The sequence below is a fragment of the Anser anser genome, assembly GCF_964211835.1.
Source record: "Anser anser genome assembly, chromosome: 2".
Classification (NCBI taxonomy): Eukaryota; Metazoa; Chordata; class Aves; order Anseriformes; family Anatidae; genus Anser; species Anser anser.
In genome coordinates this window covers 47,468,035-47,528,982 of record NC_139721.1, presented here as the reverse complement: position 1 = coordinate 47,528,982, position 60,948 = coordinate 47,468,035, and the positions used below count along the sequence as shown (strand labels likewise).

Genomic DNA, 60,948 nt, shown 5'->3' with positions numbered 1-60,948 from the left:
CATTTCCTGTTCGAATCTGTAACAAAATAAATTCCCCCCCTCTTTTTTTTCTTTTTTTCTGACCAACATCACATTAGCTCTTTCCACTGTGAGCCAAACTCAGCTGCTGATCATTTGGTACTGCTTTCCTTTGTGCTTTAGGCTAGTCTATGCAATTAATTTTTACTAAGGTCTGCTGAGTAATTTTACTGAAGCCCACTAATTTTTACCAAAGCCCTCTGGATAATTTTATTCAGGTCTGCTCAGCAGGAAGCTGTTCTGGCTCCAGCTCTGATGGTCTAGCCAAATGCTGGATGCTGTCTTCATATCTGGGAACAGTAGCAGCGTGCTGCAAGGGCTTCTGAAGAGATCAGGTCATGTTACAGATACAGTGATACAGGCAGAAATGTGCCTGTGATCTGGGTGAGGTCTGCTCAAAACTGCTTTTATTCCTAATCCATCCGGAATCAGTTATTTGAGCTGATGCAGTCCACATTTTATTTATCTTTTTTTTTTTTTAATCTCACATTGGTGTAATTCCATGAAGTTTGTATACTTACGTAAACTTGGCAAAGTTATTTTTATTTATAGCATTTCTAAGGAGGGAAGGAACAGGCCCCATTTACTGAAGAGTTTTTCTTAGAGGTCATTGTCTGCTGTTTGTGTGTGGTTTATCTGACAACCCTTTTAGGATGCGAAGATTATATTATTTGTGAGGGCACTTTTATCCTCCTTTTCCATAACAGGTCAAACTGTAGGTATTTCAGTGTCTTGACTTCTTAAGGACCTTCCTAGCCTAATAAACAGTTTGCTAATTCCTATGTATGAAATAAAAATGAATGCAAAAAATAACAGATTTTTCTCTCCGTTTTTATTTAAATAATGTTTTTCTAGAATTATTATGAATTTTTGTGTATCTGTGGAGAATTAAAGCAACTGAATCTTCCTTTCTGTAGTCAGGTATCTAAAAGTCATTCTGAAAACCAAGGGAGCTGGAAGTACTTCAGGGATGGAAGATCAATCCTTCCTTAAGTATGAAAATCTCAGAAAAGATTTCAGTTGTCCAGAATGTCTACTTTTGCCTCAAACAATTGCTTGACATATTGATGTGTGTATTTTCTATATGCTCCCTTAAACAGACTGAGGATTCTTATGGTACAGGCTTTGCTACAAAAAGCAAGCACTCCTTTCTGAATATCAGGATAAATTAAAAACAAAAAAAACAAGACAACAAAAAAAGAACCCCCACAACCCTACATTACTTGGGATATACTGTACTCCCTGTGCTGTGTATAGAAAAAATCTCTGTGTGGAAATGTTTTTGTGCTCCCTCCGCCACCACCCCCCCCAGCAGCCCCCCTCATATTTTACAGATACTGCAGTCGATGTTGTCCTCCACCTGTAAATAAGGAGTCTAGAAGAGGTAAGACCTTCTGTCATTTACATACCAGCTGGATCCACAAAGCCACTTAAGCACTTATCTCCTATTGATTTTTATGGAGTACAGGTTCCTAAATGCTTTTGTGGATCTAGCAAGTCGCATTTTCTTCTCTTTATTGAGATGAAGGCAATTATATGGACAAATTCCTTCAAAATCCAAGAATAGTTGTCACTCTAATGTATGCTTTTTGATCAGTACTTGAAAACTTGTCAGTGTATTTTACTGCTGTGCTCAGAAATATAATTACATGCTTTATAAAGTATAATCAATATTAGCACACTAAGGCAGAGAATAATTTAGATCTTTTAATTTTCCTGCTTTCCATATTAATATATTTTTCAATATGTTTGGAAATGTTAGCAATTAAATAACATCATGACTTAGAGAGGGAAGTGGAAACAGCCTGGGTCAGGTGTTCCAGGTCCTCTTGTACTTCCCTAGAAATAGAAAGCAACCTCAAGTGGCATTTATCGGGCCCACCAGACTAGTTTTACATCTCCTTTCTACAGCTGGGGCAGTGCACAACAGCCAGAGCAGACTGGTGACTCTAGCTCATTAATTTTATCTAGAAACTGGGCTTGAAGGTTGTTTAATACCTCTGGAATACAGCTTTCTCTGCCTCTTCAGAGGCGTGATTAATGCAGTTGGCTGTGTCATATCTAGAGCTCCGGTCTTGTGACTAACATCTTGTAACCACACTAAAGCACAGCAATGAAAAATCCAGCAAGAAAAAGAAAAGGGGGAAAAAAAAAGAAAAAAAAAAAAAGGAAAGCATGCTATCACCCACTTATTTCCCTGCTGCATTTTATGGCTGGTTTGGTTTCACAGATAAAATGCTCCATTTTTAGGAGACGCAGGGGAAATCAGACCCTGTGGGCAATTGTGGAAGAGCAGGTCTGCTCTGCTCTGCTCTGCCAGCTTGCAGTAGTCCCCTGGGGGCACTTACCGCACCTATGAATCACTGGAGGAAGCTGTTATATTAGCTTATACAAGAACAGTGCATGGAAGAACTTGCACTGAGGAGATCTTCAGCTGCTGTTATGAGGCTCTTATAAGCATCTTGCAATGTCAAGAGTCAATCTGGCCCTAATACACCTTTAACTTCATACTTAAGATCGATGGGGCAAACCTAACATAAAAATGAAGAGTGTAGAATGCTATTAATTCAAAAAGGTACTACGTTTAATGACATATTTCATGAAATATACTGTCTACTGGTTTCAGAATTAACAAAAAAGCCCTATAACATGCAGGTCGCCCTGTCTGTGAGATAAGGTTTATGTCTAGAGGTGTCCTGGTTGTTCCTGGAACAACATCAAAATCTCTTCTACCCATAAATATCAGCCTTTGGATTGATCCAGGGCAGGGCCAGTTATAAAAAATGCTGTTTGCTATTAACAAACTCAGTGCACTATCTAAACGAGATTAGGGAACTCTAGGAGTTGGCCATGAATACACAATTATATGATTTCAGCAGAGGCAATATATGCTCTAATATTAAGAAGGCACCATGGGATTTAAGAACCTGTCCTATCTGAAAAGAAAATCAGATTTAAAATATATTAGACTGAAGGTAAATTGAAGTCAGCTGCTACCACTAATCATTAATCTGTATTACTGAGGTACAAGACAAACTCACCCATTTTGCACTCCAGGGCAAATCCTGAGTTATTTAAAAACAACAACAACAACAACAAACCCTGCAAAACGTGCCAGTATTGGGCAGTCAAGAGTTGCAATAGGAAGTAAGACCTCTGACCCTGCGCCAGGCCCAGCCATTTCTAAATCATACAAAAATGTGATTACTCCAATCCTCCCTTATGACTAAAACTTCACATTTACTTCTCAAAATGGATCTTTTGTGTTCATTCCCTCCCATCTATTCTTACTGATTGAATAGGTCCAGAAATGCCAACCAGTCTACAGAAGGGATGAGGCAAAACTCTAGCACTTCAAAGTCCAAGGGCCTCGGAGGGAGCAGCCTCCCTCAGCGGCCCTGCCTGCCTTGCAGATTGCCCACGGGAGACATCCTGCACCCATCAATAGAACACTTTGTGTCAGCCCTACTCCTCCCAGCCTCACCCCTTCCTCTGTGGCAGCTAATGAGGGAGCCCATTGCAGCAGAGGAGACAGAGAGATGCTATGCCTGGAGGCTGCCACTCTGAATAATGCCCATTTAAACTGGTGCTCTAGTGCTTCTGCTTTTCATTAATTGTACTTCTTCTGCATGTATGGCTTTCCCTTAAAACTAAAAACGTAGGGGCCTACAGCAGTCAACTATCCATACGTATTCTGTAAGCAAGGTGAAAAAGGTGAGCCTACCGACTTTTCCTTTGTGGGTGCTGTTCAGGAAAAATAGGGGAAAATCGATGAGTACTGAAAGTATCATAAAATTAAATCTTGTGACACACACAATTCTGCATTTATTTATGCTCATTTAACCTTTTAAATGGGCTATTACCAGGCCATAACTTTTAAAAAAGTCTCTGCCTGACCAGCCCTCATCATACTACCATCTTAACACCTCTAGAAAAAGTAAGGATGCAAAGAGATTTAAAGTTCATTTGTAACAGGCTTTCTGTGAATAACAGTGCTTTGCATGTTTATCAATATGCCTTTAATTCTTGGAAATATGAATGCAGTTATCTTCCTCTTTCTCACCATTTGCCCCCTTGTTAACATAGGAGCGTAAAATTGTCAGCTCCAGTAGACTGCTCCAACAGCTACAGACTGAAAATTGGAGTCAAACAGAAAACACAGTTGTTGACAACTGTGAAACAACACAAATCTTCCTGTCTACTTTGGAGACCAAATTGCACTTGGGGTCACATCCTAAAGAGATGCTTGATTATCCTGCTATCCATGCACCTTATTACTTTTCTGTGGTGAAAGGCCACGAGGAAGAATAGGGAAGATGTTTTGAAGGACACTGAAAAAAAAAAGTGAGAAGTAAAGAAGGTGGCAACAGAGAAAGTATCTTACTTAGAGGTTACATGTTGCAGGGACTTTTTGTGTGATCCAGGAAGCCTTTCTTGGCATTTGTACAAGCTTTGGTTTCTTGAGACATAGTCTCTCTTTGTCTACATGTTTGAATCTCTGTTGTCCTTACATACCCCAGATTATCAGCTTTGTATACTTTCCTTAGGAAAAAAAAAATGAAATAAAAACCTAAATCAAAGGAAAAAAGAGGAGAACTTCTATCAGTGCATAAAATGCTTCAGGCAGATTTTCATCTGGAAAAATATTAAGGAATGAAAGGGAATGCATAAGTGAGCTTCTGTGAACAACAATGAAATATAGTGATGAGAAAGTACATATAAAACAGAGCTGAGCCATCAGCAGAAAGCCCACAGGTTGCTCCAACAGCACACAAATGTCCAGCCTGACATTTTGAATGCCCAAAGACATCTGTATCTTTCTCTTCCTCAGTGCACTGTGGGTAGCATTCTTTAACTGTTACCCTAATAAACGGTTTAGGGAAAACTCCCTCATATTTTCCATTGATATGCAAAACGTTTCCTTAGAGAAAATAAAATAAGCATGAATAAGAGATTCAAGTATGGGATTCCTTACAAATGAAAATCTGGACCAGGACTCAGATAAATGCAAAAAAATATATATCAGAAACAAAAACACACAAAAAAAACAAACAACAACAACAACAACAAAACATTCCCAAACCTGACAACTCTGAAACAAATGGTATGATGCAGAAAAAAGTGGTAAAAATTATTGTTATTTCATTACATAACTGGCTCCATAAGGGACCCATCAACATCATGGCTGAACAACTTCACCATGACAATCAAACAGTTACTTCACAGACCTTCCTTCCAGCTTGATGTTGCTCATTCTGTTCCACAAATTAAGACTGGAAGAATAGGTCTGAGGTTCAGTCTGTTTTCCCTGTTTAAGGTTATAAGGAAGGATAATAAGGTCCATTTCTCCCTTGCGTTGCTTATCTGCTTCAGCAATCATTTTAAATTATAAGCAGGGAGAGGAAAAAAAGAAGCAGGAAGAGCTGATTCTAACTATAAACTCTAAACCCTGTCAAAGGCAAGAAGCTGGCCAGGGCAAAAATAAAGACTTGCTCTGATTACTTTCTTCATGGGGGTGAAAAGGGCCAAGCTGTGGCCCTTAAGTCTCTTCCTTTCTCTGGTCTGGTAGCTTTTTCTGTAATTCTGTGCTGCTAGGTTGGCATTGGCTTCCTGCCTGTGGCAAAGCTATGAGCAGGCTTGTGTTTATCCCCTTTGAACTTGGTAGCCTAACCCTGCAGTTTCACTGTAACTGAAGGCCATCTTCAGATACTGCTGACATGGTCCTTCCTTCCATCCTTTTGTGGCCCTTCTTTTGTGGTGGGATATTGGCAGAACAGACCCAGCTTGGCTTTAGCTGCTGTTGGGACCCACCCTGTGCATGAGACCCACCTTCTGCACTAATGAAAGAGCCCTACTCACACAAGAGTAATGTTTTCTGCTGTGGCACCAGCTACAGTTTGCTAAGCCTTTGTTCTCCAATGCTGGGATGTTGGCATCTTTTCTGTGGGGTACAGGGTGCTTGTGGAGCTTGGTCTCTGAGTCACTGGGGACCAAGTACCTACTACAGAGCAGTAGACTGACTAGACTGGACTCAGTGATGTGACAGTGTACCCCTCCAGACCCACACTACCCTTGAAGAAATGTGGAAAATCACATCCTTTACATATCAAGAATCAATCTGACTCCTATCAAGGTTAATGGTAAAACTGCAATTTATTTAAGTGGAAACAAGATCAGGTCCCGGGTGGCTACAATTAGAGCTTGAAGCAGGAAAAGACATTGAAGATTAAGAAGGTGGTTGTGGTTACATGCACATTTTTCCACTGTCATGATGGCTAAAACAGCCCTGCAGCCAATTCTTTTTGCCCTCTTGGTTACGCTGACCTCAGAGCATGTATATAGACACAAAGTATTTTCCTTGGTGGAAAACAAGGATTTTTAGTGGAGGTTAATTTTCAGGTGGATCATATCCCTCATGTAGTCCATTCTGTATTCCCAAAAAAGCTTTGCAGACTTGATGTGGTGACAGGGATCAAGGCCACAGAAGTTGGGGGTTGCCTCAACTGCTTTTAACACCATCCCACATCTCACTTTTCTTTACTTTCATTATTATCTTCCCGTTCACAGGAATCAAGAAGCACAATTTCACCTCTTCTTTTCATTGCAGGCTCCATGGTCTTCTCCCCTCATGTCTTTTAGAGCTGGTGACCGGTTGTACTGAGGGTAAGTTCTGGGAGATGGGGTGGTGCAACTCGTTCCCCAGCTGAAAGTCAGAAAGTTTGCTAAAGCCCTCATAAGTATTTAGACATAATGTGCATTAGATAATTAGGTGAATTACTGTTGCTTAACAACCCACAGCTTATCACTTAATGTAAAGTAGCTGCCAACGCGCATGTCCTTAGGCAAATATGAAGTGAACTGGCTTACTTAGGACTCTTTTGTAGAAAGCTGAACCAGGGAAAATTGCCTCAAATTTCTTGGGACAGATCACTGTGCTGATGTATGGTGACCTGACTTTGTATCTGAGCCCTTAGTCCAATATGAAGCACATGAATATTTTAAAGGATCTAGTCCTAAATATTAAGGCATTACTCTACATGTAATCAAATCACTATATTATGATATTCCCTTTTGGGAAATGATACACTGCAGCTTACCCTGTCTTCCAGTTTATTTGCATTCTAGCTTTTCTCCTTTTGCCCCAAAACATTCTTTTTTCCTATCCTTACCTTTAAAAGTGCCATTAGTTTCATGGGTCTGCAGCCAGCTGCCGTTGCTGCTGTTGGTCTCTCTTTCCAGCTCCCCTGACTCAGCGTTTTGTGAAACCACACTTGGCAGGAGACACGCTTTTAGAGGGACCAACTGTAATTTAGACAAACAGACCATTAACTGTACTCAGCAGCAATGGCAAGACTACCATTGTGCTGCTGTCTTAAGGCACACCACGGCCAGGAAGAAATACATTATTTGTGTTTACTAAATTTTGGATAGATGGCTTTTGAAAACTTACCCTGCTTCATTTGCAGTATTTTGGTAAAACAGATTACAGGCTCTGGTGAGTGATCCTGCTCCAGGGCACTAAATGGTTAACATCTAATGTGGCTGGTCCCACAAACGTGCAGATGTTTCTGTGGGCACTTCAGAAGAATGTGGCACTTTCTAAACTGGGAAGATCATAGTATATGACACCAAAATCAGGATGGTCTTTAACTCCTGTCCTTGTTTTCTGGAGGCTGAATTCCATCCAGAATTGCCTATTTTCTTATTTAGGACAGAATTACTTTTTTCTCTATGGCCAGTGAGCCACACACTCTGCTTGCATCTCCTCTTCTGTATGTCAAACAGAGGAAAAGAACAGAGGCAGTTTGGGGTGATATATTTACTCCTCAAGATATTTCTATTAAAAGAGTAGAACTCTTGCCTGATCCAGTCAAGGTCTCTTGGAGTTGTCAAGGTAGATACTCTTCTAAAATATATGGCTTCTGACAAAACAAACAAGTTTTCCATGGGAACAGAGCAGTCAAAAAGACTATTCAGCCTTTATTTTAGGCAGAATGTACAGTGCTAAGGACAGGTCAAGGATAATGAGCTGTGATTGTAAGAATCATGTAAGAGAAAAAGATGTACCAATGTGTCATTTCAATCACAAGACAGCAAGTCAGGAAAAGATTTTTCTTCCGCCTTGTCAGTGAGAAATCTGTCTCCTCCTGCAGCACCGTTGTCACCCTGCAGCTGATAACTGGTGGGTTCTGCTCCTGCGTCTGGTCTGCTTGAGAAGGGGAAGAGCCCAATGTAGATTTGATCTGCAGCAAAGTGCAGCTGCAAGACCACAGACTGGGCATTGCACTGTGGTGAGATAAAAACCATCAGCAATTTAAAAGAATGTTTACGACAGTGATTGAAGATGACTTTTTGTCTTTTTGCCTTTGTTTAAGGAGCAAAAGACATATACTTTTTCATAGACTCATAATGTACACAAGACAAATAACTAGATAGCTATGGGGAAATACGTAATACTCTGTCTCTGCTTGAAAGGTTAATCATCAAATGACTAAAGCATAGGTGTTTAGGGTTATCACAACAAGAACCTGCTAACTTTGCTGCTATTGTTTATTTTGGCAATTATGCCAATGTTTACTAAGTATGCAAAGAGAAGAGTAACTTCTAAATATAATATATATAAACTTATCAATGTATAAACGATATTTTAAATATCTGTTTGACAAAGAATGGTGTATAGAAATAAGCAAATGTGAATCAACACACATTTTTGCATGAAAAACATATATATTCTCCCATTGGAAAATTTGAACCTAGTGGCTAAATATATTTTGAGAAAAGCTTAGTTTTTTTTCCCCATCTTTTTCTGGGAAGGAAGAAGGAAGCACCAGCAGGTGTGACTTGGCAGCACAAAGAAAAAATAAATAATAAAAAAAAACCAACGCAACGAGGTAAAACACCTTGATCTCAGTTGTAAAGAGATGCTCAGCAGTTGAAGACTGCTCCCAGGACTGTTCTGCAGATCCTATGGACTTTGTAATTGATTAATTTGAATAGAAATTTATATGGAATTGTCAAGTCTGATGACCTGAGAATTCATCTTTTTTAAATAACTCTTCAGGGCTGCTAACCTGTTTGTGATATATATCCTCTTCTCAAGTAAAACTCCAGTTATTTTAAAATAGAACAAATCTAAAAGCACTCTGGACAATCAACAGATCTGATTACAAATTTAATGGCCTGATTCACCCCTGCTCTGCTTCAATTTTGGAGCACTGTGAAGCCAGTGCTTTTTATCTCCTCACTCCAGACACAATCTGGACTAACACAGCAAGGAGTAAGTTTCTGAGAGCTTAAGCTTGTTCTGCTTTGTTCATTTTTCTGTTTTTGAGAGCAGCTGTCTTTTAGGTTTGTGATCTTTTCTCAAAGAATGACCATAATGATCATGAAGACTTGGTGAATTTATTAATACCACCTGATTAAATCTTTCTTAGACTCCATTTGGAAAGAATTAGTTCAAGAACACAGATTTAGATCTCCTCTACCATGTATTCTCCATATGTAGGGTGAACTATGCAAGTATTTTGTTCCTGCATTGAACTTGAACAAGATATATCAAAATATGTAGTGAAAACCACTAAAACCAGCAGGTAAAATCTGAGATTTCTTATTCCAGCTGCTACACTTTAAAATGGCTCATCTAATAGAATTCATCTTCCCTTGCAGTCCCAGGAATAAATGTATGGCCCTGGCTTGACAGTTAAGTGGTATTTTGAGGGAATCGAAAGTGGTTATACGATGTCACCTGTAAACAGTGTTTTCTTGATTAAAAATCCTGAAACGAAGGAGGCTGTATTTCAGTTGTAGCATGAGATATTTCAGAAAAGAGGTGCAGTTTGTGAAATCTCCAATGCAAAGTTATCTAAAAGATGAACATTTGGCTCAGAATAAACCCAACCTGAACTGAAGTGGTCAGCTGTGCTAATGATCATTTGTGGCATCTGCTTATTATTAGAAATGATTTTCTTGCTTAAGTATTACCAAAACACTCCTCTCCTTCTCTTTTTCCTTTTTTGGAGGATAGTGTTTGCAACAGAAATCATTAAGTTAATCCTTGATAATCCAAGAAAAAAGTGGAGGCAGGTCCTTTTGCATGTGTTTAGAAAAATGATTGCACAATGAAAACTCCTCATTTTCTATTCAAAGTCTAATAAATACTATATGAAGTATAACTCATAAATGTTCATGGCACACAATTGGGCTGCTCCTGGAAATTGCATGGTTTGAGTGCAGCAAACACTGGCAATTGTAGCATGATTAGATGCAAAGGAAAGAGAATTTCTTATGACATTTCAAAGCTTCTTATGAAACAGTATCTTCACCTATAATTGCCAGCCAAGACATTTCCAAATGGCCATGGATTGTTATTTAAAAGGCTTATAAAGGCTTTTTCCCTAAAAATAATGATGAAATTAAACATTGTCATTTAAAACATTTTAAAAACACACTCCTTATCTTCTCCCATTCATGCAGCAGTTCCTGGCTTAGGGAAGTGAAGAGTATGTGCATGATTAGCTAATGCTGGTTGATATCCTAACTGACACTGTGTAGAGATTAAGACAGTAGGATATTTCTAAGTGTATTTTAGTGCTATATAAAAGAGCCAAAATGACAGCTGTGGAGACTGAAGTCTCCTCTTTAACCAGCAGTGGACAGAAGATAGGATCATTCAGTCTTCACTCCAAAGACAAAGACTGTTCTTTGTCTATCTACAGGTGCCATTCAGAATGCAAGTTTGCAGTCAGGATTTCTGGGGACACCTTAAAAATTAAATTAGAGGTGGAAGGCTACTGATATCTTTCACCTAGGATATGCAGCATCAATAGCTTTTGCTCACTTGAGTCCTTGATCTAGTAATCTAGAGGCAGAGACTCATCTGTTAAACAACTGCATCTTTAAAATTATTTTTTGTTTATTTGTTTTTTAGCTGAAAATGTACCTTATAACATGCAAATACTTGAAGACAGATTTTGGTGTGAAAGTGTATTTGAGAGGAGACCGGAAACAGCTTCCAGAAGTGAAGAAGCTGATTTACGTTCAAGCAGATTCTTCCTTCAGAAAGGAAGTTTACCTGGGGTAACTGCTGGGTGGGAATGTCCTTTGAAATAATGTTAATTGTACCTTGGTTCAAAGAGCTCTTTGAAATTCCTGTAATACAATTATGCTAAGTCAGAGGAAGTTAAAGGATTGTGTAATGGCAAAAATGCAGTTAGAATCTGAGTTGAAGTCATGTGTCAAAAGTGCTATTGATGATAACATTGACACCTGCCTCTGATAACTTCAAACTCTCTTCTCTCAGTATGAACTTAAGTTCACTGAGCTCAGCTAGCAAAAGGACAAACCAAGACAGAGACACCAGTCCACACCTTCAAGAAGTGCAAACGGAGCTATGCCACTTAAAAACAGTACATCAAAACCGAGCTTGCTGCCTTTTAACATAGAGAATACAATGACTGCACTCTACCAAATGAAGCCCAACATTTGTACACCTACAGCTGTTAGTCATAGACAGAAAGGGATCTCTGTGACTATCTGCTTTCACCACACTGGTGGAAAAAAAAATAAAAGTGCTCTGTGTGAGTTACTGAGGAAAGATTGAGTGTAAAAGACAGCTTCCACGTTGGTTTCTGAAGGCACTGAGGTTCTAAGTGTTTCTGATGTCTTCTGGGCTTGAGTTTTACCCTTGTGGGGGGCTGTGTTCAGATGGAGTGAGGGCAAGAGATTTTTCATCTCTCCCACAAAGTCAAAAATGATGAGTGAAGTCTGAACTGATGAATGAACCCAGAATTTAACCTTTGGGACTAAGACTCATTACTCTCTGTATCACCCAGTGTTTCTTAAGCTACTATTCAACAAATATGTTTACATATTTTGAGTCTGCTTTGATCATATTTCTCTCTTTTTAAACATCAACCTGATATTTTACTTAATTGCTGCTCTGTTCTGCCCAGTTCTGTGAAATGACACACTAGAACTGAAGAAGCCCAAGCACCTCCTAAGAAGACACCCCTTGTTGGGTTTGGTTGTGTATATGCTGTAAGAGCTTGTGTAGTAAGAGTGACTTAGCAGAAGTCCAAAGAATGGGATCCAGGTGCTATTAAACTTTTTAGGGGATTCAAGATTATAAAAGTCAGTTGGGGAAGAGTTAGAATTTTCTGCCCAAAGCAGTTCTGATTATATGTTTCAAAGTCTGCCCAGCCACAGAGGCTCTGCCTTTGGATTCCGGTCCCTTGGTTTCCCTCTCTGGGCACCAGCTGAAACATGCAGTGGTATCCACCTCAGTCACAGGCACATGTTCCTTTTTGGAGACAGTTAGGAAAGGGATGGAGCAGCTAGGTTCTTCCCTACTTTGGAGTTCACATGCAGGTGAGGCACTCAAAGAAAACTAGGAACTGCAAAGTTCTTCTGGCTTCCTTAGCAGAGATGCAGCCACTTGGAGCCCTCAAATGCTATGGGAGCTGAGTCCTCACTCTCCAGTTTTGTGGTCTGCTATTACCAGTCTCCTCAGCATTGAATTCTGTCCACAGCACCACTTAAGAGGAAGAGATGTTGACTTCATATTATAAAATAGTGGTGGATTTTAGATTTCAGAATTTTACGAGGGAAAATGCACATCCTAGTCCAACAGTCTTGTGTAGATACTCCAGAGGTGCTTTTGTTCTGCTGTTCAAATGAATTCTCAGTGAAAATTCTTATATAAGTGTGCTGAAAAGGAGAAAAAACATCCCAAATGTGGTTAGAGTGGAACCGAAAAATATGGATTCAGAGAATCCTGATGACAAAAATAGATATTTTTTTTTCATGTAGTGCACTGGAGTTAATCCTTGTGATCACAGTATACTTTATTTAGAATCACTGCAGAATTTCTTCTCTGATTTTTCTCCCCTAAATTAGCCTGTAGTGCTGTGCTTAAGACTTCACAGGAGCCTAAAGGTATTTGACTTAATTTACATCTATGAGTTTTGTTCTTTGTTCATTTATTTTAATCATTATTGGTTTTCTCTCCCCTTGACTATCCTAAGATTTTTGTTCTGATACATCATAAGTTATGATTATCTAAACTGTTCTCCACTGAATTCAGGTTCCCTAAAATTTCAAGTACAGCAATTCCTTTTGAGAATGAGTATCATTAAATGAAACAGTTGAATTAAACTATCTCAGAAGCAGAATGTGCAGCAATAATTTTATATAAAGTTCATAATGGCAATTCTAGTCACTGTGTTAATATGAGTATTTTCTGAGTATTTTCAATTCAGCATTTTTATAATAATAATTATAAATATTATGTAAATATTTAAAAATTGTAAAATATGGATTTTTTTGGTAAATATTAGAAATGCACAGTTTCATAATCTGTTCAAAGTTAACCAAAAATTTTCACTGGATTATGCAAAAATATTTGGATAATGAAATTTTAAAAATTAACATGCATATTGTAAGAAAAAAAAATCATAGAATGTTTTGTGTTGGAAGGGATGTTAAAGCTCATTTAATTCCAGCCCCCTTGCCATGGGCAGGGACACCTCCCACCAGACCAGGTTGCCCAAAGCCCCATCCAGCCTCGCCTTGAACATCTCCAGGGATGGGGCATCCACAGCTTCTCTGTGCAACCTGTGCCAGTGCCCCACTATCCTCATAGTAAAGAATTTCTTCCTAATATCTAACCTAACTGTACCATTTTTTATTTTAAAACCATTCCCCCTTGTCCTACCACTACACCCCCTGACAAAGAGTCCCTCCCCAGCTTTTCTGTAGGTCCCCTTTAGGTACTGGAAGGCCACTATTAGGTCTCCCCAGAGCTTTCTCTTCTTCAGGCTGAACAAGCCCAACTCCCTCAGCCTGTCTTCATAGGAGAGGTGCTCCAGCCATTTTACCATTTTTGCGGCCCTCCTCTGGCCTTATTCTAATAGGTCCATGTCATTCTTGTGCTGGGGGCCACAGAGCTGAACGCAGCACTCCAGGTGGGGTCTCATGAGAGCAGAGCAGAGGGGGACAATCACCTCCCTCAACCTGCTGGCCACGCTTCTTTTGATGCAGCCCCGGATACGGTTGGCCTTCTGGGCTGCAATTGCACGTTGTGGGCTCATGTTGAGCTTCTCATCAACCAACCCCCCCCCAGGTTCTTCTCCTCAGGGCTGCTTTTAATCCATTCTCTGCCCAGCCTGTATCTGTGCTTAGGACTGATGCAGGACCTTGCATTTGGTCTTGTTGAACATCACGTGGTTCACACAGGCCCACCTCTCAAGCCAACAGAATGCCATATTCCACAAGTTGAAGATGATGTATACGTTTGTATTTATGTACATAGTTATCATTTCTCTACATGCAGTTACATTAGTATTGTTAGATATTTTGTGGTTTGACATTTTGATTTCAACTGTAGACAAGAAAGTATGCCTTGAGATAGCTCTGTATCAGCTAAAATTATGGTCCTAGATAAGTACATACAACTTCTACATTAGTATTAATGACACCCAGAAATAGATTGTTGTGTTGAAATAACAGAACTCCAAACAGTTCTTTAGCTTGTCCATTATTAAGCTAGATCTTAGCTTGCATATATGTGATAGTATGAAGCTGAACAGCCTGAATATCCAAAGGGTTAGTGACAGCTCCCATTAGAGAACTATGATCTGCATATACTATACTGCAGCTCCTAACGTTTTATAAACACTGGATAAAGGTAAAAAAGGAGTTTCGAAGTCATTGTACCAGGTCCCCATATGATGGTGTTTTTCATGGACCTTGACATCATGGAATACATTTTAAATGTTGTCCAAATTCCAGCTTAAAATTGATCTTTTTTTTTTTTTTTTTTTAATAACTTTTTCATTATTAGAAGGCTACTTCAGGCTGGCACTCCTACAAAGTTAAAAAACATGTCTTTTAAAATTTAATCTATCATCAGTGAGTTACAGCTTTGTCTTAAACTCTATTCTGTCATGTCTGGCATTGCAATGGAAGGCAGCTCACCTCTTCCCCAACGAAGACAACCAAGGCTCCCCATGCAGATGGATGAAAACCTTCTCAGCCTTGCTAGAACAGAGCAAACACAAAAACTTCTGCTTGCTGCCAGGTAATCTCTCTAATCCGTCTACTGGATCTCACTTTGCATGAGATGAATCAGATCTTTGATGGCAAATAAAAGCCTTGTCTGCATTGGTCTGATTGATGATCTCCTTTCAGAAACCAGAGGGGTGTTTAATTCTTTTACATAACAAACTATGAATATGAGACAGCTTTCTAGATACCTTACTGTTTTTGAGTTCAAAGACAGTGCTGGGTATGGCTGCCTTGCAGAAAGAAGATTTAGAAAAGGTAAGGATCAGATTGTAAGCATTTTACTCCCTATTTTGCTACATACATTACATTTGCAAGTTCCGCTCAGGCAAGTCATAAAATTGTAGTAACATATTAAAGCCATAGTGGATTACTTGTTGTAGGTTTTTTTAAATTCCCTGAGCAGAAGGTGCACCTGAGAGTACTTCAACACTGACAATCAAATGTTTGACCAACATTACTTCACTGAGGACAGAAAGTTCAACAGTACCTGACTTGCAGGATTTCTGAAAGGCCATTTTAGTCTGTGTCAGGTGTGACACTTCTTGCTTTTAAACCACACTGCTAGGTTGTTGGAGTAAGAGATATTATAAAAGAAGCACTTACTTATCTGGATTCCTTGGATTTCTTTGCTGCTGTTTATAATGGGATAATCTGGTGCTCAAAAAATGTGAAAAACTTTTTTTCAGAAAGCAGTAGAAAGACAGTTTATATTCCTTTTTACTGATTACCTTTGTGTGATGCTAGGAAACAATTATTTCAAGTGGATTACTTTCAAAGAATAACTTAATTTGATAATAAAACAAATACTGCTTTCCCATTTATTGATGAATCAAGCAAGGTAATTGGATTTATTACTTTTGAATCTATGAGTAATCCTGTTTTCAAATCACATATGTGTTTCCTCCTCTGCTTTTATGTTCATCAGGAGATGACACTTATTTATTCCTTCTCCTTCTGGCAGAAATTCACTTTTTTGAATCAGGACAGCACTACTTCTGAGCTCAAAATGGAGCTAATTTATACTTATTCAATAAACATCCTTGCTGAAAAAAAAAAAAAGAAAAAGTGAGCTTCAGTCATTCTGAATAGCTAAAAACACTCATTAATTAAAACATATCTCACTTTAATATACATAATATGCACGTAGCAGTGGAATAGATGTTCTGATGCTGTTTTGTATAATTTATAGCAGGGGTCTGGAGGATGAAATGCCCCTGGAACATATATACCTGCCTGGTATATAAAAGATGTCTCTGATGGTCATATATAGCTGATCTGGGGAGTGGCCATGGCAAGCATTACTGACACTTCTCCTCCCTCTGCTTTTAGCTTGATACTACAAATCCACCGTGCTGAATCTTTAGAAGATTAGAGATGGTTTAAGTAATAATAAAATCACTGAGGATTTTTTTTAAGCTAACTGAATTAGTAAGTAAAATATTCATTTACAGCAGTAATTAAGCTTGTAGTAGTTTAGACTCCTACAGCATCTCTTAAATGGGGATCTCTCATCAGTTTACAAACATAGGTAAACTTCTTAGGTTCTGTATTTAAATACTTCATTTGTTGCACAGGGCTGGTCTGCACTTAAAATGATCTGTCAGTACAGCTATCTAACCCGTACCAACAGCTTTCTTTTGTAGAAATGCAGTTTACATTAGAAAAAACAATTCCTCTTTCAATATAAAGTAAAATCCATTCCCTGGGGAACTGTGCCTGCATGTTTTTGTTTAAAGTGTGATTTCTTTTCATACTTCCTTTCAGCTCTGTAACTAGCAAAACTTTTAAGCGCAGATCAAATCACGAATTGACAGTATTAAAGAAGCTCATTCAAACCTGGATTATTTTCTTTCTTAAAGGGCAAAAAATGCTTGTGCTCAAAATACATTATTTTATTGATGGAACTCATTGATCAGCATATGCCCTTGGTCCCGTTGGTAAAGATAGAAATCTGGTACATTCTCCAGCTTCACCTCCTTGACTGTCTGCATCAGTGCTGTCCTCTTGCATGACAAAGCACTGCTAAAAAAAAGCCTTCCAGAGGTGAAGGAATACATCTGTCAAGGTTGAACTGCACAGCCAGTTTTTATATCTTGCAACTGTAACCAAATTGTGTCTGCTGCAAATCAGAGTTCTGCTAGCTCTCATGGTTTTACTCTGGATCTCAGTATTTAGGTGTTTTTCTTGGTCTGTCATTGTCAGCCACGCTCTTTAGTGGTGGTCAGCAGTGAATGATAGTGATTTACTTAGGAGTTGCCAAGGTTTCCAGGCTACCAAGTGGAATTGTGGTTTACAGCTCAAAAATTCAAATCCAGATTTTCCATTTGTAAATGCCAGTTGAAGCCAGTGCTGCACTTTTTTTTTTTTTAAGGGGATCAGAATGTGGTGTTTTAACTGAAATGATAATATGGGGCAGAATATAAACAGGGAAAAGGAGGGATATATTATTTGTTAGGAAAAGCATGCTGTGGGCTTTGTGGTGCTGTGGGAAAGCTTGCTCCTGCTGAGTCTACCCAGAGCGCCAAATTCCACATCCATTGCCCTGATTCCGCCACGTTTCCCCTCATGCTTCTTTCTATGTAGTTACAGGAAAAGCCATATCTTTTGTACTAATCTGATATCATCTTTCCTCCTCAGCCTCCTCTGTCTGTCTCCTTTGCTCCCAGAAAGAGCGGGGAATATTTCTGGCTGTTGCAGAATATCATAAGGCTTTCTCACATCACTTCCAACACATTCCTCGCCTGCGTTCATCCAGGAAGAATCTGCTGCGTTTGATTTCTGTCTCAGGTCACTCATCTCACAGCTATGTGCCAGGTCAGTGCCAGTGAGCTGTCTTGCATGGCAAAGCTTTGTTATGCAGGCTGGAGGGTCAAGTTTCATATGTTCAAAAGGAGACTGTGTAAAGGCAAAGAGAAACAGCATACTTTTAAATGCCAGTAATGCATAAACCACTGTATCAACTACACAACATGAATATCTTTATCCAGCTGTGTTTATATATGATTTTCATTAATCACGGGTGTTCCTAGCACTTGACACAAACAATGTCACTGTTTTTCTGTGAGGTTGCCTTTATATTAAACAAATGTTCTTCCAAAAAATAATATCACTTTCCCCCAGCATTAACTGACCAGCTGAAAAATCTTTATTTATTTGTTTATTTTATTTTTTATATATATATCTCAGAATGCAGCCCTGTGAATTATTGTTCTTTGGATCATCAGTTATGAAAGAAGACACTTTCTTCTGTCCACCATGAATTAAAATAAAATCACTTTAAATCCATCCTTTAAAGCCCATGGTCAGATTTATTCCTGGCATCATGGCACAGAAAAGAGTATAATTGCACCATGGATGAACTTAGTCTCATGAGTTTAACTGTGCTCTGAAAGCTTTTTGATGTATGTGTTGTATTTTATTTATCTTTTTTTGTTGTTTTGTTTTCTTTCTTTTGTTTTGCTTTCTTCATACCAGTGTTGTTTGGGGGCTGCATTAGTAACAAGAACTTCGTAACACTGACTACAGCAGAACGCTAATAAAGCTAATGGCATTTTAGCCTTTGTCAAAGATTATGCACAGTGTTATAACCAACAAAAAATAGTTATTTTCAGAGATACACATTCTGAGAGATCGGAAGTATGTGAACATTTATTGACTACAGGGAAGCTGTTTGAATTCAGACAAATGCATTTCACACAATTCATTTCAGGGCTGATTCATTTTATCTGCATGTCTCCTGTGCCAAGTGGGAACATTAGGCCTCTTTAAAAAATGATGGGGGATAATAAATGCTCCAGGCATTTGTTTTGCTGAAATGAAGTAATGGCAGAGAAGCATATGGTGAAATATATTTTTAATTACTTTTCAACAATGTTAAATGTTTTTTCCTTATTTTCATATTTAATGTTCTTGATCAAGCTTGCTAAATAGGCAGCTCTTATGGAACACACAACTTCATGCAATAACACATGACTAATTTTATGGGCAATATTATATATCACTGTATATCAGCAACATATTATATGTAAAACTTGGTTTATGGTGCTTTGTGTCACTGAAGGAAGCTGGGGATGAGAGGGGCTGGTTTGTTCCTGTTTTATTTTTTCCTAAGAGCTCACAGCTCTCAAAATCTTTGGTTTCATTTTCTTATTTTTTTTTTTTTGTTTGTGCATGTAAAGCAGGAAATGTGCTGCTCTTCTGGTAGACTAAACAAAAGGAAGCCCACCTGGGACCAAGAGGAGACACTAGCCTCCCCTTTAACAACTTCAGTTCTGAATCACCCTTACATCCATCCCCTGCCTTCACCCCTCCCCGAAGCATAGGCTCTGTACTAAAGCAAAGAGAACACAAAGGACACCTGTTCCCAGCCCTGCTAAAGAGAGAAAAGCAGCTAGTGCCTAAAGGCTAAAGCTGAGCTGAAGGTATTATGGCTGCAGAAGTTGGCAAGGCTGCAGATATACCTGCACAAAGGAAATTGGAGCCTATTGCACAATGCCAGCAAACAGCAACTAAAGAGTAACTTACATGACAGGGGGATGGCAGAGGGAAGTCCAGGCCTGTGATTATACACTTATCTTGTTGGGATGTAGATGTGTTCCCTCAATACAAAATATTAAAAAAAAAAAGAAAGTAAAACCAGTGGGAATTTGCTGTTAACACTTAAAAAAGTTAACCATGCTTTTCCCTCACTTGCTACAGAGCTTACACAAACTCTTTTTCTGCAGACAGCAGTCATTACCAGTGTGAGTAGAAAGATGCTTCTTGTAGCACACCCTGGAGATCAACAGACCCCGGCTACTTCAGACCGCTAAGTCCTTTCCAGACCTGAGAACTCCTCAAAGAGGCTGCTCTGCAACTGTCCCCTTTTTCTGCTTGAGTGGCTTTTCTTCTAGTGGCCCTAGAAGTATGGCAGAATGGAGATGGGGGATCTCTCTCACATGTCCAGTGTTTCTTTTCTTATTGCAAGTGATTCAAAGGATTAAAGCAGCAGTATATAAAGCAACAGATGGGGATTTCATTCATTCCCTGTGCTTTGAAAACAGCTTCTAAGAAATATATCCATTGTTGTTATTGTGACCTCCACTGTGGTGAATGCAGATTTCCACTTGAGATGGGAGGGGAATGCCTCTGCGTCTGGGGGAGTGGGCACTGCAGTGGAGAGAAACACTCTGGTGATATTCACTCCACATTATTCAAGCAAAAAGCCAGTTTGAAGAAAAGGTCAGCGTGTAGAAAATGTACAAGATACTCCCATTTTTCTCCATCTCTTCACTTTCTCCTGGGGATCCATTGCAGAAGCACAGAAGCCACAGGCACTGGCAGTGGTAGAGGTGAACACCAAGTATGGCTCCCGTCATGAGGTGCTGGCCTCTCAGGCCTGCCTTTGGTGTTAGAAAATAGATCAAACTGAAAACAGAAGCAAAAATTTGCCTGTAGGAGAAGGAAGGCCACACCAATGGTGGCCTTGCTCCTGTGCTGTTTGAAGTAGCGGAGGGAGAACTGGCCATTTCTGAGCCCACTGGTAGGATGAAATTATGACAAGAGGGAAAGGTATCCTGTCTGTCCCTCATCGAAGGGGCAGCCTTGTGCGGCAGGTCTATGGAGAGGGAGGAGGCAATTTCCTTCAATTCCTTCTTTCCCGAGGTTGTTTGCTGGAGGGTTCCCAGGGACAGCCCAGTGCAAACCAAGGGTTTCAGCCTCAGGGCAAGGGGTGAAGAACACAGCCTCCAGAAATGTCCTTATTCTTGTTTTAGGGGATACCAAAGGGAAAAATTAGTCCCAGAGAAGAAGATTTTGCTTCTGGGGTTCATAACCTAGTGGTGATACAGAGCTTCCAGAACCCAGATGTGATAGAGGGCATTAGCTTTTCCAGAGGCTTCATTTTTAATCTCCACACATGAAGAATTGGGTCAATTGTGCATGGCCAGAGACAGCAGTTCCTCTTGCACTGTAGCTTGGCATACTGGTGACAACACTTTCTATAAATCAAGACAGGCTGTAAAAAGTGACAAAAACTGTGAAATTCAGCTTGCCAGGAAGCTGTTATCATGTATGTGTATCTTTTAGGGATAAGGAAAAAACAAAAAACACCACTTAATATCCACATCCCATTTTGTCAATTTTTCAAAACCCCTGACAGGAATGTGAACGTTGCTCAGGAGCTATTACATGTCGTGATTATAATTTGTTCTTTTTGAAGAGGGTGATGTCTAAGTCGTTTTTGATGATTACATTTCCTTGGTCTATATTTATTCGAAAGGCACTTTTGAAACCTGAGAATTGTTTCCAAACAGTATGCATAAATGATTAGCACTGCTTTCAGTCGTGCAGTTTGATCCCTAGTCCCTTTAGATGTTAGCCTAGATGTGAAGACAACGCCCTGTCTGGTGCAGAAAGAATAGATCATAGCGTTTGCAGCAGCTGAAAGAGTTGGAATGGTTTAAGATAAAGCCAGCCATTTCCTATAGAGTCAGTGAGAGCTCTAGGACTTAAAATCCACCGTATACTTTGCATGTGCTAAGGATGTGGTGTTTACCAGCAGAATGCTGTGTAAGCGGCTAGTAAATACCATGGCTTCAAACTCACAGATTTCCTGTTTCAAGTTTCACTCTCTCGCCTACATGCAACTTAGTCCTACTTTGTGGTTCTTATGCCACAAACCCAAAATTATCATCTAATTTTTCAAATTCAGAAGAAATTTGGTCTATGTAATTGTTTAATGCCTCTCTAAAGAATCAGGGCATTTTACACGAGGCTCACCAGAATGAATACTTATCCCAGACATCTGCCTTTGAAAAGAAGGTTCTTCATCGTGCCAGTAAGGGAAATATTTTGTTAGTGCTGCAATTTCTTTTATAGCAAAGTGACAAAGAACATTCGAGTTTGGATAAAACAGGTGTGTATTTTTTCTTTCTTTTCATCTTTTGTTTTAAAACTCCATTATTAGCATCCTTCATCATCTGAAAACCAGGAAGGAGCAACTTTTCTTGAGGGAAGACCTTTAGACTCTATTTACTTCAAATAATAGGAAACCACCTAGTGAAAAATCAAACCTAAACAATTGCTGTGTTTTGGTAACATGTTATATAATGAAGCCTGTATAACTCTCCATAGATTCCACTACACTATAGACTTGTATTTATTTGAAAAAAAAAAAAAGGAACATCTGTTGCAAAAATTAGCGTGTGTTCCAAAAAAGGTACATTAGGTCCGATTTTTAAGGGTGCAACCATGAGAAATGTGGAATGAACATGTACTGATTTTATCTCTGTGAGAACTAGCAGCAGTGTGGTCTGATAGCTTTTACAGTCTTTGCTGCTTTTTGACCAGAACCTTCCCCTCTGCAGATCCTGTTCCTGGATCCATTTTCCTCCCCAGTTTGATCTGATACCTTTTTCCAAATTTCATATGCTTACTGCCCGTTGGTTCTTAAACGACCCCTCTTCTTTTTTCATCTGCTGTTATTTAAGGCTACAAATTATGTTAAAATTCACCAGGCAGGCTTAATGCAGATCCAAACTGTGCAATGTGGATATGTACTATTCGGAGCAAGAGGACAGAGTTCTTCAGCTACTGCCGGTACATCCATGTAAAAGGAGAGTCATTTAAATAGATATTCTTCTGAAATGCAGAAAAGGAGCAGGATTATGTGTCCCCCTTTTGGTGACGATGTGTTGTGAAGCACACCTGGTATCTCAGTACTTTTGTATGCCAACTAGTGGCTGCAAAGCTGGAGGGAGGAAGCACATTCTGCAGTTTTACCACAGGGGAGAAAATAGCAAATGGATCAAACCAAAAAAAGTATTAAGGGGCAATGCTGCACCTTTATGCATAGAGATCGGGGATGGCACAGTTAGAATCACACAGAAAGTATCTGGTAATATTTAACTATTTATGCGGAGTTGCTCTGAGGGTGGAGGGAAACACTGCTGTGACATCTGGTAAATCCATTCCTAGTCCTTCAGCCTCATCCTTTTTTCCAATGAAATTAAAAATGTCTTTCAGATGCCTACTGTTCATCTGTTTTAAATTATCTGTAAATCCTTTGCTGAATTTGGGCTTGCATCAAAAGTGGACTGAATGAAGCCACTAGCCAGAGCTGTGAGATAGACCAGATAGAATCCGTATAACATGTACTCCCTTAAAATAATTAGTGTCTTAAGAGCAGTAACAGAATATGAACTACAATCTTGGTGTTCTTAGATTGTGAGTTTGACTCCAACTAAACTACCATTTAAGGACAGTTTGTAAATGGGGTAGGAGTGTTAAAAAAGATAATTGATGCTAGCTGTTTTCATCTATCATTTTCCAGTGAATGATTTTCTATTTAACTCCTGCTAATGTTTATGAACAGTTTTCTTATGGATCTCTCTCTCTCTCTCTCTCTCTCTCTCTCTCTATCTTTTTTTTTTTTTTAATTATTTCTTTTTCATTTTCCTTTGTTCTGTGTTCTGGCAAATTTGTCTTCTAAAGAAACTGTGTTTCACTTTGTAGGCCATGCCAGAGGAACGTCTGCAACCGCCAAGGTGAGAGCTAGCTCTAAGTCAGAAACGCTTTTATAGTCCACTAAAAAGGAACAAGTGCACACCCCCAGAACTGTGAATTTCAACACATCTTCTGGCAGCACATGCAAGGCAGTATCATTTCAGAAAGCGTAATAGTATTTTTAAAATCCAATTAAAGATTTTACTTTCAAGATATCTTATTTTCTGTTCCAAATAATCTGCACTCTACGGTATAACTTTGTCATCCAGACGAAAGCCTGAAATTAAGAGAAACATTATATGATCTTAGAATCTATTATGCATCTTTTTATTTATTGAAGGCTTGCTGTAGAATCTGCTTGTTTCCAAGGAACGAAAGTTGCTTATTATCCTGGATAATGAAAGAGAATGTCGTCATCTATAATTGTTAGTTTAGGATACTTACTATACCCTTCCATTATAAAGTGGTTTGCATAAAAAAAGGTTCAGTAAAGGAAGCAGCTTTTAAAGATTTTCTTAAAAAAAAAAATGTATGCAAGTGAAATTTATGCATTTTTGACTGGAAAATGTATTGGAACAAGTTTCTAATTGACAGATTGTAACTTGAATATGGATGCTATTTACTGAATGCAATCCATGAATATTACAGTCTTTTTTTCAATTATTACAGAAGTATGCTTCTATATATACGTAAGTATATAAATAACCCACCTGCCTATGTATATATGCCTGCCTATGTAGGTGTACTGTATATGCCCTTACTGCTTTTTTTATCATAGAATTTCGCAGTATCTAGGCATTTTGTCAAGTCTATTCCTTGTTTTATTTCCCTTGATTAATCTCTTGCAAGATAATCTTTACTGGGTAAGAAGGTTTGCATTAGCACCCTCTGGCTGAATATGACAGCTCTGTAAACAGCAGCTGTACAGGGTCAGACATGAGATCTAGAAATCAAAACTGTATGGGCCGTAGTCACAGCTCATGAGATGAACGCTATGTGCTGGAATTGACTGCCAGACGGCCTATATTTGATAAGTTGCACTAGACTATATGTCACACTTTCTACAGCAGTAGTATTTGACACACACACATAAAAGTGCTTATATGTTCAAGAAAAAAAGAAAGAAAGAAAGAAAAGAAAAAGAGAAATGTATTCTAAATTCTAGGAGGAGGATATCAAAATCATTCAACTAGAAGGACATTCTCAGAGGAAGAAATATTTGTGCCTGAAGGGTTGGAAAACCAGTTTAGACCTAAACCCCCATGAACATCAGGTATTCAGGCTGTTAGCTCGTTCTGAAGTTGTAAGAGTGAGAATTAAGCCTGTGACTGCAGTCAGCCAGTAACGGTTTATGCCTGCACAGAAGAAAAAACCTCAGGACTGGAACAGTGTACCCAAAGAGCTACAAGATGAAGAAAATGAAAAGTTTTATAACAAAGAAAATAGTAAAAAACAGTGTTAAAATTGGCATCAGCATTCAGTGTAAGAGTTCACATTAAACTCTCCTCCTGCTATCAGTCATGGACTTTTCATCCAAAGCAAGATAGCTTTCATCCATCTCACTGACATGTCCTGCCAGGCTCAGGGTAACTCAGCCTATGTTTTGGATATCATTGCAGGGATGTCAGACTGAGGAAGCAAGCTGCAAAATGATTGCAGTTCATTTCTAAACACACACACGTGCTACTCCCCCATGGTTAGCAGGTATAATGTATCCCTGTGAGCATGCAGACACAGCTGGGAGCCAGCTTTTGACTTCTGTCAGTGCCTAATTAAAATAATGCTAATACTACTAATTCTAACAATAAAATTATGACTTTGTAAAACAAAGCAAAAGGAAAAAAATATTCATCACAGTGCTAAGTATTTTATTTATCTATCACTTCCCTTCACTTTCTAACGGACAATTATGGGAAATGTCTGCATCAAAACTGTCCATGACAGTTCTTCAAACACATTGGTGAGGTATGAAATTTAATAAGTCTGCAAAAACACCTGTGTTTTTCTGAGCTCTTCACAGCCCAGTTTCTTCCAAATTTCAGCCTACTTAAGGTGAAGCTCCCCAAACCTTCAAATGCGCTGTGGCTTCGATGTACTCAAATATCTTTGCATGCTATGCTGAGCTTTCCAAACAATTTCAGTTCTTCTTCCCATACTTTATAGAGATCCTAATTCACTGCTTTCATGGTGCGCAGGAGTGATGTTACTTTGTGAAGAGCTAGATAGAAATTCCCCTGGTATGGGATTTGACAAGTAGCTCTCCTTATATTTCAGAACTTTTGGGTCTCTATCTAATTAGGTTGTACATTGCTGGGAAGTAGGCACCATGCTGTGTTTGCCTGCTTGCATGAAGTCAGACACAGTCCAGAACAGCTCAGGTGCTTTATAAAATACAGATGTATGTATTTATTTATTTATTTCCCCCCTGAGGAGGTGTGTAGGACATGGGGAAATAAGAGGAATACTTTTGATCCCCAAATTCACCAGTCTTATAGAAAAGCAGAGAGATTCATATTCCAGCAATTAAATTGTCACAAGTTGAAAAGCTTGGATAGCTTTTATTTATAGTGCCTCTGTTGTTTTATTAGGGAATGAGATAGGAGGTATCTACTTTGTAGTATGGCAATGGCTATGAAATTGATCTTCAGGGGGAGGTAATCTTGGCAGAATTTGCAACAACAGAATGTGCATTCCCTTTCTGAAGCCATTTGATATTATGAAAACTGGATGTTGTACCTAATAGAAAAAACTATAATTTCAGGATAGTCCTAGACTGGGAGTTGTGTCTTCTATTTCAGCCTGCAGGTTGTACACTGAACTGGTGTCCACAAATGAATGGAAGGTCATCTGTAAAATAACTTCAAAAGTTTGGAATAAAAACCTTATATACACCCTGTTCCATATATTTGACACTTTTGTGTCACTACTGTCAGCATTTTTGTTGGATATATTTGTGGAAGAGGGCCCATCTTGCTTTTCTTTTTCCCAAAAAAGTTAACATGGTGCTGGAATTGAGGGAGTTCAAGAAATAACAGCCCTTTGTAGAATTTGCATGCACACACAACATTTGCATGTGCCCACACAGACTGCAAGCACAACATGTCTGTATTTTAGTTTGGGCCTGAAGTCCTGGATCCAAAAGCCACCGCTTTGTCTTTCAGCTCCTCTCCAGGACCTCCAGCACCAGTCAACTGTTGTCACAGGTGGCACACATTTGGCAGGACCCCTCCATAAGCACTGCTGTGGCTGTACCTGGAAGTCCCCAGCTCAGCTGAGAACTAGAAAGCAGCTGATCCTCTGGTCTTGTTCCTCATGACGTTCTGCTTGAGTTCCTTCTGTTACACTGGTGTTGTGGTTTAACCTGGCTGGCAGCTAAACACCACACAGCCGTTTGCTCACCCTCCCCCCTCCCTCTCTGGGATGGGGGAGAGAAACGGGAAAGTGAAGCCTGTGAGTTGAGATAAAGACAGTTTATTAAGACAGGAAAATAATAATAACAATAATAATAATAGTGATAATGATAATAGTATTAATAATAATAATGTGTAAGAAACAAGTGTTGCACAATGCAATTGCTCACCACCCGCTGACCGATGCCCAGCCTATCCCCGAGCAGCCGGCCCCCCCACCCCGGCCAGCCACCCCTATATATTGTTTAGCATGACGTCAGATGGTATGGAATACCCCTTTGGCCAGTTTGGGTCAGCTGTCCTGGGTCTGTCCCCTCCCAGCTCCTGCTGCACCCCCAGCCTGCTCGCTGGCAGGACGGAGCGAGAAGCCGAAAAGTCCTTGGCCTGGTGTAAGCACTGCTCTGCAACAATTAAAACATCAGCATGTTATCAGCGCTCTTCTCATCCTAATCCAAAACATAGCACCCTACCAGCTACTATGAGGAAAATTAACTCTGTCCTAACTGGAACCAGGACAACTGGGTGTTGACATCTTGGAAATATCTGTGGAGTTGATCTTGATTCACAGGGCCATGGATCCCACCTCAAATAACTCTCATATCCAGGGGAGTTTCATTAGGCTCTGGGACAGAGAGGGGTTTATTCTAATTAGGGATGCTCTGCTACATAGTTTATGGCCTTTAAGTGCCTTCAGCCAAACACGGGAAGGAGGGAAGTTGGCCAAGTCTGAATGTTGGGACCTGGAGTAATTACTTCAGAAAGAGAGGGTGGAAGCTTGATCAAATTATCATTTGTTAGGCTGACAAGGAAATGGTCCTAGCAGCATCAACTATCCTAACTTGATCTCAGCCATTGGGGTCCAGGTCAGTAGGTCATCATCGACTAAAAATGAGGTAATTTACTTTAATGGGGCAAAAATGGTTTATTTTCATCTTACAGATGGCAGTGGATATGACTTGCACATCTATGTGGTATGTGTTTTTCCTAACAAAGTAATGTGGCTAGCATTTTCTTTAAGCTTCATGCTCTTCCTTACAGTCCTAAAGTTTGCATGTACTTTGTAGACTCTGACCATATATTGTTATATCACTCTTGGGAGGAAGGAAAGGTAATGTAGTGCTACAAACATTTTTGCCTGCATTTGGGAGGAGTGCATTGGTGCTTTTGTGATTTGAAAAAATGTGACACCTAATTGAAGTCTTTATCCTGCCTTTTTTTTCTTTTTTTTCTTTCTTTTTTTTTTTTTCCTTAGTTAGGTTAAGTTAAATTGCTGTTTTGTTTCAATGTTTACCATACCTGGGGTTATTTTGCTAAAGGATTAGCTGAGGGAATAGGATGAATCAATATTCTATACACATCCTTGAGAAAGTCAGTTCAAGACACCCAGATTTTTAAGGAAAGGTGCATTACTTAGCTGTGGTATGTACCAGTGTTCTTTCCAGCATCTTTCAAAGCAGTTGGTAATTCCAACCAGATTTTATTGTAAAGATCTAATGGATAATGTATCAAATTTGTGTGATTCTTCTGTTGTTAGAAGGTAAAACTTTCCTTCCATCTCCCTTTCCAGTCTTATGTTGGCATGGTTGAGTGAAGTGCTTTTAAATAGCAGTGGACCGTGCCAGACCACTTCTCACAGACAGTGAGTGCAAGCACTTGAGTATACAGCAATTTCACACCAGTTGAACAGTGTTGCAGATGTAAAGTTAAAAAAAAAAATAAATTGTTTCATGTCTTTGGCCTTTAAGAGGTGACCAGGCAGAGTTTCCAGTAAAAGCCAGATTACTTGTGGAGAAAAGGCTGTGGAAGAAGGGAAATGGATTGTTTTCTAACTGGATTATCAGCTGTTTTCTGCACAGAATTCGATACACAATGCGACATGGTCTGGAGGCAATTCTGTTTCATACCAATGCAAATAGCAACCTCAGTTGTTTAAAGGCACATATACGTATGTATACATAACCCATGTGTCATGGATCTGGCTAAGCTCCCTGGCTAGACATTGGCCAGACAGTAGGACATGTGTGCTTTAAGCCTTGAAGTCTGAACAAAATCTGTATAGTCCTAGGATTAGCTTCAATCCTTGAGATTTGTCCTTGCTCTAGATTACCTTTTCCCAAATTTTAGCCAGCATGAGCATGCTGGGCTGCAATTCACTTCTCAGGTGCATGTGGTGCTGTAAACAAATTATTCTCTGCTAAATAGAGCAAGAAAATCTTCCTGCCTAGCTAAAATAATAACTTCTGTTTATACTCTCAGCATGAGTTTCTTTTCATTCTGTGACAACCTAAGCTGCTTCTGCAGCTCGTGAGTTAACTTCTGTTTGGCTGCTCCTTCAAGGAAGTCACCTTTTCTCTTTTCAGATACACCCACCTCCTTCTTAATTTCTCTCTCCCTCTCTGTTTTTATTTATTTATTTATTTTTATTGTCTATCTTCCATATCTTTGTTTTGCCCGTGGGAACTTCACCTGGCTCCAACTCACTCTCTGTGGAGAATTGATCCTCTTAAACTTCAGTGTCTCACTGTCCCCAGTGTTTTCATCTCAGCAGATAACCATTAAGATTTAATTACTAACTGCTGTCTCTGGTCTGGAAAAGCTGTAACGCAGACCTTGGTCAGCAGTACATGTGCACAGGGATACCCCAAAGTACACCTGACTTCTCAGTAACAGCTTCATAATATCAGCCAGAGCTAATAGAATGTGCATGGACTTCCCTCTGCCTGAAATGTAAAACTCCACTTCCTTAATGCCCTACTATGTAGCTAGATAAACACAGATTTTCTTCTTCCTCTAGCTCATTTGCTCGGCACTCAAGCACCAATTTAGAATGACTGATCTGGTTTTAATCCAGATGGCTTGATGTTGTGGTTTCTCTCCCTCTCGCTAACTCCCCCCTCCACCCCTTCCCCTGCAATTTGTCTGCATTGTTTGGTTCTGTTTTACAACCCTTGGGTAGGACGAGTATTCTGTTCACTCCCTGACTGGATACCTGACATTTGTGCTTCCATTGTCTGCTGAGTCTTTTAAGTCTCTCCCAGAGACATGGTTTTTAAAGGCAGCTCCTCTGGGAATGGCATTAGAGTGGCACTGATTGTCTCACGGTGTGGCATCGCCCCTATAGGTACCAGGTATTTTCCTGGCAGCTTGTCTTAACCTTTGAGTGGAACAGCATAGCTGATAAGGTGTAAGGAGGTCTGAAACACATTAGTGGAGCTCTGTGAGGAAACATACACAGCATCTGCCTAGCTCCAGTTCTGCCCAGTGCTGTAATCATGGTATTGATAACCTACTGAGTACTTCTGAGACTTAAGGGGGAAAAAAAACAGCAACAACAACGAAAAACAAATCAAAAAAACACTGCCAAAACTGCTCATACTCTCAAGGTGTATTTGTGAAGATAATGAATATTATTTTCCTCTCTTTAAAGACTTAGAGGCTGTGCATAAATGATTTACACAGGGCCCCAGAGGAGTCTGTGTTTGACTAGGGAGCTGAACTTTAATTGTACCTGACTTTAGTCCTGTGTTCTGACTGTACCTCCCTCATTACCTACCTGTCCATTTTCATTAGCACTCATATACTTCAGTCTCATTAATAAAACTGAGAGGGTGTTTTTTCATGGCTACTAAACGAGAAACTTAATCGAGACCTAGACTTGAAATGTTTACTCACCTCTAACACCCATTGCCTAAAATTGCTGTCATTTACACTGGATGCTAGCCATGTTATGACATTAGCTGTGACATAGTTAATGTCAGCCATTAACCTCAGGTTATGGTCACAGAATCACAAGTTACTGAATTACTCATTTTTAAGAGACTACTGCCTACAACTTGAAATTACTGTCCCCATAGATGACAGTCCAGTGACAGTTTAAGTCAGTCTTTGCATGTCAATGGTCCTGCCTCTTTGGCACCTCCAGAAAGATATTTCCATTCCTTTTCTTTTGCTGGCACCAACATCTGTGTATCCTGCAGAATGAAAAAGCTCAGAGAGAGAAAATCACCCCAAACTTTTTTGAAAGGGCTGGTTTCTGACTCTGAACTGACTTAGTCTTGAGTCAGTCACAAAATGGTGCTAGCACATCAGAGGGTGCAGGATCATTGTCTGCCCTGGCTTGCATTGGTTTGAACAACCTCAGCTGAGAGGCAGCTGATTGCCCACAACAGGCTAAGAAGGTCTCAAGTCCTTGACATGCAAAATAAAATAGATTAACTTGAGCACCACTGAAAAACAGCTAAGAATAGATAAATGATCAGTGTCTGTCTCAGGTCAACAGCATTAGCCTTACACAACTAGCTGACTTGATGATTTGAGATTGTCCTACCGTGCCTACAGACTTGTGTTGGACTGGGGAACAGTGGATGCAAAGGTTATTACCAGTGCAATTACCAGCTCTGGTAGAAGACACTGCCTGGGTTGATCAAGTGGTATGTTCACTTGATGGGTGAAGTTCAAAACAGAAATATATGGTAGATTAAATTACTGCCCTTGCTTATGGGAATCTCTGGACTTGATCAACCACTTTGCCACCTCTGTAACATGAACAGCCTTTTGCAGGGGAGGCAGGAAAAAGAGGCTGGGAAAATAAACTCTTCCATTTACTTTGATAGGAATGCTATTAAAGTCCTTGCCAATGGCATAACATGGTTGCCACCTGTACCGTTAGCTGGTGAGGAAGTCTTCTCTTAAGAGGGATGTACCCATGTAGGGTAATTTCAGCCATGCTGAATTCTTGAAAATACAGAGAAAAAATACGTTAACTTCTGTTTGCTGAAGAATATCATTTCAAGTTTGACTGGAATAGTTTATGAGTTTGGATCAAGTTTATTTAAAGAGTTTTGGCAGAAAAAAAAAAAGGGAATAAAGAGTATTTACTTTTAATTTTAAGAAGTTTGCCCGCTCTCTTCAGAAGCATCCCTTAAACCAGCTCTCTTTCCTTACGTGTTACTGCCCTAACCTTCTCCCTAAGGGTTTTACGGTATTAGTTTAGGAGCTCTTGTTTCAGCTGTCTGAATAACTAACTAAATATTAATTTGAACAGAAGTTTCTTAACTGTCAGACAATAAATTCAGTTTCTCTTCCTCTGGATCATTTTTTGTGACCAAAAGCTAAGCAGCATTAAAGACCAAAGGACTTTCAAACCTGCACAGGAGCTTTCATTCTGCCTCGTATGTAGCTCCTCACCACAGCTATGGGGAACTAAGACGTGACCAGCTGACCTTAAGAGTTCCTTCTGTTCATCCATTCTCTTACACCAAAATCAAACTTTATCTGCTTCCAAGCTGAGACTGCTCATAAAGTTTAACAACTAATTCTATCAAACCAAACCCTAACTAAAACAAAACAAACCCTACCAGCAGGTCAAGGGAGGTGATTGTCCCACTCTGCTCTACCTTTGTGAGCCCCCACTTGGAGTCCTGCATCCAGGTCTGGGGCCCCCAGCTGCAGAAGTATGTGGATCTGTTAGGCTCCAGAGGAGGGCCACGACAATGATCAGAGGGCTAGAGCACTTCTGCTGTGAAGAAAGGCTAAGAGAGCTGGGGATGTTCAGACTGGAGAAGAGAAGGCTCTGGGGTGACCTGAGCTGCAATAATGCACCATTCTGATACTTAATGGGAGCTAATAAAAAAGATGGAGAGTGACTTTTTGCTTGGACAGGTAATGACAGGGCAAGGGGGAATGGTTTTAAACTAAAAGAGGGAAGATTTAGATTAGATGTTAGAAGGAAATTCTTCACTCAGAGGGTGGTGAGGCACTGGCACAGGTTGCCCAGAGAAGCTGTGGATGCCCCATCCCTGGAGGTGTTCAAGGCCAGGGCTTTGGGCAACCTGATCTAGTAGGTGGGATCCCTGCCCATGGCAGGGGCATGGAATTAGATGATCTTTAAGGTCCCTTCCAACCCAAGCCATTCTATGATTCTATCAAAACCAGTGATTTCTTGGAGTTGCCATAATGCCTGGAAGAGGGTGTCTATAAAGTTAGATAATTACCAAAACTTTGGTAAGGGATGGAGAGGACTGCATAGGCCCACTTAACTTGTGTCTGTTTAAACTGTTGTGAAACTGGGTATCAAGGACCAGCAGGGCTGCAGGGTTTGGGGAGCCAGGAACCAGGGATGGCAGCATGGCCAGCAGGGCAGTGACCTCACCTACATGGGACTCAACCCCATGGTGCCCCAGCAAGAAGAGCAGAGAAGGTCTGATGGCATTACTAGGGTTAGGCACAGCCCAGACCACCAAGTAGATCCACAGCAATGGGGCAGGTTTTATGACCAGTTTGGATATCAGCTTGGGATCAGAATCAGTGAGGTGTGTGGCTACCACCAGCACCTTGTGCAAGGGGAGCTTGCAGAGCCTGATGGTGCCTTCATGGTCACATACTGGATGTCAAACTACATGCCTATGTTATTCAGCTGAGCTCCCTCCCACCTTTAGCTGCTCCTGTTCATTTGCACTTCAGTGTTCAATTTCTGCTGCCCCCAGCCATGCTGTTCCAGGATAGGATGTCAGACTCTCAACCAGGTCCCTGAAGTTATGCAGATTAAAACAAAACCAAAACAGATCAACAATAAAAAACCTCCCCAAACTTTTTAAACTTCCTCAAGCAGCTATACATGTGACAGAAATAACTGTCTGCTGAGAGGAGTGTTGGGAACATGAGAACTTCTTAAGCTGCCTTCACAGACAAATAAAGCATACAATCAAGGCAAACCCTCAGGCACAAAAAAGGTCCATTGTGGACTTTAGCCTCTTAATATGGATAATCCTCTTCCTGTTGCATTACATGTGTGTTTAATTTGCCAATACATAGAATGTTCCTGTTCTGCATCAATGGTATTGGCAAAGGGCTTTACATTGCTTACAAGAAAACTATGTCAAAAACAAAACAAAGCAAAACAAAACATCGGTGGGCATTTGTGAGAAACTACTTCCTTTCTCTGCCTCTGATGGTGTTTTCAAACTCACGAAATACATTACTGTACTTCAGGTCATTTTACTTATGTCACTTTCCATAATGTTACACAGTTAATGCAGAAGACTTAAAACAACATAGACTGATGATTCTCAGTGGGATGTACCTTACAGGGTACATAGAAACAAAGGTGCTTTCCTAGGAACTTGTTGAGGAAAAGATTAATTTGACATATAAACCTATTACATAACTTAAATGTGCTGCATTATTACCACTAACAGCAAAAACAGCAGCAACAGCTTTTACAGCCTGAAGTTTTCTCTGGCATTGCACAGTAATTATCTGACCTATCTCTCAGGTCACTGTATGCTGTGGTTGTATTTCAAGTTGCTTGAGACTACTGCAATTTTAAACATATTATATCTGCATAGATTTTCTCTTATTTTTTTATTGTAGCAGGAACATCCAAAAAATAAAATCCAAGTGCATTCATGGCCTCAATATCTATGAAGCTAACAAAATATCTTGGAGTTACACTATTTTAATCCGAAATATCTTCCAGTAGATAGAGAGAAAGCTCTAGATTTAACTGTGTTTTGTAGTCCTGCAAAGTTTTCTTCTTTCTCTTATCAAGGCTGCAGAATGCACACAGCAGTAGATATGCTTGACGTTATCTGTAGGAGGATAAAAGCCCACACAGCAGCTACTCTGTGCTGGACAATTTTGAAGCTATTGGGAACTGTTTCAGTCCTTTCAAAATGTTACCACATGCACATCAGGGGCTGTGGTACTTTCTGGCCTAATTTAATCACTGCAATGTGGGAGTTAATCTTTTAGACCATCACACAGCGTAGGATTTGGGTCTGGCACCCTTCAGTTCCCACTTTATGCACAACTTCAGTGCTCCAAGATAGCACCTCTTACAAAAACCGAAACCAAATATAAAGAAAGAAACAAAGCTGATTATCACAAGTTCCAAAACCAAAAAGGTGCAGAAAAGAAAAAAGCAAGGATGTTATTTCTCAATTTTAAACTGAATGTTGTTCAAGATTTTGCCAGTGGAACAGAGAATTTTTCCTTTTCTAAATCTCATATTTCAGGGAGAGGATTGTTAAATAGTTCAGTGAAGCAGCATTAAGGTATATTATGATTTGCCATGATTTATTCATCTTTCCCCAGAAAACAGAAATCTTCAGTTAAAGGGAATAAGACATTAAATGAAGAAAAACAAAGTCACATTAGCTGTTAAGTTCTGAATAATGTATTCAAAACCAAGTTAGAAAAATGTGTTGTCTTTTAAAGCGTTTAAAGCTTTTAACTTGTGGAGTGGCATTAAAAAGCATATTCATAAACAAGGCTCCTGTCATGGAATGAGTATAATAACAATCTTCATCATTTCTTATGTAGAAAGGTGAAGTGTGGCTAGATTCAGATGCCTGTGTGATGGACAGTTTAGAAATGAAGTAGATGTTTCTTCTAGACAATAAACTGCACTCAGTTTCTTAGTTAAAAGAAACACAGAGGTAGTCCTCTACTCACTACCACGGTAGTTAATTAGCTAACACCCATTCAAAACACTGAAATTGTCAATATAATGCTTAATCTGGGTGAAAACATCCTAAAGAAGGTTTATGTTCTCCAAGGTTTCTTTCCCACGATGTCAGTTAGGCAAAGAAAAGCTATAAAGCTTCTCTCTTTCACACCATTTGAGCATCACAACTACAAGACTACTACCATGGGTAAGGACAGTTAACTATATGAACTCACCAAATGACTAGGTAATATACATATTATTAACATTGGCACACAGGAGACATTTAATATATGTAGATATGAAGCAGAAAACTATGAGTAGCTTTTAACATTTCAAACATTTGGAATGGTGGTATCTGAGTTTAATGTTAACATCTATTTATACTGCCACTCACATGTTTCAGGGTGGGACAACTCCCACACGTTGTGGAAAAAGGTGACTGTGGGTGTTAAAAACAGAGACTTGCCTTCTAATTAGAGGTATTCAGGTATATGTCTTGCTGTGAATAGACTAACTTTTCTTGAGGAAAAAATAGAGCCATTATACATACATTGGGGGTGATATAGAATAATAAATGTTTAAGAACAAGGCTGTGTGGATGCACTGAAAACTGCATTCAATGAAAATGTTCCAATGCCTGAATTTGTTACAGAGACCACCTCTCCTCCAATATCATAATTTCATCTACCATTTCTTATCAGACTAATTTCTGATGACTTCATCAGAAATGCACTTTCCTTTAAGCAGCATCTTCCAGCAGTGGTCAGCACATGTGAAACCAGAGTTGGAATATATAGGCAGTTTATATAAGATCAGAACTGTAGTATAATAGGTATTTTGTATATATTAAACCAAGGCAGGGATTGTAACAGGAACTATGTTAAAATATATAATTACTGTATTGCTAAATCTCCATTCCAAGCTGAAAAAAATGAAGACAAAATTAATTTAATGTATTCTAAATGTTCATTTTTTTCCCCACTTGATAAACTGTGCCTATAAAATTAATGGAGATTCATCTATCTCCTAAAATTGTCTTTTTAATTCTGGAATTTTATATAGTGCCACAAACTTCAGGACAAATTAAGCTGAAAGAGTTTTGATTCAGAAAAGAGATCTTAATCAGGACTATGTAAAAACTTAGTCAATAAAACGATAAATAGAATATTTCAAAATATTACTCAATGGTAGAATTTTATGCTTATTGCACCTTGATTTAATACTGTTCCTACTGTGCTTTGTAACTGATGTGTTACAAAACAGTGTGAAAACAATTAAGAACTTTCATAGATTAATATTAGAATCTTCAAAGCCCAAATCAATATTTCCCCCAAAGAGTTTGGATTTGTTTTGTTAACAAGACTTGTTGATTTTTTTACTAGAGGTATTTTCCTGGTGCACTTGCAATGGGAAATCTTTTACCCAGGATTTTTTTCCTGATGCAACCCATATGTTTGGGAAAGACAGTAAAGGAGAAATTCAGTTCATCATTCACCTTGCCCCCAGAATACCAGATGGTGATTGTGGTGGAGCTGGTTATGAGGGACACACTGGAGGAGATTTAACATGTGACACCACTGCTATTTCCAACCGCAGCCTTCCACAAAAAATTAAACTAGTAAATTTATGCCAGTTTTACTGTCAAAAAGAAGACTTGGATTTTTTAACATATGCTAACAGTAGCATATTATTAAATATACATATATCTATTAATAGCTGAATTCTCAAAATAGCAAGGATATTTTGAATGCAGCTCATGAAATTACATCTGTCAGATTTTTTTTTTTTCCTCTGTGCAGTGCAATGTTCCAAAGATTATACAAAACTGGGCTGGATTTGCTCATGCTGTGTATATATACACTATATATATATCCAACATAACAATGTATTTTCATTCAAGTAGCATTACTTTAAAGTATTATTCAAGGTGAGGAAGAATATCTGACAGACCATATTGAAATATATAGCTGATTTGAGGGTGCATCTCTCCCTCCTTTTCCTTCTGAATGTCACCTTTATGGTGGGACAAAAACACACATGATCACTTACTGCAGATACGTTACAAATTGAGACCATGGTTTACTGGTTCTGTGTGGAAGGAACTGTTTTTAGCTTTGTGCTTGGGTAAATGTAGTGGTCCAGGTGAATGAAAAATGAATGTTACTTTTATATTAATAAATGTCCTTTTGTTATAGGTCGGTCTCATGAGAGTTTTAGTAATGCATCAGAGTTCAGCCACAAACCTTGTCACTTCACAGTACTGAAATCTAAACAGGTATTAATGGCCAATGAAGTGTACCTATCACTGGTGTAGTGTGTGGCTGGTACATAGCACTAAGTCATTCATATCAGCACTTGCTGGTTATCCAGAAAATTGGTTGCTATGTATTAATACTGAAATTCATGACTTTCCATCTGTTTGCTTTGAGTAAACCTTTTTTCTCACTCTCCTTGGTGGATTCCCATTTACTGCACGGGGAACTATGGTTGCTTTTGCTAGAAAAGACATATTAGGGACATGGACAGCAGAGAACAAAAGCAACAACAACAACAAGAACAAGAACAACAACAACAACAACAACAATCAGAAAGCTTTTACGTGTTGATTTCATTTCTTTGGGTCAGTGGTGGATGACCTAAGAGAAGGCCACTCCAAACTACCTCAGTGATAGAGTTTTCAATATTTTCACACCACTCATTCTTTCAGCTGTAAAGAAAGAGTTGGTTGGGCTTAAAAGAGAACAAAAACTGAAGTATGGTTAAGGAGCTTCAGCAATCCTTAGTTGAAGGAAAACTGCAAAAGTAGGACAGAAAGCTGTAGAGGTATCGTCAAAAAGTGATACCACAGTGATTGCACAGTAACTTCTTTTTGATGAAGTGAAAACTTGGTTCTAATGTCTGCAATACAGTCAAACTCAGATTTATTGTGAAGACAAGTGGAACTATTCCTATGCATCAGAAGCAACTACACCACCATTTGAAGCTAAATACAGACATTTTCATATAATGTGCATGCCCACTGCTGTTAGAAGTTGTGGTGACTCAAGTACTAGCTCCCATGGGAAGGCCATTGCATAGTTTTGTTAGGGGAGAAAACACAAGCCATATCTAAGTGGCAATTCCCAGCTGACTTACCCACTAGGGACAGAAATAATTTACATAAATAGATTTTTAGCTCTTTAATGTCTCCAACAGTATATTGCAATGAGAATACATTTTCAGAATATCATACAATTTTTTTAAATAACATTTTTATGTTTTATATATGATTTATTGCTACTTATTATTTATTATGTTTTCTTCTATTGTGAATATATTTGCAATGAAATATTCTTTAGGGAAGGGTTGCCTCAAAGTGGAAACTGAAGTAACTGTGAAGTGACTTTTCATAGCACAGAATATGCCTATTATGTAGTCAGACTACATCTATAGCATTTCAATGTATAGCTCTGTGATTTGGCTTACTTCCTAACCAGTTTCTGACTACCAAATTGATATGTTCAATGGCAGGGCTGTCTGCCAGCTGTGATGGATAATAAGGTAAAGGTCTGTTCAGATTAAAAGTTTTCACCTGAAATCTTTGCGTGTGCAATTAATGTACTTATCATATCAGACTTCCCTGCCTGAGCAGAGTAAATAGGTTTAGTTAAAAGTTTGCAAGTGACTGATGGTGAGATGGTCAAGCAAGTGTAAAATTGTGGACTATTTCTCAGAATGTGACCATATATATGCAGACAATATGGGTGTGCATGAACACCTTTCATCATCAAAAGGACAATAAGAATGGCTTACTAAACCTTCAGCTGTATGACAGACCTAGTTAATCTTTTCCTCCATCATTGTCATCTTTTCTGATGCTGGAAAGGCATAGAAAATGTTGTTCTATTTTGATTGGTGATAATGAAAGTATATACTGTGCTATCTATTCATAACAATCACTTAAAGGTGAAATCATTTATATATTGACACTGCTTTGCAACCAGAAGTTCAGGATGGGTAGTTTTGTTTAAATTAAAGGAAAATAACTTTTTCATAGAAAAGTTAGGGGCTCAGCAGTGGAAAGGCCAAGCATACAGAGAGATCTGATCTTCAATTGTCCTTGTCAATTATGCAACACACATTAAAAGGTATGGATTTATTTTTCTGATGATTAAAAAGAACAATGTCAAAGCATTTGATATATATGGACAGATTCACTACTGTTCTGTGGTTGCTTTCTGCTGCTCTGGTAATGCAAAACAGTCATAAACCCAGCCAGATTTATGGCTGCTTTGTTTGCTAGGGCAATGAAAAAGCAGTTAGGGTGTCCCAGTGAAAATGGCCCACATGCTGTGGCCTAGATTTTCAACAATAGGAACCTAAGTCCACATTTAGGTGATTAAATAAGTGGCCTGGTTTTCTGAAGTGCTGAGCCTACCTATGTCCCACTGAGCCATTAAAAAAGAAACTTGAACCTCTTTTCTGATGCGTGAGACGCTACCTGCAACCTATATGCAATGGTGCATTGGTGTCAGGCTGCTTTGTAGATGGAGTTTGTAGATGACATCTGTATCTGGTAGGTGATGTGAAGAGCAAGGACCACAGTGTAGTGTTTGGCAAAGAGCTGGATGAGGTTTACCCCTACATCTGGGTGAGTGTGGAGAAGAGATGATTAGGTGACATACTCTCAGCACTTCAGACATGATGGTTCTGATTCAGTGCTCAGCAACTTGGAAAATCAGAATGGGTGTGAGCCCAAAAATGCATTTACAAGAGTAATTAATCCTAGTGGAAAATACACATTGACATTATTAACAGCAAATTCCTTGAAAATTGGATGAGAAAATGCAATGCTACATTAACAGTTCTTTTCTTCTAATGTGCAAGTTTTCCAGCTATACTCCTTATTACTGTTGATTACTGTATTGATTACTGTAAGGCTGGCAAAGATTTCTTTTGATTCTAGAGAAAGCATGAAAATGATACCTTACTTAATGGGGAAAAAAAAAAAGAGGACATTGCAAATGCAGAGAAAACCAAATATAGATTGGATTTTGGACCTTTCACAAATTTGAAAGCCAACCTTTAGGCAGGGGATGTAGAAGGGAAAAAAACAAAGTAAAATCAAACCAAAACCAAAGCAAACCAAAACAACAACAAACAAGAAACCCTTTCAGTGGTGATCCTTTAAAGGGATTAACTATTTTAAACCTTTTGCTTTGGGAGTACAATACACAGTGATATTGTCTTTTGGGGCCAAAACAGAATGTGGGAGGAAGAGCTGGTTCTGAAATAGATTTCCTACTGCCAAAACAGAAATGTTTGCTGCAATATGAACTTCTTGCACTATTGAACTTTTCCTCCTATACATTAATGGACCAAATTTGTAACTTGTTCAGGTTGGTATAGAACAACAAATTTCATCTGAGTATAGTTTATTTATGTCAGCTGAAGATATGATTTTTTTATGCTGTTTTACAGTTTGTGTCAGTGACAATGGACCCATGATCCAATCATCCCTCAAGCACTTCTAAAATTTAAAAAATGCAGCCTACACAGGCAGCGTAATTTTGCAGCTAGTCTTCTGCTACAAGCAGAAGGCACAGGACATTAATTTAAATATCTTTCATTTTGAGGGATTTCTGAGGAAAGTTAGAATTCTTTGTTCCTTTTCATTTTAAACTGCTTTCTAACTTTCAGCATCATAGCATCATTTAATTTAAAAAGGAATGTGACCTCTTGGTTTGCCAAAATGCACAGTAAGTAAGGCAAAAGTATCAGCAAAAATACTGTAGTTGTATGTTTAAGATTTCAAGTGTTTCTTTTAGTTACAGTTGTTCAAATAAGTCAAATGGAAATGGTTAATTTCACTACTACAATCTGATGGACTGTAGCTTAAAAACTTGAGTATATCATACTTTAGTCTGTCACTGAAGTAAAATTTACTATGCTCGTTTTAATTCAGGAGGTTAATATAAGGTCCACAGTGATTTTTGAAACAAATACATTAAAAAATTGAAATGATTCTTCAATGAAAATTTCCTGCAGCAATTGTTACACTTAGCCGAGAGATCACAAACAGGAATGGAAACAAAAACTTCAGCTTGTTAGAAAACAAAGTTGTCAATCTTAAATTGAACAGATCGGAAAACAAACAAACAAACAAAAAACCTCAAAACACTAAAACCTTAAAACAATGGCCCCACCCTAAACAAAACCCTCACCCAGCCTTTTCTTTCACATGCTTTGAAATATAGCATTCAGCAGCAGCTGCATTCAGAATGCTTCCCTTTATAATATCTGACCAGGGAAACACAGATCTAAAATATTTTATCTGCTTCTGTTACAGCCAAGAATCCTATTAGTACCTGTGCTTAGAAAGCAGAGCAATATCAGAGTGAGGGGCAGGGAAGGCAAATGTGCTGCTGTTCCACATGCACTCAGTCCCCTTACAGAGTGTTCTCTGGGGGATTTTTCCATAAAGTTCCTAACCTTAAGCCAGCCTTTCCAAAGGCTTTCATCTGTAGCAGAATGGGGTATCATAAAAAGTGTGCTCACCCTCAGGAGACATGGCAAAGGTTACTAGGCATTATTGACCTGCAGTGTAATAATGTCCCTCAAGACTAACCTTTAAAGCTTTCAGTTCTGAGTAAGTAAGACTAGCTAGATCCTTTCTATGTGTCTGGGAATATTATAACTTTTCATAAAGCTATGTATAAAGAATACTGAAAAAGGGCAAGAGGAAATTGCTGCTTTCTCTGAGACAGGCCTGCAAGGCATGCACATACGTGGCTTACACAAATCTCTCCTTTTTGTTAAGCTGGTTGGTCAGATGAGTATTGCCAACATCAATATGATTTTGACAATGATAGTATCAAGGAACAATCAGGCTATGTAATATCTTCATCCTCTCATTTCAATAAATAGAATGAGGATTAACATACAGCTTTACTGGATCTATTGGTAGTGTATATTGGCTAGCAACTTTGAATTCGATGGAACTAGAAAGCTTTACATTAGTCAAGAATCTGGTCTCCAGTTCAGACTACAGAAACAATTCCCTGCATATCTTTTCTTATTTTATTTTTTTTAATTTAATTAAGAATGGCTATTATTTTGCATAATTAATGAAATTTTCATAACGTGTTGCAGATTACAAGATCTACCTTTTCTTCTACAGAGGTATACATTTTCAGACTGGAGGTGCCTAATAAGTCATCTAATGGCCATCCATCTCAGTTTAAACTGTAGATAAACAGAATTTTCCTTTTAAAATGAGGCAAAGCATCTAGCAGCATTTTCAAAACAACTAAGCAATTTAGAATCCGAGTTGATGGAAATTTCTATCTTGAATAGACTGGTCTTGTGGTTTCACTGAAATGGACCGGGGTACATACAGAGGAGGGCTACAGGGAAGGGGAAATTCATTCAATTGTTTTCTTCCTACAATCATTTATTTATGAAGCAGAAACTGGATGCCCCTTCATACTCCTGTGTCTTTCAGTGATATTGATGTTTACAACATGCACTAGAGTTGCTTCTCATATCAACCATCAATTGCTTTTCCAGTTAATGCACTGATTCATAATCATAATCATAAAAACAAAATTCTTTAGGTATTTTATAAACAGAATAATTTATAGAATATACTGTTGGCATCCTTGATATAGCTGGAAATTTTATCTACAGTAACTTAAGAAAGCCAGGACTATCTTTTCTTTTTACATGCCACCACTTCCGAAAGTCTGGGGAAAAATGACCACTGAAATATCTCCAGAAAACAGACTCAAAAAATAGACTAATATTAAATATACACTAATATTAACCCTAGTAGTGTCAGTGAATCCCTTTTTCCGAATTCGATCAGATATATTTTACAGAGACCTTGCAGAGAATTCAAAGTTAATCCTGACTACTTAGAAAAAGAAGACAAGGGTATTTCATGGAGAACACTTAAATACACTACACACTATAGTTCTATCTCATTAAAACTTCAGGTTATGCTTTAGCACATTATAACTATCAGAAATGCCAAGAAATAAATTTGTGCCTTGATATATGTAACAGAGATTGACAATTTCCATCAGGTTCCTCATAGACAGATATCTGTATCAGGAATCTGCTACCTGATATGAATCCTTGCTAGAACCCTGCTGGAAAATCCAAGGAATAAAAAATGAATTGGAGCTGCATCCATTAAAATCATTCCCTAAAAGACTGTCTAAAGAGCTCCTGTAAGAATGTCTTCTGTAAGATCTCTTCTTCACTGTACTTTTCAAATATAGGAAAGAAGTGATATGTTTGCCCAATGCAAATGGCAACATGACTGTGACTGCTGGAAGGATCTAGAGAGGCATTACTGGAGGGTTTTGTGAACTGGAAGGAAGAGGCATGTGGATGGAGAAGGCAGAAAGGCCAAGGTTAATGGGATGTATCTTAACAATGGAAGCACAAAGGAAGACAAAGACCATTCATCACAAAACTGCAGACTTTATGTACTGTGGTACTGTGCACATCAAGGCATAGAAACAAAATGCTGGTGCAAATTTCAGACTACTCCTTCTGGATATCTGGTGGAAATTTCAGAAACATTGGATTTTATATATTCAAGGTTGAGATATATGGGTCTACCAAGAAAGGTTTTAAATATATCTCATTGTGCAGCTTTTACTTTAATAAACACATCGAAATCCATAGTGCTGGAATTATACAGAACCTCTAAAAGAGCTAATGTGCAACTCTGTGAATAGAAGGTTCATAAGAAACAGGTCTGAATACTTTCCAATGGTGGAGAGCAGCACAATGTGTATACTAAAGGCTTGGTGGCACACTGTACTTGAAAATCATGGTGTAAGAATCACAGTTGCACACCCAGGTATCACTTTATCAAACTGTATTTTCCCCTTTTCACTTTTTTTTTTCTTTTATAGCTCATACATTATTTAAATAAATAGTGTAAAGGCATTTTTTAGGGTTGCTAAACTGTTCAAAATTATATTGCCAACATGTTTAATCTTCCACTGGTTTGATTCTGTAAATTCCGGTCATAACATGTATTTCATTCAAAGCTAAACCTCCTTCTTACTACAAGATTTAAGTGAACATGTTTTTTGGGGAAACAAAAACAAACCCTTCCATAACTGCATTTCTGGAGCACTAATATTCCATCTGCTCTCTCTCAGGCAGTCAGCTTCTAGGTGAGGTCTTTTCATTTAAGAATATCAGAAAGTAAAGGCATTATGATGTGATGAGATCTGATCATAATCCCTTTTAGGCTGAGAATCTTTGGTCTGGTGAGCCTTAGGTTTTGAAATGAAAGACAGCAAAAAATTCAACAAACAAAAACATCGCCACCCCCAAAAGTAAGTAGAAGAGAAAATATTGAAACTAACAGCATAAGAAAAGTTTGCATTGAAATTCAGTTACCGCCGAGTACACTAAACAGGTAATTTTCATCAGGCTAGCAGCTAGATTACCTACCTAAGTGAATATAGGTTATAAAGCCAGAAAGCTTTGTTATGTCAATCTTCTTTCTGGCAATGCAGTCATGTTGAATACCTTTCTTCCCTAAAATCATTAACACTGTTAGGGAAAGAACCATTTTCTTATTACCAAAACCCAACATCCAAGGCTACTGTTTCAATAACACTAAAAACTCTCCTTACTGTGTCTACGTACTGATGTTTCTGTCATTGCAAGAGGAGCGATTTCATCAGTTGAGTTAGAGATAGCTGCAGTGGGTTTACGTGGCAAGGTTTTGGTAGCAGGGGGCCATAGGGGTGGCTTTTGTGAGAAAGATCTAGAACCTGCCCCATGTTTGGTAAGGGCCCCACCTCTGACCAGAGCTGAGCCAGTAAGTGATGTTGTTTTGCACCTCTGTGAGAGCAGATTTAAGACAGAGGAAAAAAAAAAACACTGCGCCACACACAGCAGCTGGGAGAGTGAGAGGAGTGAGGAACAGCCTTGCAGGCGCCAAGGTCAGTGAAGAAGGAGGGGGAGAGGTGCTCCAGGTGCCGGAGCAGAAATCCCCTGCGGCCTGTGGTGAGGACCATGGTGAAACAGGCTGTCCCCCTGCAGCCCATGGAGTACCACGGTGGAACAGGGTTCCACCCTGCAGCCTGTGGAGGAGACCACAGTGGAGCAGGTGGACGTGCACCGATGGAAGACCCCTCCTGGAGCAGGCCCCGGGCCGGACCTGTAGCCCGTGGAGAGGAGCCCACGCAGGAGCAGGGGGTCTGGGGGGAGCTGTTGCCCATGGGGGATCCAGGTGGGAGCAGTTTGCTCCTGGGGGATGGACCCTGTGGTACGGACCCATATCTGGAGCAGTTCTTGAAGAGCTGCTGCCTGTGGGCAGCCCATGCCAGATCAGTTCAGCAAGGATGGCGTCCTGTGGGAGGGACCCCACAGCACAGGGGACGAGAAGGAGCAGCGGAGAAGAAGCGCTATAGACTGACCATAACCCCCCATTCCCCCGTTCCCATGCGCCGCTCGGGGGGAGGAGGTGGAATAGGGTGGATGGGGGGGAAGGTCCTTTTGGTTTCTTTCCTTTGTTTCTCACTTCTCTAGCTTGTTAGTAATAGGCAATAAATCTTACTATCTCCCTATGCTGAGTCTGTTTTGCCTGTCACGATAATTACTGTGCGATCTCCTCATCCTTATCTCAACCCTTGAGCCCTTTTCATCGTATTTTCTCCCCCTTCCTCTTTGAGGAGGGGGAGTGAGAGAGCGGTTGTGGTGGAGCTCGGCCACCCACCCGAGTAAAACCGCCACAATGGCCCAACGTTCTCTTGTGAACTTTCTTATTATGGTTAAGCAAACTCCAGGTCAATTCAGAAATTAGTCCATTAGCTGCACAGTTGTGGAAGAATTTCCAATAGGAACTGACATCTGCCTTTTAACATAGAAATTGGGAAACACTCCTAAATGTAATTGGTAAGAAAACAGCAGCCTGCAGTCTCAGTTCCTTGAGAAAGCATATCTTGTAAAGTACTCATGCCTTTTGGTGACCAGAAACATGGGCTAATCATTGTACATGGTTGCTAAAGAAAGCTCAAAGCTGTCTTGGCACCTAGGCACAAGGATGTTCTGCTGGTTATTGCTGCTTCTTAACTTTTATTTTAACTTTGAAAAGGATTTTAAGATGCCCTCCAGTCCAACTCCTAAATCTATATAGTGGCACTCTTTGCAAACCAAAAATCATGTCCTCTGTCACTTGTCCAGTTAAGACTGTTGGTCAGAAGGTTGCTAATAAAGTATCAAGATACTGTTGTGACTCACGTTGCTCCATGAAGATGTGTGAGTTATTTCTATAATATTCACAAACTTTAGACAACATACTGAAAAATATCTGGCCTTCCAGGCCCAGTGTAAACCCCAAGGACTCTTCTGTAGAAAACACCACAGTTCTGGTTCCCAGTTTGGCTAAGGCAGTTAAGTAACTGCCTTACCCACGTCATTGATGTGTAAAATTATTGTCCACAGGAAAACTGGTTGGCCCAAACCAGACTCCTCAAATGTTCAAAAAAAAAACCCCAAAACATTAGGAGGTGAGGAATGCAACTCTGAATCCCCTTGTATTATGGACAGTTCAGGCTCATAAGTGTCAATGTGAAAGAAAATTAGGATTTTACCCCTCTGGATTTGTATGTTTGGCTGATTCATTCCTGAGGTGAGAGTATATGCTTTAGAATCATGCTTGTAAGGTACTTGATTCTCTTTTATTTTATAGGGAGCACATCTCATAACTTGGGATTTTGAATGATGCTTATGGGAATAGGCTCTTCAGACCAGGCATTGTGCTGTCTAAGGTAGATGCATCAAAGTTTTTTGGTCAGGCCCTTGGGGAACCAAAGACTCAGGCATCTTTGACTTCAGTTGTCAATCAAAGTCAGTAGGAAGCACATTTAAGTCCGGAACAAATACCACTGTGGCACTTTGGTGCTAAACCCGCACACTGGTTCTGCTTCTGTCATTACTGAAGCAAAACGTATTACACTGTCTGTTAAAGACTTTTCTCCCAAAAGCTCAGAAGCTAGATTTTTTTCCTTCTTCTTTCTTCTCAGAGCTGCATCTCTCCCGGTGCAAAATTCATGTCTGAGATGCACACTTGCAGGAGATGCATTCTACAGGATGACACCTTTATTTGTTTATCATTATGTGAATATATACAGCAAATGCATTTCCACTCTATGGCATACCATTTTTAAAGTTTGACTTTTTGCTGTTTTCATCATATCCCTGCCATGAACAAATGGGAAAAGTGCGCTCTCAGAAGAAGGGTGTAGTGATGCCTTTAACCTATGACTTCCAGAGACCACAGTTTGAGAAACCCTGGAATATGGAATATTCATACACAGCTCTTATGGTGTCCCCAGATAGACCTGCTCTTTAATGTTTGATGATGCAATTTCCAAGTCATCTTCTAGTAGTAGACAGTTGGCGTTTGGAACTAATTCATATAAAATGTAGAGGGTCAGAGTGATTGTACTGGAGTTTGTCCCATGGCCACATCAAATAAAATTAACCCTTTTTTCTGGCTCAATTTCTCCATAGAGTCTCTGAATCTCACAAGTATATTGTGCAGACTATCTAGACTGTATGTTGGTGAAAGAAAATGCATAAATGAAGTATTTTTATTACAACCATGGCATGTATTTTTAACAAGCATTGTACTGAACTACGTAAGTGCAAAACCATTATTACATCACAAACATATATTTTTAACTAGGCCTGCAGCCGATATTACAGCAATTACTGATGTAATTCACTACCATAATAAGGTAATTTATTTATCATAATAAATCATATCAGAATTAGGAAATAAAATATTACTTTAGCTACAGTCTGTCAGAGGGGGCAGATTTAAGCATTCTGCTTTGCGTGAGACTTTTGAAGAGACAAATCAGGCAATTTTATATTAGATAATTAAACGTCTTTTGAAAGCCAGCCACGTTTGGAAGCAAGGAATGAAAATCTTCCAACAGAGCCAAGAATCCAACTTCCTTTTTAGAAGAAGAAAAAACTAAAAGACTAAACCAGAAAGAAATGCTTTTCTTTATTTTTTTCTCTTAGGTGAAGAAAAAAAACAACAGCTCAGATCCCAGATTCTAAGAACTAAGTTATAAAAAGCCCCTTAGACTGACCTCCAGTATTTTGGAAGAAAGCCCAGTGTGTAATGAGGGGGTAAGAGAAAAAGAAAGACAGAAAAGGCAACTTTTTATTTTATTTTATTTTTTCTAATATATGCTTACAGTGCCTTCAGGGAATTTATCTGGGTACTCTGGGTAAACAACACAATGGAATTATACCGGTAGTCTCTCCCTTGCCACATGTTTAAATTATGCAACAAATGTTTGATTGGTGGCTTTTTGTACTGAAAAGTGCCTGATCACTTCATCCCCCTAGTAAAAGAGAACATTACTTAAAGGGAAGTGAGTTAGAAAATAAAACAAGAGCACACAAAAAATTGGCAGCAAAATCACTGTGAGAGATTGAAGCATCCTCTCTAATATAAGCAGGCAACCCTGAGAATCTGAAGCAAAGGATTTTAGATAGCTTGGGAATTTGGCTGCCTCTGTGGCAGATATAGTAAACAGCTTCAAAAATGATTGTGTATTTTTGCTAATCACTTAGGCCATGAGATAACAGCTAAGTTGACATTTTTTGTGCAAGAAGTGAAACTGCTTACTCTTGTTCCCTATTTTCTGTCATTTTTGCAGAACAGTGACTGTCAGCAGTGCACCCTGAGTACAATAATGTTACAGCACATTGGCAAAAAGACAACCTTGAGACTTACATGCCCCCAAATGCAAGTCCTGTCTGAAATTCTTTCATGTTTTAAAATGATAAATGTGACTATCTTCTCTGTGTATCATCTAGTAAGAATGCAAGGACTGCAAAAAAAAATAATAATCTGGTGGTCTAAGGTTACTTGGGCCTTACTTTTATAAGAAATGTGCCCAATGCTTGCTCTTCAGCTTGCTTTCTTATCAGACTTCAATATGTAGTTCCTTCACTGCTGTTTAGTGGTAATTTCATGACTTCATGTTGGAATTGGTTTTGGCATTAGAAATAATTTAAAACATTTTTTCCCCTGCTTCATCCATGATGTACATTTCTGTTTGCACCCAGAGTTTGTTGCACCTTGACTTTACTCATATAATTATTAACAAAACCATGCTGTGGTTTTCGTTACTGGTTTAATCCTTGTTAAAAACAGTTCCCTTTTTTGGGAGGTAGAAGTAGTGTTATAACTAATGATGCAAAGAACCTTTAAATTTGAAGTCACATAAAAGCTTGCTCTTCACCAGGTGATATAAAGCAATCTAATACTACACCTAGATACAAAATAGTATTACTCCAAATCTCAGTCTTAGACATTCAGAAAAGGACTTATTTTTTCCTGTGCCCCCTTCCTTTTACTTTACTAACAAAAGCAAAAAGATTGAAGTGATCTATTCATGGCTTGAAGGTACAGTCTTACTCATAGTCTATAATGTTTTCTTCTGAAATTATGCTTTTTCTAATGCTACAATTAGATTTAATGCACTGCATCTATCACAAGTATCACTTTACCCTAGAAGAAGCAAAATGTTGAAAATTGCCTACCCAACTTGCATTTCACATTTCTGCCTGCAGATAAACAGATGCTTACAGTTATTACCTTGATTAATTTTACAGGCAAAAATGTGATTTTAATGCTGAAGAGAGGCTGCATATGATATTTAGCCATCCAGTTTACCTGTTGCAATGGTGAACATCTCAGGTAGGAACAGGTCTGGATAGAAATCCTAACAGCTCACCTCTTCCCACAGTGAAGTTATGGACATTTTTCCAGGGGGTGGGGAAAAATTCTCCTGAAATCTTGCTAAGTGCTTCTCTCAATGACACAGAAAATGTCAAATCACATAAAAAGTAAATAAGGAAAGTATATTCAATTCAAGCAGTTTGGGAAGCAGAGAAATAAAATACCTAGAGACATTAGAAATAACCTATATAGTGATAAAGGAGAGTAGAGGTGGATGTTTCCATAGGAACCAAGAGAAAAAGAGATTTGTCTATGTTCAGAATCCCTTGCATGACATTTAGAGAGGGGGCAGCAAGTTTCTTGGTACAATTCTTCCAGTTTCTTGTGCTCAGGAAAACTCTTTAGTTTTTTAGAAATTAAAAACAGTTTGAAAGGTAGACAGGACTCTAGAGTAAAGTAACTGCAAAGTAAATGCCACCTAATTTTCATGAGGTCATCTATTATAAGCATCTTTAAGTATTAGTAAATGTATGTGTGCATAAGAAGCTGATGACTACTACATAGACTACATTAATTTTCCTTGAATTTTGGGGTCTATGTGATATGGTATCCAATATTTCTCTCTTTCTGTAGAATAATGAGAAAATAAGTACATCTCAGCAAACCAGAACTAGCCAGAGGAAATATTACTATTTTTATGTCCCTAGAAGTCCTGACAAAAAGCTTTTTCACATAAGGTGATACTCTGGCACCTGTTTAGGCAAAAAATGTAATTTTTCTAGAGAACAAAACTAAAATGCTTCCAGAGCCCATATATTCCAGGGGAAGGAAGTATGTGAGATGCCTCATCCTGAAGGAGATCTGGGTCTGAGAGCAGACAAATAACTAAGTAGGAGCTAGCGAAGTAGTGATAAAAAACTGTGTGATTTTGTTTAGTAAGCCAATGGAACAATCATTCTGCAAAACAGCATTTTCATTGTACTTCTCTGGTCAGATCACACTAGACTATTGTGTTCAGTTCTATTACCTACAGGAAGGTACTAATAAATACAGGAGAATTAAGGGAAAGAAAAGTGTTACAGCAATGGAAGGAAAGAGTTAAAGATGAGGAACAATTTAATGGTTCCTAGCATTTTACTTAGCCAAACAGCAAATATGGAAATGCATGAACTGATATATGACAAATATAATTATCAAACAGGGTGAGGAATTGCTGAGAATGATTCAAACTTAGAATGATATTGTGGTTAAATAAATATAGGCTGCATAGAAAAATGGTATTTTTTAGCAGAAGTATTTTCCCCATGGGAATGCCATCATTTTTAAAGCAAGCTTGGGGAAAACACTGGAGAGCATACATCACAGTAATCATGCACTAGTAGAATGCATTTAGTATGTCTTCCTCATTATTATCATTATTATTCTACAAATAAGAGGGGGAATAGTGAATTGGAAGAAGAGGGAAAAAAAAGTGTAGTTATATGTTCCTCATCAGGCCTGTACATGGTCACAAAAGTAAAATTCTTTGGAATCAGGAATAAAAGGGAAAACCATGGAGAGAAAAGTGGGAGATAAAGGTCAGTGAGAAGTAGGCCCAAATGCTTAGAGTACTGCCATGAAATCATAGCAACTTTATCAGGTGACATTGAAAGGGACATCTGTTCAAGGAAATGCATTTTCCAGAAGTCTGGAAATACTTTCCTTACAGACTGAATATCGACAGACCCCAGAGACGAAGTTTCTGGTAATGCTGCTTTCTTAAGGCTACATATCAAAGAAAATCTTTGCCTTGCGTTAACATTAAGAAATAGTGAGCAGATATACACAAGACAGCCAGGCCATCCAGTCTGGAATCCCTCCAGACCAGCTATGGCATCAACATGGCCAGGTAGAAGCCAACTGAGAGCCTGGATTCTAATTCTTGGAGGAATTTGTTACCTTTTTCACTTCCATATAAATAACAACTGCAAGTCTCGTTAAAACGTGCTTCACATCAATTCTTGACAGACTAAGATATACTCCCAGGGCCCATATTCCTTCATCATAACGGAGATTATATTGTTCTGGCAACCCATACTACGGTCTTGAAAATGACCTACTACAGTGTGTTGGACAGTCATGTAAAAACCAAAACAAAATAAAAACCAATAGAATGGTAAAGAAAATTCACATTATCTTTACTAGCTTTGCCAGCTGGTTTAATTGAGAATGATAGAGTTATGTTTCCTTCACTTGCACTGTAGTTCTTTCTTTAGTTTTCTAAAAGACTGTTGTGGAATACAGAATTTAAATGTCATGGATCATTGCCAACAGAAAAAAGAAAGTTTTCTGGGGTGGGAGCAGAGACTGTCAATAGCTTGTTTGAGCTTCAGATTCATTTTGCAGACACGCAACTCAATTCAAGAAGATTTGGTAGAATGAGATAAACAAGTGTTGACAAAACATAGAAAAGAAACAGACTTTCACATAGTTATGGGAGGTAGGTAAGCTGCTTCTCTGAAAGGGAGCACTTTAAAGGCTGATCTCATGCCAGGCTTAAGCTGCAGATTGTTTCTCATCCTTCCCAAATGAAAGGTGGGAGGGCAGAAAAGGGGAAGGGGGGGTGGGGGGGGGTGAGGGAGGGAAATGACATCTTCAGTTTTGGTGGTATTAGAAAGGCATGACCTAAGCGAAGCCCCACCACAGACTTATGTGAAACCTACCTGTACAAAAATTTATCTAACAGAAGCCCCTTGATTTTAGTACTGCACATTAAATAGAAAATTCAGCTTTGAAACACTTTTTAGAGTACCGTTTTCTTTTACTTTTCTGCTGTGACATCCATACAAAGTTCTGTGTTCCTAAGCTAAAAATGGGTGCTTTATTACAAGAGATTGAAGGATGTTGCTCTCCGAGCTATTTTACTTTCTGATTTGGTAAATAGATTTTAATGGGATAATATATATTATTAAAACTAATCATACCATTAAAGTGTTTGTCTGAAGCATGGTCCTATGTATTACTAAGATCATCTTTTCCTGAACAAGAAACAAGATTAGGGCTTCACAGACAGAATTAGCAGTTCTTATTTGGGTCAAATTGATGCAATATTTCTTTCTCATTTTAAAATTAGATTCTCCTTTTGTATTTGTCATCTTTTGCAATTTTTTTCTGCATACTTACTACCTGTGCAAGCTGTACACAGGTGCAAACTACTCATTACCCATTTTGAAGTAACTCTCCATACATAGATTGTCAGGTTTTGACCAATGTTACAGTAGAAAACTCAATTCATCTCAATGGTACTAATCTACTGGGTTTGTATTAATGTAAATGACAGTGGGATTTTTCTTCCCAAGCAGGATAAAAAGTTTCTGTCACAGTTGGCAAAAGGTATTCCATCTATGTAGGTTTTAAGCTTTTATCTAGGCCAGTATGACACTGGTAAGGCATAGGTTGAAATAAGGGTAACTAGTCAGGGAACAGAAAAAAGAACTATAGAAATAACTTCTAATACATATATCCTGTGCACAGTTTCTCATTGTATGGATTTTTGTGTCCTTAGTTAAGCCTAGATACTTAAAAAAATATGGACAAGGTCTATCGATAGAATAACCACCTAAATTATGAAGTATCTATGGCAAGTAAACATTAAAATTAAGTGACTGAATGAAGAGATAGCTTCTTAGATGTGTGAAAGTCATTTGTGCACAGAGACGCCCATTTACATGTGCTGCTACAGGAAGTATGTCATGTATCCATGAGAATCCATAAATAAATATGTACTATTTTATTATGCATCATTATATTAATTTATAAAATATAATATTATACATGATTAAATAAAACTAAATAAACGTCAACCTCTTCAAAATGAAAACTCTTGGTGTATTTGGTGTTCTTAAAAATTCAGACCAGCAACATAATTCAGTCCAAATATTAATTCTTACGAATGGACGAATGGTGCTCACTGTATGGTATGGTGTATTAAAATTCTTTTAACCTCTGTCTGGAAAATTATAACACCTTGAGTCCTATTTCTGTGTAGGTCTTTATATATGTTTTTGGCTTAAGCAAAATAAAATGGAGAGAGGAGAAAAAATGGTCAAAGTTTAAATTTGTGTCTGTGGGTAGCAGCTCCCAGGTACTTTATGTTGTCTTATAAAACAGAACTGACTGTACCATATATGCAATAAACAGCTCCATGCTGACACAGTGTTAAGAAGAAAAGGTGAAACAATTTCTGTCATGATAATAAAAACTTTAAACCAAATGTCCGTAAGTTCTCATTTAAAGCCTTCTTAAGAAAATTAATGGAAATACAACTAAGCAAACAAATATGATTCTCCTAGCACAACTCTGGACCAAAGATTGCATGTGGTCCTTAAGAGAAACTGTAGTGAAGGAAGCTGAAGTACTACTGCCCAGTGCGCCTGAGAATACCCAGTGACTACCCTGATTTTGGATCCCAGAGCTGTCTGTGCCATTCAGCAACCCTTGAAAGAGGCTTGGGAGGCATAAATATCAAAAATAACGAGGGCAAAATCCATAAACCCCTAGCAGGGCAAATAAATGTCATCAGGAAAAATCATAGAATAGAAAAAATGATCACAATCATTATATTGATAGGTAGGGTCTGCACATTGTTTTCCTTATTCATTTGCCAGACAACTTCAAAAGGTTATTTTTCTATTTACTTTGACAATAAACACACTCAATCTATAGTTATTGAAGCTGCTTATTTCAATATCAATTTATCAACAACATTAACAGGAATGCTTATTATTTTTATACGTGAAACTATGTCTTTGCCACTAATTTTAGAACTAATTTTAATTTGAACTTGACATTAATATAAACACAAGAATGCCACTTTGCCACTATGTATTGCCGTTATGTATTTTTATTTTCTCATGGGAACTGACAGAATATGATTCATAATGACAATATTAATATAAGCCTATGAATAGCAATAAGGATTTATAATAATATTAACATACATAGCATCATCTGTATTGAATCTGTCAACATTAATAACTTAGATTTTGTTCCTTATGTGGAATACATTTTCATGCGTCTATAAATGTCTTCATTAATATACATTTATGATTATTATTAAGCTTATGCACAGTCTCTTTTATTATGCAAATAAGGGTTATAACATACACTCAAAGACAGTGACTCTCCATACATCACTTTTATCTTTAATAAGTCCTATACAAAGCAAGTAGGTTAAAAACTCAGCCCCATTAATTAAAATTGGCTTGCATTCTTGAACTGAAAATGTTCATAGTAGAGGCCATCTATGGATCCATTAATTACCAAGCTCTATTTATCTATATAAAATCCCTCTCCAAAAAAAAAAAAAAAAAAAAAAAAGCATGTATTACAGAACTGTCAAAAATAATGAAAAGAGACAAATTTACAGCTTGGAGTGAAAGCTTTATCTCCACAGACATCCAAGTACAATTGGGAGCAAGAAGACAGTCACGAAGGTGGTTCTACACGATGCATAGTTGTTGGAGGGCATATGGTACATTTCACTCTTAACTGAAACTTTTTTCTATCCTTTTAGGGCTTTATGTTAGAATCTTAACAAGATTTGTTAGTCCAGCTTGTTTTCTTTAAAGTACAGTTGCTAAAAAAAGACAACGAGGAAAACTAGTGTCACAGCCATCTGTGAAAAGTGGTAGAGCAATAAATGTGTTGAATTGTGATGAGATCTACTCCAGTAATGATGATGGTCTCTGGGGAAATCTTCATATGCTGTTGATCTTCTACTGAACTGGACCATCAAACACATCACTAACATTACATGGAGATAAAGTTGTTATTATTATTTTTTTTTCTATCTTCTTTAGCTCTGTTTAAGAAGAAAAGCTGTCTCAAGCTGAGGATGTGAATGACATCTTTTAGCCCCAAACTGTTTCTAAATTATCTTTATGTTCCTGTGAGAGTACAATTAGATTAACTAGTCCCTGTTGTCCAGGTAGAGATACAAAGCTATCTGGATGTGAATGCTCTGATTCAGAAAGCCACTTCGGAATGTCTATAGGCAACTCATATGTTTATAGTGAAACATATGAGCACTTTGGGAGCTTTCCTGAGCTGGAATGTAAGCTAGTTGCTAAAGTCTGTACATGTCAGTAATACAGTCACGCTTAACGCAGAAGTCCTCAGGCTCAATATCATACTCCATTCTCTAGCCTGTGTCATCACTCATTAGCAGATATATCTTGTCATGTATGATTAAAAATATATTAATTAAAACTACTGTGTCAAAAGGTTAACTCTGTGATTTATGCTATTTAATTATAAGCGCCTTCAGAGAAATGGGCTGGATTCTTGTTTACACCAGAAGACGTTCCCTTTTAACTCAGAAAGATGCATTTTACTAAGGGAAATGAGGAAGGACGGGCTGAATGAATACTGCCGTTTCTCAGATGTGTCTTCAGCTGACCTGGTGGCTATTAACCATAGGGTAAGACGGGGGGACCACAAGGAAGGACTGCTGCTTCTGGAAGGGGTTTTCCAGCCCTGTTCTCTGGTGCTGCAGGCCACTGAACCTGTCTCTTGCCTTTGGTGGCAGTTGCCATAGCCAAATTCAATGGCCAAGTGACACAGCCAGGTTCTGGCAGGAGTAAAGTTGGGAGTGGGATCATTTTCCCCTCTTCCTGATCCCTCTCCTGTTTAAACCATGATTTTTGTGTCTATGGCTGGCTTCCATGCCATGGCCAAATGTGGAAAACTGTGATTCAGTCACAGGAAATTCTGTAAACGATTACTACTATGGATGGCTCCTGTCACAGCTGTAAATACTACAAGGTACTGTTTCTGTAGTTGCACAGAAAACCAACTTTTAGAAGTAAAATTAATAAAACCGTTTCATTTTTTTTTCCCCAAGAACTGACACTCTCTAGTGACTTTAATTGTTTTTGGTCCTTTGGGGCCCACATAGTATACTAATTGCAGTATCAATGTTTCAGTTGGTTTAGGATACAGTCTACAATGCATTTTTAGATAAAATTGGGCTATATTCAATGTAAACTATGGTTTTTATCTTTGTTTTCTTGGTTTTGTGCACAATACCTTTTCTTAGGCTGACAAAATCAAAGTGAAACTGTATAACTGAATAGGGATATGAGTCTGGTCCTGGTCAGTTCTTATTTCAGCTGGGTTAACTGGTGAATTTGCTATCACTCGAGATCTTGAGATCTGAGTCACACCAGGTGAACCCTGGAAGAAATCAATGAGAATCCAACCCCGCCCTCCTCCCTCCCCCCCCCCCCCCCCCCCTTTTTTTTTTTAAATTGGTGTGAGAGAAAAAGAGAGGGAAAATAAAAGTGGCTAGGGAAGGAAAACATATTGAGATAACAAAATCTGAGGTAAATACAGTTTCTAGAAACATCGGTGCTAGGAGATATTTCACCTTCATGTCTCTGTACTACAGTTTTGGTTACTGGCATATCAGTTGTATTCCTCTTATTAGAGTCCTGAGTTGGCTTCAGGTCTCTACATGTTGGGTTTGCTGCTGGAGTGGAAGCTGGGGCTAGCAGCTAAGTAAAAGAATATTTCCTTATGCTCATGCTCTAGAGAACAGATATCTAGCAAATCTGTCTGAAAATGTACTGGACTAACCTACTTGTTTTCAAATAGTCAAAGACAAAAATCCAAAATTCGACCTTCCTCACCCTCCTTCCTTCCTCTTCTTTGGAGCGGCTTTTAAAAGTCCTGTGGACTTAAAAATCACCCCTGCACCCCCCCCCCCCCCAAATAAATAAATAAATAAATTGAAATATAGACAGAAAACCTTAATTAATGTATGTTCCATCATAAAGAGTAAGAATAGGGAAAAATGTTAAGGTATGAAGTAGTATGCAGTATATTAGATTAAATGCATCATTTGCAGGGTTTCAAAGGTATACGAGTCTTGTTTCTGAAACATGCATTTTGTGGTTGAATTTCTGTGTTTTATTTTGTTTAAGATGAAAAACTCTCCTGTAGCAAGAGGGGTCACAAATTCAGTTAAGAAAATGGATTCAGTTTATTTTATAAATCCATATTGATAGATTTCTTCATAGCATAATGGAAATCTGCTATATCTCTATTACATAGAAATACTGTTCAAGTCCTTGATTGGGTGATTTTAAGCTCCCTATATTATTTTTTTCATTTGTTCAGAAGGTCATTTTGGCACCACATATTGTGCCACTCTAAATGTTATGTATGTAGACATTTTCAGAGCATTTGGAAGAAACTTACTGATTGATATGTGAATATTCTTGCTTTTTATTAAATAAATCTCAACACTTTTCCATTGTCCTTATAGCCTGCTCTCAGCAGTTTAATTGATTTCAATGGACTGTACCTTCAAGACTTTATCAGAGGAACTTGAAGCCATGCAAAAGCTGTAAAGTATACCTGACTGAGGAAGTCATTGAGGATGCTATGAAGGTATCACTTTATCAGATTGAGATCGACATTTACAGCTGATGAAACCAATTTAAAAATATTTGGAAATATTTCCTCCTGTCTTTGAATACTGTTTAGTGACTTCATGCCTTAGTTAAATTTATGCTTCAGGTCTTTATTTTATGTTGGTTTATACAGAGCAGGACCATATTGGTGAAGAGCAATAGTTCTCTTCACAGGGAACTACATGATTCTGTTAATATATCATCTGCAAAATATTCCAGTTAACCTTTACATTGTCCCCTACTGGCTTCAGCATCATCATTAACTGAAGTGTGACTCTTCCTTCCCCGAGGATAAATTTTTCCATTTAAGTGGCCATGAACATGACCTGAGCGAGTGGGGAAGAGGGCTGTGCAGTTTTGCAGATGCCTCATAAGAGGTGGTATTGGAGCAGGTGATGCTCATAAGGAGATAACACAATAAGAAAGGTTGCAACTCCATTAGGCTATTCTGTCCGATTCTAATAGCCATTACTCCTAGAAACCCCAAGGAGGGTGAATAAGTGATATATATAGGTACTGAAAAGGCATGGGGAAACTGCAGACAGCTGAACTGTGTGTGTATTTGATATAGGGAAGAGATGGAGACTGTGGGTCTGTATATAAGTTAAACTATTGTCTTGTCTTCCACACTGTTTTTGATACTGCTAATCTTCCTCATGAAATGTCTTTTCATGGCCTGTCTGTGTCCTTTGAGGAGGAACCTCATGATTTGATGCAGTTTAGAACTGGCTTGTCCATGCTGGGATTCAGAGCAGCATTATATGTTTCATTCTCAGCAGTTCATTCACTCACATTGAGGGCAATAATCATATAGCTTAGAAAATTATTTTTAAAATGAAACTAATCTACAGAAACAGATACAATTACCAGCTAGCCCTTTGCAAACTGCTCTATACTGAGGGCATCAGAAAAAGAAACAATCTTTGATAGTTAAATCTATATAATTCCAAAAACTGTGTAATTGATTTAATTTAGGACTGGTTTCAATAAAAGTGCCACCCTTACCAGGGCTTCTGTGAACTTCTGGACATAGGTTTTACTGAATCTTGACTTTCATAGTTGCTTTAAATTATAGACTTAAACTAAAAGGGCACCATATTCATAAATATCACTATTGCAGCACAAAAAGTTGGGCCAAAATAGTGTTAAGGCTCTGATTTAATCAAAGAAAAAGAAAGGATTTAAGGGAATAAATACCTAGGGTGACATTATAGCATAAGTTTTGGCAATCTGAATTACAGCCCAGTCAAAGCAGAGCTTGTCTTAATGGGCATAATTATTTTGGAGACTTCCCCTCTGGACGCAGTTCACCTTACCAGAAACCTCTGTTTCTCTTGTCCTTCTGCCTGCCCTTATCCAAAGCAATATGCCCTAAGCCACTGTAACATTCTGATAATGAAATCATTGATGGGTTCTGTTGTGTAAGTGATACTATCCTAAGTTTTGCATGTGGGGAATTGAATTGAAGGCAAAGGTAAAAATAAATTGCACACAGATACACCAAGAAAGTCTGTGGCATGATAGGGAATTAAATGCAAGGCTTCTAAATCTAAGGTTAATTTTCTGACTGTATTGGGTATATGTGGCAAAGTTTTGGTAGTGGGGAGCTGAAGGGGTGGCTTCTGTGTGAAGAATCCAGAAGCTGCCCCATGTTAGATAAGGGCCAGTTTCATCCGGCTCCAGAAGGGACCCACCGCTGCCCAGAGCTGAGCCAGTGAGCGATGTCGTTTGTGCCTCTATGAGAGAAGATTTAAGAAAAGGAAAAAAAGCCTGCTGCACAACAGCACCTGGGAGAGTGAGTAGTGAGAACAAGCCCTGCACACCCCAAGGTCAGTGCAGCAGGAGGGCAGGAGGTGCTCCAGGCAACCAGCAGCAGTTCCCCTGCGGCCTGCGGAGAGGCCCCTGGTGGAGCAGGCTGTCCCCCTGCAGCCCATGGGTCCCACACGGAGCAGATCTCCACGCTGCAGCCCGTGGAGGAGCCCCCGGTGGAGCAGGTGGATGTGGCCTGGAGGAGGCTGCGGCCCATGGAGAGCCCCCGCAGGAGCAGGCCCCGGGCCGGAGCTGCAGCCCGTGGAGAGGAGCCCACGCAGGAGCAGGGGGTCTGGGGGGAGCTGCCGCCCGTGGGGGACCCGTGCTGGAGCAGTTTGCTCCTGGGGGATGGACCCCGTGGTACGGAGCCGTGTGGGAGCAGTTCTTGAAGAGCTGCTGCCTGTGGGCAGCCCCCGCAGGCTCAGTTCGGGAAGGACGGCATCCCGTGGGAGGGACCCCACGGGGAGCAGGGGCAGAGAGTGAAGGAGCTGTGGAGACAAAGCGTTAGGGACTGACCGCAGCCCCTATTCCCCA

At 38.9% G+C, this 60,948-nt stretch overlaps 2 long non-coding RNA genes across 3 annotated transcripts in view; both read left to right on the top strand.

Annotated features, from left to right (window-relative positions):
• The first annotated feature begins 12,137 nt into the window (after nucleotides 1–12,137).
• On the top strand, nucleotides 12,138–30,795 carry LOC310893548. Its single transcript, XR_014579085.1, has 4 exons — nucleotides 12,138–12,951; nucleotides 17,719–21,976; nucleotides 23,575–23,606; nucleotides 26,727–30,795. It is a non-coding gene; the product is annotated as an uncharacterized lncRNA (long non-coding RNA).
• A 26,653-nt stretch (nucleotides 30,796–57,448) lies between these two features.
• The window catches only part of LOC310893212, an 11,321-nt gene continuing 7,821 nt past the window's right edge, over nucleotides 57,449–60,948 (top strand). For both annotated transcript variants that reach the window (XR_014578816.1, XR_014578817.1), the window contains exons 1-2: nucleotides 57,449–57,513; nucleotides 58,458–58,582. This is a non-coding gene — a long non-coding RNA (uncharacterized lncRNA). The remainder of the gene's footprint in view (nucleotides 57,514–58,457; nucleotides 58,583–60,948) is intronic.